This window comes from Bufo gargarizans, chromosome 2 (assembly GCF_014858855.1).
Source record: "Bufo gargarizans isolate SCDJY-AF-19 chromosome 2, ASM1485885v1, whole genome shotgun sequence".
NCBI lineage: Eukaryota > Metazoa > Chordata > Amphibia > Anura > Bufonidae > Bufo > Bufo gargarizans.
The window spans coordinates 48,116,565-48,188,653 of NC_058081.1; the positions used below are offsets into that span (position 1 = coordinate 48,116,565).

The window sequence follows — 72,089 nt, forward strand, 5'->3', positions numbered from 1 at the left end:
ATCTGCTTGTCATGCCAGTAACATTGGAAACCATCAGTACCATCAACGTAAAAAAAATTCTCATCAGAGAATAAAACTTTCTTCCACCTTTGAATGTCCCATGTTTGGTGCTCTCTTGCAAAGTCCAAACAAGCAGTTCTGTGGCGTTCAAGGAGACGAGGTCTTTGAAGATGTTTTTTTGTTTTTGAAGCTTTTCAGTCTCAGGTGCCGTCTGATGGTTATGGGGCTGCAGTCAGCACCAGTAAGGGCCTTAATTTGGGTCGAGGATCGTCAAGTGTCTTGACAGACAGCCAATTGGATCCTCTGGCTCAGTGCTGATAAAAAAAAGTTGGGTCTTCCACTTGACTTTTTTGTTCCATAACCCTCAGGATCATTTAAGAAATTCCAAATGACTGTCTTACTGCGTCCCACCTCAGCAGCGATGACGTGCTGTGAGAGACCCTGCTTATGCAGTTCAACAACCTGACCACGTTCAAAAAGGGAGAGTTTTTTGCCTTTGCCATCACAGCGTGTGACTACCTGACAGAAAATGACAATGAATCCACATCTTTGCACAGATTTGGCCTTTTAAAGGCATGTGGTCCTAAAATTTGGATCAGCTAAAAAACAGCCTGTTTCAGTTTAATCGTTATTTTCAATTAATTGAATGCTCAAAATTTTTTTTGTCTCACTCTCATTTCTTCTTGTTGCATGTTGAAGCTCTACTTGGAACATTGTTAAGATCCAGCCATGCTAAATATGATTTTTTTTTTGCCATTTTTCAAGTGGTCTTAAACTTTTGATCAGGACTGTATCTCACTTTATGTGGTAATAACTTTGGAACGCTTTTACTTAACCAAGTCATTCAGAGATTATTTTCTCGTGACACATTGTACTTCATGCTAGTCATAAATTTGAGTCAATATATTTCTCTTTTATTTATGAAAAAATCCCAAATTTACCAAAAATGTTGACAAATTCGCAATTTTAAAAATTTCAATTTCTCTGCTTTTAAAACAGAAAGTGATACCTCATAAAATATTTATTACTTAACATTACCCATATGTCCACTTTATGTTGGCATCATTTTGGAAATGTCATTTTATTTTTTTAGGACGTTAGAAGGCCTAGAAATTTAGAAGTAATTCTTAAAATTTTAAAGAAAATTGCCAAAACCCACTTTTTAAGGACCAGTTCAGGTCTGAAGTCACTTTGTGGGGCCTACATAGTGGATACCCCCATAAATTTCCCCATTGTAGGAACTACACTCCTCAAGGTATTTAAAAATTATTTTACAAACTTTGTTAACTCATTAGGCATTCCACAAGAATTAAAGGAAAATGGAGATCAAATTTTTAAATTTCACTTTTTTGGCAGATTTTCCATTTTAATCCAATTTTTTCTTTAACACATCGAGGGTTAACAGCCAAACAAAACTCAATATTTATTACCCAGATTCTGCGGTTTACAGAAACACCCCACATGTGGTAATAAACAGCTGTATGGGCACACGGCAGGGCGCAGAAGAAATGCCATGTCCCATTTGAAGCCCCCTGATGCACCCTTACAGTAGAAACACCCAAGAAGTGACCCTATTTTGGAAACTAGGGGATAAGGTGCCAGTTTTATTGGTACTATTTTTGGGTACATTATAACACTTTATGGGGCAAGGTGACCAAAAAATTGGTTGTTTTAGCAGTTTTCTTTTATTTATTTTTACAGCGTTCACCTGAGGGGTTCGGTCAAGTGACATTTTTATAGAGCAGATCGTCATGGATGTGTATACTTTTTCTTATTTAAGTTTTACACAATAATAGCATTTTTTTTAAATCAATTTTCTTATGTAGGGGCTCATTTTTTGCGGGATGAGGTGACGGTTTAATTGGTACCATTTTGTGGGACATACGCCTTTTTGATCACTTGGTGTTGCACTTTTTCTGATGTAAGGTGACAAAAATAGCTTTTTTTGACACATTATTATTATTATTTTTAACGGTGTTCACCCGAAAGGTTAGGTTATGTGACTTTTTTTTATAGAGCTGGTTTTTACGGACGCGACGATACCTAATATGTATACTTTTTTTTAGTTATTTCACTTTAACACAATAATAGCATTTTTGAAACCCATAAAATGATGTTTTAGTGTCTCCATGTTGTGAGAGCTATAGTTTTTTTATTTTAGGGGCTTATTTTTTGTGGAATGAATTGACGGTTTTATTGGTACCATTTTGTGGGAAATACGCCTTTTTGATCACTTGGTGTTGCACTTTTTGTGATGTAAGGTGACAAAAATAGTTTTTTTCCCTTTCATCCTCCATGACGGCATACCATGAGAGATGACCCGCCTCCAACCAGGTAGGGACAGGAAGTATAAATTTGACCCTCCTCCGGCTCCTCCTCAGTGTCTTCCTGTCCCTCCAGGTAGGAGATAGGTTTTCCCTTATGGTCGCCGACCATGAAGAAAGAAGAGGATTACCATGTGAGGAGGCAGCAGAGTCCGGACCCTAGTTGGGGAAAACGGGCTCTGAAAGACCTGTCTCTTACCTGCTGCTAGCGCGGGCAGACAGGTCCACGTGGGGCCGGACACTCAGGGAGTCCCTCCGGTCGGTTGCTAAACTCCACACTGCGATCCGGCATGGCCGGCGCTCACAGTGTCGTCACCGGAAGTGGACACGCTCCATGCGTTCCACGAAGCGTTCCACAGGCTTACTTCCGGTATGGGGCCTGAGAGCACTTCCGGGCGGTGGATCGCATGCCGGCGGCGGCGGGAGATTCAAAATCGCGCAGGATTATGACGGAGGTCTTCCTCTGATCTGAGGTCTTAAGGTAAAGCTATTTAAGGGGGAACAGTGAGCTGGCTTCTTACCCTAAAATCATGCTGGATCCAGGTGAAATTATGGAGACCACTCAGGGATCCGTACCAGTGAGTAATGTCGCCAGGACAAGGGTAAAGGCAGTATATTCTGTTAAGTTAACCCTTATGTATTTTCTTTCTTTCTGTATGTGTGTCAGAGAAAGAGAGTGCTCAGAAAGCAAAATCTAGTCAGAGGGCAAAAAAGTGCAGTCTCTGTTCTGTTAAACTTTCTGATTCCTCTACTAGGAAAGTGTGTAAAAAATGCACTGACAACATTTCTAAGGATTTAGTTCCGTCCCTAAAAGAAGAACTTAAAAACACAATTAGGGAAGAAATCAGGGCTGCTATGTCAGATACCTCATTAATCCCTTCCTGCTCCAAACAGACGCAGGGACCAGCGAGGGGGATTCAGAATCAGGCTGAAGATTCTGGTTCGGATTCAGAAAAATCTGTAGACCAGTCCATGACGAGATGTTCAGTGGATTTGAGCAGAGGTCTAACCGAGGCTTTCCGGTACATAAAAACATGCACGATCTAATTAAAAGGGTATAGAGATCCCCGGATAGGAAACTATTCATTCCTAAGACAATAAGGCGACGGCTCCCCTTTTCTAGTGAAGATGAAGCTCTTTTAACTACCTGTCCTAAGATAGACGTTTCCCTATCTAAATTAGTGAAGGGTCCAAACGCCTTACCATTTGAAGACATGGGATCATTAAGGGACCCCATGGATAAAAAGACGGATCAGACCCTCAAAAAGACATGGGAAGCTTGTGCGGCCCTGTTCAAACCAAACCTAGCTGCAACTTCAGTATCCAGATCACTAAAGAAATGGCTCACGCAGTTAGAATCCCGACTGAAAAGCGGAAATACATATGGTGATCTAAAAGATTCCTTTCCGCTCTTAATTAAAGCTGTGGATTTCCTATCAGATTCCACTGCGGAATCTGTCAGGATAGCTGCAAAGGCATCTGGGTTAGCGGTCGTGGCAAGAAGGTCCCTCTGGTTAAAGTCTTGGTCAGGTGCGGTCAGTTCAAAATTAAAGTTATGTACCTTACCTTTTCATGGTAATTTGTTGTTTGGAGAAGATTTAGAGTCCATCCTAGAAAAGGCTTCCGATTCAAAGTAGACCTTTCCCAGAGATTCCGGGAAAAGGAAATTTCCCTTTCGGAGGGTTAAAAAAGGGACCCCCTTTCAAGCAAAGTCAACAAACCCTTGGGTCTTAAATACAATATCAGAAGGCTACAAAATAGTTTTCCGTCTTCCTCCTCCCTCAAATATTTTCAGGGTAACTCCCATTCAAAAAAAAAAAAAAAAAAAAAAAACAGCTGGAAGAAGGGATTCGGAAGCTACTGGCTCAAAAAGCCATAATTCCGGTTCCCTATTCTCAAAAAGGTCAGGGATATTATTCAACCGTTTTTCTAGTAAAAAAAACAGACGGGAAATTTCGGTTAATAATAAACCTAAAAAACTTAAACAAGTTCATACAGTACAACAAATTCAAAATGGAAACAATAAGATCAACCGTGAATCTGCTGGAAAAGGGAGACTTCTTAGCCTCCCTAGACTTAAGAGACGCATACTACCATATTCCGGTATGCAAACAGTCCCAAAAATTCCTGCGGATAGCGGTTTATTTGGGGAAAGATCTGCTCCACTTTCAGTTCCAGGTATTACCCTTTTGGGATAACCTCGGCCCCCAGGGTCTTCACAAAGGTGATGCTGGAGCTGGTGGCCCACTTGAGAAGGAGGAACATCCTGATTATTCCGTATCTAGATGACCTACTGATAGTAGGCGAGTCAAAACAGTCACTGGAGAACAATCTCTTAGTGACCTGCCAGACGCTGTATCTAGCAGGATGGCTAATAAATTGGGAAAAATCAAAGCCAGTCCCGTCCCAGGAAATAATTTTCTTGGGTCTCTCCCTGGACACCACTCGTCAGAGGACGTCTCTTACAGAGCAAAAAGTCTCTGGAGTGGTAGAAAAGGTCTCAAGGTTTCAGAGTCATCCATCTTGTTCGATACGAGAAGCTATGAGACTACAAGGGACCTTGACCTCTTGCATCCCTGCAGTAAAGTGGGCTCAGTTCCACTCTCGAACTCAGCAACAGTGGATATTAGCCTGCTGGGACAGAAACCAAAGTTCATTGGAACAAACAGTTCTGATTCCCTTTATGTTAAACCAGAGTCTTCTGTGGTGGAAACAAGTAAGTCACCTATGCCAGGGAATTCCATGGAATTCGGAGGAACAGGTGTTCATCACTACAGATGCAAGTCCTTGGGGGTGGGGAGTGCATTACTCTCATCACTATTTCCAAGGGGCCTGGCAGACCACCAGAAGACTTGGTCCTCAAACCAAAAGGAATTGATGGCAGTTTGGGAGACTATAAAAGTGGCGAGTCAATACATAGAAGGAAAAGATGTCCAAATAAGATCAGACAACACAACAGTGGTAGCGTATTTAAACCATCAAGGTGGAACAAGAAGCCAATGTCTGAGCCAAATAACAGAAAAAATTATTTTTTCCTGGGCAGAAGGAAATATAAGATCCCTTTCAGCAGTCCATTTAAAAGGAAGCTTAAATGTAAAAGCAGACTTCCTAAGCAGGGTCAAAATATGTCGAACAGAATGGAGTTTGAAGGAAGAAATTTTTCTCCAAATAACCCAAAAGTGGGGGGTTCCCCAAATAGACCTCTTTGCATCAGCCACAAACGCAAAAGTAGGTCGTTTCCTTTCCCTCAATCCAAGAGACAAAAGCGAAGGCATAGATGCTTTTTCAATAAAATTGAATTTCCATCTAGCTTATGCCTTCCCCCCTGCAACTAATGTCTCGAGTGATAAAGAAGATAAGGCAAGACAGGGCTCATGTTATTTTGATATCCCCCTTATGGCCCAAAAAATCATGGTTTCCTCTTTTGAAGATCATGTCCATCCAAAGTCCATGGATCCTTCCTTGGGATCAGGATTTGTTGTCGCAGGGTCCACTTCTCCATCCCGAGGTGGAAAAGCTGCATTTGGCAGCTTGGAACCTGAAAGGTTGATCTTAAAAGCTAAAGGCCTGACAGATCCTGTCATCAATACTATGTCGGCTAGTAGAAAGGAGACAACCTCAAAGATCTATAATAAAGTTTGGAGAGCCTTTAATACCTGGTGTATAAAAGAGAAAGTATCCCCTGAAAAATTTTCAGTCCTTTCAGTTCTAGGTTTCTTACAATCTGGGCTGGAGAAAGGTCTTCGTCCCAATACTCTGAGGGTTCACATATCGGCCCTTAGTGCAGTTTTTGATGAAAAAATTGCCAATCATTCTTGGGTTGTCAGATTCCTTAAAGGGGCAGATAGACTGAGACCGTCATTGAAAGCTATGACTCCCCCCTGGGATCTTAATGTAGTTTATCGGGCTTAATAGAAAGCCCCTTTGAACCCTCATCATCGGTCTCTGTAAAATATATAACACTGAAAACCCTGTTCTTAGTAGCAATTACATTAGCCCGCTGGGTTAGTGAAATCCAGGCCCTGAAAATTAATGAACCTTTCTGTGTTATTTCTTCAGATGGAATTACGTTTAAATTGGATAACTCCTTCCTTCCCAAAGTTGTGTCTAATTTCCACAAGCAAGAAGAAATATTGGTTCCCTCGTTTTGTGACAACCCGAAAACAGAAGGGGAGGAGAGGTTTCATAAATTGGATGTGCGGAGAGCAGTGCTTATATATTTAGAGGCCACGAAGGCTTTCAGAAAGACTGACTCCTTGTTTGTTCAGTTTCTTGGCACAAATAAAGGGCAGAGAGCGACAAAAAATACTATTTCCAGATTGATTAAAACAGCGATCTCAGATTCATATAAAGTGCTAGGGAAATCACCTCCTGAAGCCTTTACAGCCCATTCTACGAGATCAGTTTCTGCCTCTTGGGCAGAGAGGGCTAACGCTTCACTAGAGCAAATCTGTAGGGCGGCCACTTGGTCTAGCCCAAATACTTTTATCAAACATTACAGAATCCATGTTAAGGCAGGTCAAGATCTAGCCTTTGGGAGGAAAGTCCTTCAGGCTATAATCCCCCCCTAGGTTGTTAATATGTTATATCTCATGGTATGCCGTCATGGAGGATGAAAGGGAAAAACCAAATTACGTACCGGTAATTCCCTTTTCATGAATCCTCCATGACGGCATAGGGGTTTCCCACCCGAAAAAATAAATAAATAAATAAATATATATATATATAAAATAATAAAATAAATATTAAAAATATATATATAAAGTATATACGTTCATAAGAATATGATAGGCCTACACATAGGTGATGGTGTGTGTGATGGTGTGCAAATAAAAATAAAATAAAAAAGGGTATAAATGGAAAAAGATTCGAAAGAACACTCTCTAGGCTGTCGATCCAGAAAGACACTGAGAAGGAGCCGGAGGAGGGTCAAATTTATACTTCCTGTCCCTACCTGGTTGGAGGCGGGTCATCTCTCATGGTATGCCGTCATGGAGGATTCATGAAAAGGGAATTACCGGTACGTAATTTGGTTTTTTGACAGTTTTTATAAAAAAATTATGTAAAATATGTCTATTTTATAAAAAAAATCTATTTTAATTTTTTTTTTTATTCCTTCTTTTTACATGTGAAACTTTTTTATTTTTTTTAAACACACTGGCATGGGGGGGACTTCTGTGCCAAAATCAACAAAAAACAGGTGGAATGGATGTACAATTTGGGACAACCTCACGGACTGAATATCGAGTGCGATTTAAAACCTTGCATCGTATAGTCCAGTCTATTGTACATCCTCCACTTCTCTTACCTGTGACCAGGTAGGACCTGTGATGGGAGAAGTTCTTCCTAACTGGGATAGGATAGGAGGTGGATTGAAGGTCTGACTAGTCGAGTCATGTGATAGAATGAATGAGGTGATTGAGTAGAGCCATTGTGATCAGCTAGAAGGGGCCGGCCTGAGATAGAAGTGTGGAGGGGTATTAAAAGCGGCGGTTTTAGATCTATTAGGAGTGAGTACTAGAAAGATGGTTTTATTTGTTTTATGTATTTTGATACTGTGAATCTGTTCACTTTTATTGAAACTATTTATACACTTCTTTTATGATAAATTTTGATGTATTTTTGAATTGTATATTTATATTGTAACAAAGGAGGTGTGACCCTAAGTGGTGACACAGGGAAAGGGTGTGCCTTTTAATGGCTTTTAAGATTGGTTTCTGATGCTAAGATATTCGTTCCTGAAGAAGCGTGACAGCGAAACCCGGGTCGGGCGATACCGAAGTGTGCATACCATTGTTTTATGCGTTTTATCAGACATACTGTTGTAAGTACAATAAATCTTTGCACGTGACGGTGGCAGTCTGGGCTTCAATATTGTTGTGATCTTTAATTACCCACAGGAGTGTTGGAGAGAGGAGGGATCCTCGGGTATACCCCTTGCAGATCCTTCCCCGTGCCTTTTGTAACCTGTACCAAGGAGGGAGGAGGTGCATCAAGCAGCACGGTTTTCCACTTTCTTGATTTACTTGCTTCTGTGATCTTCTCACATCGCATTGAAAACCTGCAGAGCAAGATTACAGATACAGAAACGAATACTAGTGATTTTTTTTTACTATGAATGAAAGTAGCCTAAGCCTTCTAACGTCCCCAAAATGTAATTTACAAAATGATCCAAACATGAAGTAGACATATGGGAAACGTAAAGTAATAACTATTTTTGTAGGTATTACTATGTATTATAAAAGTAGATACATTGAAATTTGCAATTTTTTTCAAATTTTTGGCAAATTTTTTATTTTTTTTATAAATAAAAATGTAAATTTTTGACTCAATTTTACCACTGTCATGAAGTACAATATGTGAAGAGAAAACTATCTCAGAATGGCCTGGATAAGTAAAAGCGTTTTAAAGTTATCACCACATAAAGTGACACATGTCAGCTTTGCAAAAAATGGCCTGGTCCTTAAGGTGAAATATGGTAGAGTGCTGAAGGAGTTAAAAACAATCACATTTGTCTTCCCAAATTACGGATTTTAAAAATTACAAATAGGTGGCATTTAACCACATCTAACTTTATTATTTAACAGTTTTGGAGACATTTGGGGCATCTGTGGGGATGACTCTGTTATGGGCATCAGTAGATGACTATGTTATGTGGGGGGGGGGGGAAGAAAAGAACTTGTGGAGGGGTCAGGGGGTGTACTGGAGCCAGCCAGCCAGTTCCCCCTTCACACAGTATTTATTAACCCCTTTGAGCAGTCCCCCGAGGGGTTAATAAATACTGTGAAGGGCCTTTCACAATAGTTATTAACCCCTCTCAGCCCTCCCCCATTCACAGTATTTATTAACCCCTTTCAGCAATCCCCGGCAGCACAGACCAGTGTACACCACCACAGGGTTTTCAGCTCCCTCCAGCAAATGTCTCCATTCCTCCAGGGCACCCGCAGCCGCGCACCCGCACCTCGGGCACCAGGTGTTCTACCGAGCTGAAGGGGAACCCGTGCCCTGCGCCGTGCCCGCGGTCCCTGAGTAGGGGTAACACCCCCTGCTTCTTGACAGAGCCCCCCACCAAGGAGCGGCCTCCGGACGCAACCCTGGGAAGGCCTCTCGGGGTGAGCCCGATGGAGCGCTCGCACCTTGGCGCCCGCATGGACATTCCCCAAGGTCTCTGAGGAACGCTCCTCGGGACCGTACCCTTTCCAGTGGATGAGATACTCCAGGACCCCAAGACGGCGGCGGGAGTCCAGGATCTCCTGGACTTCGTACTCGTCATCGTTATTCACCTGGATGGGAGGTGGTGGAGCAGGCGCCCGGTCCGGGAACGGGTTGGCACGGTGTGGTTTCAACAAGGACACGTGGAATACCGGGTGGAATCCCAGGGAAGTAGGCAACCGGAGCTTGGATGCAACGTTGTTGATCATACTCATGATCTCGAAGGGACCAAGGTAACGGGGTCCCAGTTTTCGGGAGGGACAGGACAGCTTGAGGTGCTATATGGAAAGCCACACCTTGTCCCCGTCTTTTACCTGGGGAAATCTGTGTGTCTACGGTCTGCCTGCGTCTTGTGCCTCTGCTGAGCGGCCTGGAGTTGTTGCGTTAGGGTCCGCCTCAGTTCTCAGAGGAGCCAGAGCCGTTGAGCCACTTCAGGCACTGGGACATCAAGGGGGAGATCCGGGAGAGTTGAGGGATGATAGCCATAGTTGGCATAGAATGGTGAGAGCCCGGTGGAGGAATGAAGCTGATTGTTGAAGGAAAATTCCGCGAAGGGGAGATGGCTCACCCAGTCGTCTTGTAGATGGGATGTGTAACAGCGAAGGAACTGCTCGAGGGTTTGGTTGGTCCTTTCGGTCTGCCCATTGGACTGGGGGTGATAGGCAGAAGACAGGCTGCGAGTGATATGAAGGCTACGGCAAAACTGGGTCCAAAAGCGGGAGGTGAATTGCGAGCCCCGGTCTGAGACGATGGAATCAGGGAGCCCGTGCAACCGGAACACGTGTTGGAGGAACAACTACGAGGTTTGTTGGGCCATCGGGAGACCGGAGGTCGGAATGAAGTGGGACATCTTGGTACATCTGTCCACCACCACCATGATGGTGGTACAGGCTTGTGAAGGCGGTAAGTCCACAATGAAATCCATGGCTATGTTGCGCCATGGAAGGGTTGGCACTGGCAGAGGCTGTAATAACCCAACGGGTTTTGAGGTGGGACGTTTGTAGAGTGCACACACGGAACAAGACTCGATGAAGGAGCGTACGTTGGCTGCCAAAGAGTGCCACCAAAACCGACGTAGGATGCATTCCGTGGTGTTGCGCCTACCTTGGTGGCCTGCTGTGGGGTGGTCATGGTGATGCTGTAGTACAGGCAGTCGCTGGGAGACTGGGACATAGATCCACTGTTGGTGGTAACGAAGTCCCTGCTTCATTGACAGATGGGCTGCCTCCTCTGGAGCTGGCGTGCTGGCCCGTTGGATCCTCTCGATCAAGGAGTGTTGGGTAGCTAGAAAGTATGCAGCTGGCAGGATCGGTTCCAGAGGTGCAGGATCGGCCTCGGAGGAGCACATACGGGACAAGGCATCAGCCTTGCCATTCTTGGATCCCGGTCGATAGGTAATCTGGAGGCGAAAACGGGAGAAAAAGAGAGCCCACCTGGCTTGTCGAGGACGCAATCGCTTGGCACTGCGGAGATATTCGAGGTTGCGATGGTCGGTGTACACCACCACAGGGTTTTTGGCTCCCTCCAGCAAATGTCTCCATTCCTCCAGGGCATCCTTGATGGCGAGCAGCTCCCTCTCACCCACATCATAGTTGCGTTCGGCCCCGGTGAGTTTGCGGGAATAAAAGGCAACGGGATGGAGAAGCTGCTTCTTCCCTTGGACCTGGGAGAGAACATCCCCATTAGCCCCCACGGAGGCGTCGGTCTCCAGAAAAAACAAGCAAGAGGCATCCGGTTGTACCAGTATAGGTGCCTGTGTGAACAGCCTCTTGAGGTGCTGTAATGCCTGTTGGACCTTCGGGGTCCATTCAAACAGGGTGTTGCTCCTGGTCAGTGCAGTGATGGGAGCACAGATCGCTGAAAAGTTCCGAATGAGTCGGCGGTAAAAATTGGCAAAACCAATGAACTGCTGCCCCATCCGCAGATTGCGGGGGACAGGCAAATTCTGGATGGCCTGGATCTTCCTGGGGTCCATCTCCACTAGGCCTGGGGATAGGATGTAGCCAAGGAACTCAATGGACAAGACTTCGAAGGTGCTTTTTTTCAAGCTTGCCATAGAGACTGTGGGTCCGCAGACACTGGAGCACCGATTTGACATGCCGTTCGTGTTGTGGCAGTGTTCTGGAGAGGACAAGGATATCGTCTAGATATACCACAACATGGGTATCCAACAGGTCACAGAAGATGTCATTGATGAAGCACTGAAATGTGGCAGCGGCGTTACAGAGCCCGAAGGGCATGACAAGGTACTCGTAGTGCCAAAACTGTGAGCGGAATGCTGTCTTCCACTCATCCCCCTCCTTGACACGAATCAGATTGTAGGCCCCCCGGAGGTCGATCTTAGTGAAGAAACTGGCATCCTTGACTCTGTCCAGCAAGTCGGGAATGAGAGGGAGTGGGTACCGGTTCTTCTTGGTGATGTCGTTCAGGGCCCGGTAATCGACACATGGCCGGAGACCCCATCTTTTTTCCCCATGAAGAAGATGCCGGCCCCGACTGGAGAGGTCGAGGGACGGATGAACCCCTTCGCTAGGCTCTCCTCTATGTAGTCCTTTAGGGCCCTGGTCTCGGGTTCGGACAGATTGTACAAGCGCCCGTACGGCAGTGGGGCTCCAGGGAGCAGGTCAATGGGGCAATCATAGGGCCTGTGTGGCGGCAAGGCGTCTGCTCCTTTTTTTCAAAAACATCTGCATAGTCCCTATATTTGTCGGGTAGTCTGTGTTCAATGGTGCCCAGAACCGTAGGAGGGCTTGGAGCCGGAGACGCGTGAACAGGAGAACCGGAGGGGGGCGTGAAGGTGATGGAGCCAGAGGTCCAGTTGATCGTGGGGTTGTGTCTCCTAAGCCAGGGGATGCCTAGAATGACTGGAAACAAGGGGGAAGGGACGATGTCCCACACGATCTTCTCGGGAATAGTAAAGGCCGATGCGGAGGAACAAGGGATGGGATTCCATGGCGATAGGTCCCGTCTTTAGGGTGCTGCCATCCACCAGATGCAGCTGGGATGGGATCTTCTTAGGGCGCAACGTGATGCCTAGTTGGGAAGCCAGATCCTTGTCCATAAAACAGCTGCTTGCGCCCAAATCAATGATGGCAGAGAGATGAATATTGTTGTTGCCCAGCTGCAGGGAAACAGGGATGGTGAGATGAGATGAGTTGTTATACATAGGTAGGTTAATGCATACCGTGGGTGTCTCCGGCCTACCTGTGGGAGGTTTGATAGGACAGTCCTTCAGGAAATGGCCCAGTTTTGCGCAGTATAAACACAGATGCAGGGTTCTTCTCCTGGTTCTCTCCACCGTGGACAGGGGACCCCGAACAGCCCCGATCTGCATCGGCTCCTCCTGGTTACCATCTGCTGCCACAGGAACCGGAAGCCTTAAGGATTCCGACCGGCGCTCCGGTAGAGGCGGGGACTGTTGTCGCTCCTGTCGTCTTTCCCGGAAGCAGCAATCCAGGTGGATTACTGAGTCCATCAGGCCCCCCAAGAAGCCTGACACCCCAATGCGGGCGAGCTCATCCTTGAGCTGCTCGGACAAACTGATGCGGAACTGGTCAATCAAGGCCACCTCGTTCAAGCCCGTATCCGGGGCTACCTCACAGAATTCCATGATGTAATCCTCTACTGGACGTCCGCCCTAGCGGAGGGTGCGCAAGGTACCCCTGGCGGTTAAAGAATGCAGGGCGTCATCATAAAGTCTTTGCATAGCTGCGGCAAATGACTTCCAAGATGCCAGCACTGGGTCATTGGCTAGTAGGAGTTGGTGCGCCCAGGTCTGGGGAGGCCCTGAGAGCAAGGGAATTGCCGTGCGTACCTTGACGAAGTCTGTGGCATATGTACGAGGCTTCAGGGAAAACAACAGCTCGCAGGAGATGATGAAGGAGCGGTACTTCCTCCGATCTCCTGAAAACCGATCAGGGAGGCTGACTGATGGCTCGCTAGAGACCACTTCCAGAGTGCGCGCCGGCGTAGGGGGAGGCGAGGGTGGTAGCGCGGTGCGCTCTGCGATGCGTTGCTCCTGTGTGGCAACCCTCTGCAGCAGGTGCTCATGACTGGCTTGCATCTCCTGGAAGGCCTGCGTCATGAGGTTAAGTTGTTGGGTCATGGCCGTCATGGGACCCACTGCTTTTGCGGGTTCCATGGTGATGGCTGAGTTATTCTGTCAAACCTCCCAGGGAGCCAGTAGTGGGATGAGGAACCCACTGGCAGTAAGCAGCTGACAGCCCAGAAATGCGGTACAAGTTTAGGGATAATCCAAGAGTCAATGTCCAAACAGTGTCACAGTCCAAGGGTCAGTAAACGGGAAGGATACAAAGAAACAACAGGCAAATAGGAGGATCAGCAGGGAGGCTAGGTGTTCACCATAAGGAGGAATAACTCAGCAATAAGCCAGAGTTTAGGCTAGGTCTTTATAGCCAGGGAAGGTAGGAACCACCCCCTGGTCCCCATGGCAACCAGGATGCCTCTCTCCCCAGAACCAATGGCAGGCGAGGAAGGTGGAAGGTGCGTACTGGGAACCTCCCCCAGCAAGGCTCACACCTGACAGCCAGATAATGCAGAAACGCTATGCACCCGGGAATGCGCGTGCAGCCTGCATATTGCGCACACGCCGCGCACCCGCTTCTCGGGCACCAGGTGTTCTACCGAGCTGAAGGGGAACCCGTGCCCTGCGCCGTGCCCGCGGTCCCCGAGTAGGGGTAACACCCCCTGCTTCCTGACAACCTGACATAAGTGATAGGTGATGTACGGGGCCCTCCATAGGAAAAGTGAGGCTTCCACCCAGCAGTGAGCCTGGTGACGTCACCAGCACTAAAGGGCCAGCTTGTAAAACGGCTAGGGCAGCGTTAAAGCTCGCCCATTAGAGCCGTTATGTCACCGGAAACATTGCTAGGCGGAAGCCTCTGCCTAGCAGTGTAAAAAAATAAGCAAAAAAAGCCCTTGCCCTGCCTGATACAGCACACGGCAAGGGAGAGTATGAAATGTTCCAATGCTTAAATCAGGGGGGGCATGTCCAGGTTCAGCTCTGAATCCGAACAACCCCTTTAAAAGAAAAACAGAAAACCAATGGCCCGTACGGGGATCGAACCCGCGACATTGGCGTTATTAGCACCACGCTCTAACCAACTGAGCTAACCGGCCAGCTGTCTGCATAATGGGATCTCCCTCTTTATTATTTGGTCACATGATCCAGGAGGAAAGCACAATCCCTATTTTCTGGTCACATGATCCAGGAGGAAAGCACAATCTCCATTATCCGATCATATAATCGAGGAGGAAAGCACAATCCCCATTAGGGTAGGTTCACACTAGCGTTATGGAGTCCGTTATGGCTTTCCCTTTTAACATGGTTATAACAAAAAATAACGGAATCCATAGGAAGGAATGCAAAACGGAAGCCTTTAAGAGGCATTCCGTTTTGCTCCCTCCTAATAGAAGTCTATGGGAAAACATAACGGAACCATTTGGGTCCCGTTATGCAAGACTTTGTTTTCCGTCTTGCATAACAGGACCCAGACGGATCCGTTATGCTTTCCCATAGACTTCTATTAGGACAGAGAGCAAACAGAATGCCTATAGGCAGCAAAACGGATCAGTCCTTCCGTCTTATGGATTCCGTTATTTTCCGTTATAACAGAAAGCCATAACATTTGTGTGAACCCACCCTTATCAGATCACATGATCCAGGAGACATTTCTATTACACTAACCCCACAGTCTGTGAGACAGTAACCATGACAACACCCCCTTCCTCTGCTCTTGTACACACTGATATGATCGCCAGCAGGTTTGGGCTCAGAATGTCACACGCCCCGAGTTGTCGGTCAGGGCGGTGTCGGAGTTCGGTGTAATCACACACTCAGCCTCCTCCATTCATCATGTCTGTTTCTCCCGGAGGAGGAACAGGTAAGGATTGACCTCACTGACAATGCTCCCACACCGCTCCCAGCAGCCACCACCCATCCCGCGCTCTTCACCGACCTCAGGGTGAGGACGCCGCTTCGCCCTCACCGCTGTACGATAGCATCACAATGAGCGCGGGCTGCGGTCACGTGACGCCTCGGTCACCCACGTTACAAACCGTCGCTCTCTGTCTCCTCACTCGGCTAATAAAGACCTATTGAAAACGTTTCATTTTGTTCAGCAATCGCTTCTCCCATAATGCACTGTGACTTGTGATTTGCATCTAGTCTTTACGTGTTGACACCAGGGGCGACTCCTTCTGCCATTCGAGAACCGGGGGAAAAATATGACATTAAAAGCTACTACACGTGTAATACGGATTTTGTTATCTATAGCTTGCAGCGCCCGTGTGGCCTCCTCTACATCGGAGAGACGACACAGCCTTGCAAAAATAGAATTAATCAGCATAGGTATACAATACGTCAGCTATTAGCTAAAAAGAGAGTCTACAAAACCTAGATAATGGGGATGAGGTAGAGTTACCGGTACCAGAGCATTCTTGGAGATATAGACAGAACGTGTCACAATTAAGATACAGAATTATAGACAGTGTCCCTGCGCTCAGGAGGGTGGAGATAGGGAAACATTATTAAACAGGAAAGAACTGAGATGGATTTACAAATTAGAGACCATGGAGCCAAAAGGCCTTAATAGGGAATTTAAGGTGGGCCCTCTCTTCTGAGCCCAGATCTGGATCAGGATGTGTGGTAATGTAACCTAAGCACCAGGCTAATAGCCGTGTGTGTTTCTTTTATAAAAAAAATTAACCCCCCTGTTTATGTATCCTCACTTTTTATGTATCCTAATTTTTTATTTCTAATTCTCAGATGCAGCCGTGTACATGCTGTGGGAGAACTGTACCTGGATTATAGAATAAGGCCTCTTTCAGACGGGCGTTGCGGGAAAAGGTGCGGGTGCGTTGCGGGAACATGCATGATTATTCCGCGCGAGTGCAAAACATTGTAATGCATTTTCCACTCACGTGAGAAAAATCGCCATGTTTGGTACCCGAACCCGAACTTCTTCACAGAAGTTCGGGTCTGGGATCGGTGTTCTGTAGATTGTATTATTTTCCCTTATAGCATGGTTACAAGGGAAAATAATAGCATTCTGAATACCTAATGCATAGTAAAATTGCGCTGGAGGGGTTAAAAAAAATTACAAAAACTTTTACTCACCTTAATCCACTTGATCGCACAGCCGGCATCTCTTCTGTCTGTATTCTGTGCTGTGTGCAGGAACAGGACCTGTGGTGACGTCACTCTGGTCATCACATGATTTTTTTACCATGGTGATGGATCATGTGATGGACCATGTGATGACCGGAGTGACGTCACCACAGGTCCTGTTCCTGCACACAGCACAGAAGACAGACAGAAGAGATGCCGGCTGCTCGATCAAGAGGATTAAGGTGAGTTAAATTATTTATTTTATTTTTTTAACCCCTCCAGCGCTATTGTACTATGCATTCTGTATTCAGAATGCTATTATTTTCCCTAATACCAATGTTATAAGGGAAAATAATAATGATCGGATCTCCATCCCGATCATCTCCTAGCAACCGTGTGTGAAAATCGCACCGCATCCGCACTTGCTTGCGGATGCTTGCAATTTTCACGCAACCCCATTCATTTTTATGGGGTTTGCTTACGTGAAAAACGCACAAAATAGAGCTTGCTGCGATTTTCACGCAACGCACAAGTGATGCGTGAAAATCACTGCTCATGTGAACAGCCCCATAGAAATAAATGGGTCGGGATTCAGTGCGGGTGCAATGCGTTCAACTCACGCATCGCATCCGCGTGGAATACTCGCCCGTGTGAAAGGGGCCTAAGACTCCAAATGGGGGACCCTTAGGGAACTTGCGGAGTGAGAGTATTGACCACTGGGGAAGTCTCTGGAGGGGGATATGCGGCCACCCCCGGTATGTACTAAAAGGATGGATACAAAAGCTGGGAATAAAGGAGGTGTTTGTAAATGTGGAGGATTCACTGGTGGCCTCCAAGGATAAAATACATTTGAAAGGAGGGATATGGCGATTAAGCTGAATATAAAAGGAGCAGGTCAATCCACAAATAATCAGGAGGGACAAAGGGAAAGGGGAGGACTCATCCAGTAAATGGATTGTAGCCCCCCGTTCTTTTGAGTCCCCCAAGAATGAATGGCAATTTAGGACTGGATGACCCTGTGAGCTGGGGGCTGACCCCCCCGGAGCATTGGGTCTATACACCAGCCACATGATGAATGGTGGAGGACCGGCTATGCCGCTATGCAATTAGCACCATGTGATTCACTCTAAATATAAAAATAAAGATGAATGTAATGGATTCCTACCGATGCCCCCAGTGAACCCATAAAGAAGCCCTCCATATAAAGTATTAAATAAATAAATGTCCTGTTTGATGGTGTGCCGGGGTGTCCGCATCACTCCATCAAGAGATCGCTCTGGAACTAAATGAAAATCTGATCGCCAGCCTCTGTGACGATCCGGCGTCAAGTAACCTGGCAACTGGAAGTCAGGTGATAACATGTGACGTGTCATGTGATCGGGAGACCTAGTCATGTGATCGGAAGTACCGGGACATGTTAGTATGATTGGACCCGGAAGCAGCGTCAGCCGAAGGGCGGAAGTGATGCCGTGGCGCATGCGCAAATTGAATAGAGGGACGTCGGTGGCCAAAGAACTAGCGAAAATGTATGCAGATAAACCCTGGAGATGAAAGTCCAGCAAAGGCTCCTACAGCATGGGGACATGGTTTGCAAGGGTCTGAATGTTCAGATATGATTGGTAGTTAAATGAGGATGTAAAATACGGATTGAGGTATTTAGGAGGTACTTAGGGGGTTAATGGGATACGGACTTGCAGCAGAGCGGCTTCTTTAGGACACTTCTGTCTCTGCAACACAGAAGGGCAGTCGCCTAAATCCGGCATTAGTTTTATTGCTGACGCTCGGTGCGGCCATATCAGCCCCTTAGTGCAAAATGTCATGGCGCCTTCTAGTGATTATCACAAAAGTTGTGCAGTTTTTTCAGACAATTTCAATGGGCAGCGTTGCCCTTAGAGCTCGCTGTGAAGTCATGCCACATTTGGTGGTCGCTGTGTCACGGAGTGATTGTTGTAAGGGGCAAGGCATGAGCGCTGGATTTCTCCATAGCAACCATTAAGGTTCCGGCTTTCATGTGTCATTGGCCCGTAAGAAAATGAAAGCAACGTCCTGATTGGCTCGGAGGGGGGGGGCTCCTCTGATTATCCCTTTAGTAGCAGCCCATGGGGGGGGGGGCGGCTGACACTACATAACTGGTACACAGGTATTCACACGCAGAGTGTGAGGCAGTTTTATGGCAGTCTGTATTCTGCTGGTGAATCATACATAATGAAATTACATTGGGGAATTGATATTTAACCGCTTCTCTGCTTAGCGATGCCATTTCACATCCTAATACATTTCCAATAAGGCATGGATCTTTTAATTGATCTTTAAGGGTCCGCAGTACCCTTCTCGATCACACTGATCACTTCTCACTGTCGGTATGGGGTGGCTTCCCCGATCCATGTTCAATAGTGATCTTAGGAGTGTAAGAGAAGAAGGCACCCTCTGTCAGCCCATAGGAACCCCAATTGCGGTGCAGATCAATTTCTGTGATGGCCTAGAGGTCTGCCAGAGGCGTCTAATGCTCCCCAGGTTGAGATTCTCCAGCTATTGCATAACTTCTACTCCCATCATACAGCTATCAGATCATGATGGGAGTTTGCAACTGTGGGAGAGCCGCAGGATGGAGAGTACCAGTGTAGTATCATCATTCTCGAGAGGTGGGACTCGCACCTATAGGACATCTGTGGTATATTGGCAGATGGAGACAGGGCCTCATTCTTTATAGGAACACATGTGAAGAAAATGTGACTTTTAAAAATACCTTTATTTATAATCAGGCGGGTATAGGTATGTAAATACCGACAGTAGTGTGCTACAGTTATCCCCCAAAATCTTTTTTTTACATAGGGGAGTAGTGGCCCCCAAAAGGAAGAACATTCATAGTGACGGGATAGATACTCAAAGTTTAGGTAGATGGATATAAGTGTAGTCCACAAGGGCAGGGCAGAGGAACTTACCCTACAGGCCCTGAAGACTGCTAAGCCCAGAGCGACCCCCTGATGGTGGAGGTTCCCTGTCACCGAACCTAGTGCTATACCGCTGTGTCTATGGACCATTTGGTGGCTCACAAAAGACCGAGTGACCAGTGTGAAGACTGCAGTATATTATACATATTTTAATAATGTGACGTAAGAATTTTTTTTTAAATATATCAAAAATGATGTTTCAATATAAAAATGTGATTTAAACAATGCTGCTGACACATTCCCTTAAAGGGTTTGTCCAATCCTCCTTTGAGGCAGGGGCTACACGGTGATGTAAAAAAAAGCCACGTAGCTCGAGTGGATTCGGAAAAAGCCGCGGTGAGGAGCTGTTATTGCCGTGAGACTACTGCAGGTGAGACGCGGTATTACGTGGCGCCCGCTATAATGATGTAGAAAACAGATGAGAAGCAAATCCCCGGCTGCACTTCCGCCTCTCCCCAGCAGAGATCAGTGTTCTGCTATAAATGATCTGGGATTTCTGGACAATAAATGTAATAAATCAAATTCTAATAAAACGGTATAAAGTGACAAACACAAGGCACTGCTGAGATTCGAACTCAGGATCTCCTGTTTACTAGACAGGCGCATTAAACAACTAAGCCACAGCGCCAGGTGCTGACCAGCACCAAGCAGTTTCACATTCCTCATTAACAATGATTGACTACTACTCCCAGCATTCACTTATTTGTACTATCCTTGTGGCATTTCTAAATCTACACCTGGGACAATCCTGCCAACGCAGCGCGGACACGAGCAAGATCATTCCTATGTTCACACCTCCTGAGAACTACAAGTACTCGCTGCCTCTCATCTACTCTTTACAGAGCCTCAATTCCTCCATCCAGCTGCAGAATAGTGAGTGCAGCTCTGGAGTATTATACAGGATGTAACTTAGGATCAGTACAGGATAAGTAATGTATGTACACAGTGACTGCACCAGCAGAATAGTGAGTGCAGCTCTGGAGTATAATACAGGATGTAACTCAGGATCAGTACAGGATAAGTAATGTAATGTATTTACACAGTGACTGCACCAGCAGAATAGTGAGTGCAGCTCTGGAGTATAATACAGGATGTAACTCAGGATCAGTACAGGATAAGTAATGTAATGTATTTACACAGTGACTGCACCAGCAGAATAGTGAGTGCAGCTCTGGAGTTTAATACAGGATATGACTCGGGATCAGTACAGGATAAGTAATGTAATGTATTTACACAGTGACTGCACCAGTAGAATAGTGAGTGCAGCTCTGGAGTATAATACAGGATGTAACTCAGGATCAGTACAGGATAAGTAATGTAATGTATGTACACAGTGACTCCACCAGCAGAATAGTGAGTGCAGCTCTGGAGTATAATACAGGATATGACTCGGGATCAGTACAGGATAAGTAATGTAATGTATTTACACAGTGACTGCACCAGTAGAATAGTGAGTGCAGCTCTGGAGTATAATACAGGATGTAACTCAGGATCAGTACAGGATAAGTAAAGTAATGTATGTATGCAATCAAAAAAAGATAGGGGCACATCCAATAATATAAGAGGAGAGTGCCGGCCCTCGGTATGTGAAGCACAATATAACAAAAGAGAAAAAGAATACCGAAATGGGAGCCGCACATCTACAAAAATATAAGTTTATTAAGGCAACAGACACAGCATAAAAAAGTTTTTTTAAAACGTTGTATACAACAAATCTGGGCCATGTAAGCCGTGTATCGGCGCATGCCCATCTGAATCACCACAAATTCATATATGAACCCCCACATCAATCAGCATATAATGATGTAAAGTGCATGAAATCCATCAACAATAGATAATAAATACTTATCATAAAAATGGCATAATGGGGGGTGTCTGTGGCGGTCAGCAGAAGAGCCCAACGCGTATCGCCAGACTTGCTGGCTTCCTCAGGAGTGTCTGGTTCCTAATAGTAATCATCAGATATATATACAAAGTAATCAATATACTGCTACCTTGCAGCTGGACACTGATTCCTGATGGAAAAAGAGGGGGCGGTGACCACCTCGTCATCATCAAGCGACAGAGGGGCGGTATGGGGAAGTCTCCAATGATATGATTGTAAATTGATTGTGGGACGCGAACGGCGTCCGGATGCGCCGTCCGCGCATGCGCCCATTCAAGCCGGCCCGTGCTGCGTTCCAAAGACCGGAAGTAGCAGCACGTGCCGGCTCACAGGGCTCCCACTGCGTGTCAATAACCGGAAATGACATAGGTCCCGGTGTGTGACGCGACGGAGGGGGCGCTGCAGATGTGCACGGGGCAAAGAGATAAGACAGGAAAAAGCTTCTTGCAATAGACATGATATATCCATTATCATGGACAAAAGACCAGTACCGGGGACTCTGACCAAAGATTGGAATAAGGAGAAAGAGACTAATGTCAATCCAAGAAATAGAGACATGGAGAGAATGCCAAAAATGAAATAAAATGAATTGATAAACACACAGAAAAAACGTGACAAATAATGATAATAAACAAAATCCAGAGAATAAATCGATTTTTTGTATTAATATTTGTAATTTTTTTTTTTTTTTTTTTTTTCCATTTATTTTGTTCTCTATATTTGATATAACTATTTCATTATTTTTTCGTGTATATACTTCTTATTGTTTATTTTTTATATTTTCTATATATTTTATAGAGTTTGTTTTCTATTATTTTTTATATATTTTTCAGTTTATTTCTTGAATTTTGATGTATTAATTAGTGCATTAAGGGGCAATATAAATGCCCAGAAATGAGATCCAAAAGTAAATACTATAATTGGATCATGTGCAGAAATAACTACCTGTCAAGGGAATCACCCGGTCTATTAGGTTAGCTACATGATATTACATCCAGAAGTGCTTGGATAGGCATTTTGTCCCTTAATTTTAGTCATTAATCACTCCTAATTTTTGTCTAATTTGGAGATTTTATGGTATATACTCAATAATCACCCCGAAAAAAAAAAAAAAAAAAAAAAAAAAAAGGGGGAAAGGGGAGGAAGGAGAGGGGGAGGGAGAAGAGGAATGGAAACAAGAATTATATAAAGGAAGAGAAGTAGAAGAAAACGAATATGAAGCACCGTGCCCAAATCCGCAGCTCCCCACATCGAAGTCCCAGTATCGAAGAGGGTTATTCTTCAAATAATGGCCACACCAGGGATTGCAGCATCAAAGGACCGTCAAGAACAGATAAGGTGGGGACATATATAGATTGAAGTAGGCTAATCATCACAAGTCCAAGCAAACAAAGAAATCCTTGAGGAAAAGGCATGGTAATCCAGTGAGATTCAATATGATGAACAATATTCAAGTGATTTCCCAACCAAGGTGCAGAAAGGGATAACCCGATCCCGGAGTCGAAGACCAGGTGATCACAAGTAATGTGAACAACACGTGTATCTGAAATTGCAAAAGAACATTTTTATTATTGAAGAAGAAAAAGGCCTTGACTGTTTATCCCCACAGGGTCTTAACGAGGAGCTTTTGTTCACAGGCTTTTATGCTAGATGATTTGTTGCACTTTTCAATTGCCTGTTTTTCTTTTCTTTTCTTTCCCCTTTTTCTTCTTCAATAATAAGTATTTTCTTTTGCAATTTCAGATACACGTGTTGTTCACATTACTTGTGATCACCTGGTCTTCGACTCCGGGATCGGGTTATCCCTTTCTGCACCTTGGTTGGGAAATCACTTGAATATTGTTCATCATATTGAATCTCACTGGATTACCATGCCTTTTCCTCAAGGATTTCTTTGTTTGCTTGGACTTGTGATGATTAGCCTACTTCAATCTATATATGTCCCCACCTTATCTGTTCTTGACGGTCCTTTGATGCTGCAATCCCTGGTGTGGCCATTATTTGAAGAATAACCCTCTTCGATACTGGGACTTCGATGTGGGGAGCTGCGGATTTGGGCACGGTGCTTCATATTCGTTTTCTTCTACTTCTCTTCTTTTATATAATTCTTGTTTCCATTCCTCTTCTCCCTCCCCCTCTCCTTCCTCCCTTTTCCCCCTTTTTTTTTTTTTTTTTTTTTTTTTTTTTCGGGGTGATTATTGAGTATATACCATAAAATCTCCAAATTAGACAAAAATTAGGAGTGATTAATGACTAAAATTAAGGGACAAAATGCCTATCCAAGCACTTCTGGATGTAATATCATGTAGCTAACCTAATAGACCGGGTGATTCCCTTGACAGGTAGTTATTTCTGCACATGATCCAATTATAGTATTTACTTTTGGATCTCATTTCTGGGCATTTATATTGCCCCTTAATGCACTAATTAATACATCAAAATTCAAGAAATAAACTGAAAAATATATAAAAAATAATAGAAAACAAACTCTATAAAATATATAGAAAATATAAAAAATAAACAATAAGAAGTATATACACGAAAAAATAATGAAATAGTTATATCAAATATAGAGAACAAAATAAATGGAAAAAAAAAAAAATTACAAATATTAATACAAAAAATCGATTTATTCTCTGGATTTTGTTTATTATCATTATTTGTCACGTTTTTTCTGTGTGTTTATCAATTCATTTTATTTCATTTTTGGCATTCTCTCCATGTCTCTATTTCTTGGATTGACATTAGTCTCTTTCTCCTTATTCCAATCTTTGGTCAGAGTCCCCGGTACTGGTCTTTTGTCCATGATAATGGATATATCATGTCTATTGCAAGAAGCTTTTTCCTGTCTTATCTCTTTGCCCCATGCACATCTGCAGCGCCCCCTCCGTCGCGTCACACACCGGGACCTATGTCATTTCCGGTTATTGACACGCAGTGGGAGCCCTGTGAGCCGGCACGTGCTGCTACTTCCGGTCTTTGGAACGCAGCACGGGCCGGCTTGAATGGGCGCATGCGCGGACGGCGCATCCGGACGCCGTTCGCGTCCCACAATCAATTTACAATCATATCATTGGAGACTTCCCCATACCGCCCCTCTGTCGCTTGATGATGACGAGGTGGTCACCGCCCCCTCTTTTTCCATCAGGAATCAGTGTCCAGCTGCAAGGTAGCAGTATATTGATTACTTTGTATATATATCTGATGATTACTATTAGGAACCAGACACTCCTGAGGAAGCCAGCAAGTCTGGCGATACGCGTTGGGCTCTTCTGCTGACCGCCACAGACACCCCCCATTATGCCATTTTTATGATAAGTATTTATTATCTATTGTTGATGGATTTCATGCACTTTACATCATTATATGCTGATTGATGTGGGGGTTCATATATGAATTTGTGGTGATTCAGATGGGCATGCGCCGATACACGGCTTACATGGCCCAGATTTGTTGTATACAACGTTTTTAAAAAACTTTTTTATGCTGTGTCTGTTGCCTTAATAAACTTATATTTTTGTAGATGTGCGGCTCCCATTTCGGTATTCTTTTTCTCTTTTGTTATAATGTAATGTATGTACACAGTGACTGCACCAGCAGAATAGTAAGTGCAGCTCTGGAGTATAATAATCAGCATAATTAGAGTAGATTATGACTAGGTAAGGTATTAGCGGTATGTGGCTGCAACATGAGTAGCAGCGGTTGCAACCTGGCATGACAGTAGATCAGCTAACATGGTTATAAGGGAAAATAATATCATTCTTAATACAGAATGCTTAGTAAAATAGCGCTGGAGGGGTTAAAAAAAGAAAAAATGATTTAACTCACCTTAATCCACTTGTTCGCGCAGCACGGCTTCTCTTCTTTCTTCTTCTTTGCAGTGTAGAAGGATAAGGACCTTTGGTGACGTCACTGCGCTCATCACCTGGTCCGTCACATGATTCATCACCATGTGATGAGCGCAGTGATGTCATCAAAGGTCCTTTACCCAGGAGTTAAATAATTTTAAAAAAAAAATTAACCCCTCTAACCCTATTTTACTAAGCATTCTGTAATAAGAATGCTATAATTTTTCCTTATCACCATGTTATAAGCGAAAATAATACAATCTACACAACACCTAACCCAAACCCATGTCATGCAGATTTTTCTAACGCGCATGCAAAGCGCATTAAAATGTTTTGCATTCGCACAGAAAAATCATGCATTTTCCCGCGACACAGCCGCATCTTATCCGGCCCAAATCCATGATGCCCATGTGAAAGAAGCCTTCAAGTGGATTAAGGCTAGGTAAGGTATTAGCGGTATGTGGCTGCAACATGAGTAACAGCTGTAACAACCTGGCATGGCAGTAGACCAGCTTTTTATGGGTGATAGTAGCAGTAGTGGAGACAGATGCAAAGTGTTAATAGTGGTGGCAGTAGGGGACCATCACCACGGAGTGGTTGCTGCAGTGGTGGTGGGTGGCAAAAACAACAGCAGATGTTATATGATACATGTTGGCAGGCAGATGGCAGAAGTTCCATGATGGTGGCCGTGGCATGATGACAGCAGCAGCAGGTGCAGTCATCGTAAGGAACCTGATGGTCGGCAGGCAAAAACATGGTAGGTAGGCAGGCAGTAAGTGGCAAGATGGTCATTTTAACAAAGGTGATGTTTTGGACACTGGCACGGGACAACTTGGTCCGCCTCTCTAGTATGTGCAGTGTCCAGCGGGTTGGCACGTCACCGATCATGTGGTGTAACGGCAGACCGTTGTGGCGCTGAAAGTCCAGGAGAGCATGGTAACACAGGTCACATAACTCAACCAATAACCAATTAAATAAGAGACCAGACACTTTTTTGTGGATACAATTAGGCCGTGTTGCTTTATTCGGGGTTACCCAAGATAAATAAATAAATATTTAATAAATAATCCATAAATAACCATCAATTAATAAATAATTTAACCAAGCACCAAATAAAACTATAGACCAATCATTGCTGGGCGACAAATATCCCCCTAATAAGAGCAACATGACATATAAAGGGAGGGTGGGCTGGTCCAGGTCTTCTTAAACTGACAGCACCTAATAGCGATGTCCTCTCTTTTAAACCTGCAGGTTTCCCGCTGCAAGAGCCCTCTACTAAACAGCTGATCCACTTTTTCCCGCTGCTGGAGGACTGGACCAATGGACAGCGGACCCAGTAGAATGCAGGCAGAAGAACAACTGAAACACCTGAAACCGGATTCTCCTCAGGTAAGGCCCTGTAGCAAAACAAGAAGGGGGTGGGGGAGAAAACACCACAGCACTGCATATGCCAAAACAATAAAACCACTACTTGAACGAACACCAAAACAAGTGACCGTGTCACCATGCGTCCCCCAAACTATACGCTCTGGGTGGCTCACACATGGTAACACACTTCTTTGTGGATAAAATTAGGTTGTGTTGCTTTATTCGGGGTTACCCAAGATGAATAAATATTGAATAAATAATCCATAAATAACCATCAATGAATAAATAATTGAACCAATCACCAAATAAAACTATAGACCAATCATTGCTGGGCGACAAATATCCCACCAGCCATGACTCTACAGAGGCATGGCCCCCCCCCCCCCCAAAAAAAGCAACACAGACATCCCTCCAGAGCATTTTGCAGGCCTTAGATAGGTGTACATTATCAGTTTTATAAAGACCAGGAACAAAACCTTACAAATCAATATACCTATAGCTGAGGCCTCCCAGAACCGGCATGAACTTAGCCATGGCCCTATTCAATCTTTTTCAAATTTTTCCCAATAACCGGCCTTCAGCAGAAGACCAGATCAGCCTCTGTACCATTTCCTAATACACCAGAAAGGCATTTGGACATGAACATTTTAAAAGGGACATGTCCCTCTTCATTCTCCATAGCAAATCCAATGTTTTGACTTTACGTATGTCATTTCCGCCCGCGTGTATAACTAAAACATTTGGGGATGGCCATTTAAGTGTCAACCTTTTAACCTCGTTTAACAGGTCCCTCCATTTTAAACTCCTTACCCCAAACCAAAAAACACGAACTTTACTACATTCAAATGATACGTTTTCCGAGTAATTTCTCTTCATGCTCTCTTCTGGGCCCAATAAACAAAAGGAATGCCCAATAACCCAAATGATAAATTGGTCACCTGCAAAACATAAGAATCATTCTAACAATAAATCTGGTCTGACATACAATTTAAATCTTCTAGAAGACCACTGACCAATCCTTTTAATAATTGAACCCTCCAGACCCATCCCAGCTGCCTCAGTAGCTGCGCCTATCCGGAATGAGTGGGAAGATATTCGTAAGTGACTCATTTGCAACACCTTTAAACATTTTTTAAGCAAGAAACGGAATTGATATCTCGTTAAAGGACTAGAATCAGCATGTATTAAAAATGCACCTTGAACATCCGGCCTTATCTGCAGCCAAGCTATGACAGCACTGACTGGACACAAAAAAGAATTTGACCAACTGTTCAAGGAAACCACTTGCCCACGACTCCATTGATCCATCTTTGAACGTCTAATTTTGATATTCACCCGACCCCTAGGAAACCGTTACGTCTGAAGCTAGCAAACTAATATTTGCCTTTTTTGAATTATCTACCAATTCAAAAAAACTACTCCTTAATTATCAGTAAACAGCTGAATTCTCCTGTTTGTAAAATAAGAACCCCAAATTACAATAGCTACCAAAACTGGAAACAGCTCCAACAAAACAATATTAGAAGAAAATTTGTCTCTACCCAAAAGGACGGCCAACTCTCCCCACACCATCTATTGTTCCAAAAGGCTCCAAAACCACAGCCAGCTGCTGCATCAGTAAACAACTGTAACGCATCAGAATCTTGAAAATCCTCCTGCCAACAACTCCTGCCATTGAATTTAGACATAAATGCCAACCACATAGCCATGTCCTCTTTAAGAGGTCTCATTAATCTAATATGCGCCTTAGGTGACCGCAAACCTCTTGTAGCGAAATACAACCTTTTTGAAAAAACCTAAACATTGGTATAATTCTACATGCAAAATTCAATGAGCCTAGTAACGATTGTAACATCCTTAAGGTACATTTGTTCCTAGCTAGTAACGATAGTAACAGAGCCCTTATGGAATCTAATTAAACTTTAAATAACCTAAATTCCATCCTAACACTATTAATTACTATAACTAAGAATTCTAAACAACAACAAGGATAAACAGTTTTTTCAGACGCAATAGGAATACCAAACTGACTAGACATATTAAGAGAAAACTGTAACAACTGGAAACCCAAACCCAAATCAGGAACACCTATAAACAAAAAGTCATCTAAATAATGCAAGACACCACCTTCAGGAATATTAACTTGAACCAACCAAAGTAGAAAAAGAAGATAGAGACTCAAAATATGAACAAGTCTTAGAAAAACCCATAGGCAGACATTTGTCAAAATAAAACTTACCATCAAAACTAAAACCCAAAGAGTTAAAAACCTGAGGACCAACTGGCAAAAGCCTGAAGGCTGATTTAATATCGGCCTTTGCCAGCAAGGCCCCACGGCCTAAACATCTTAACAAATCTACTGCCTGATCAAATCCAGCATAGGAAACAGTAGCCTCCTCCTAAGCAATTTCATCATTCAGTGAATTATCAACAGGAAAGGACAAATGATGAATTAACCTATACTCGCCCGGCTCCTTTTTAGGCACAATACCCAAGGTGATAACCCAAAGTTCTCAAAAGGTGGGGCATCAAAGGGGCATGCTATTCTACCACTATCCAACTCTTTCTTAATCCTTACCACATCCAGGTTAGGTTATCCACTAACTCACAGCCAGCTCCCTTAAAGGGCTTCTGTCACCCCACTAAAGTCATATATTTTTTTGGGGCTAGTTAAATTCCTTATACTGCGATATATGAGAATATAATGTTGTTACTTACTTTCATTCGGCCGTTTCTTATAAAAACAAACTTTTATAATATGTAAATGAGGTCTCTACCAGCAAGTAGGGCGTCTACTTGCTGGTAGCCGCCGCAAAAAAAACGCCCTCTCGTCGTGTTGATTGACAGGGCCAGCCGCGATCTCCTCCTCCGGCCGGCCCTGTCAGCAATTCAAAAATTGCGCGCCTGTGTTCATTCGGCGCAGGCGCTCTGAGATGAGGAGGCTCGCCTCCTCAGCACTCCCTCAGTCCGCCTGCGCCGATGACGTCTTCTCTTTCGGTGATGTCATCGGCGCAGACGCACTGAGGGAGTTCTGAGGAGACGATCCTCCTCATCTCAGAGCGCCTGCGCCGAATGAACACCCTCAATCCAATTGCTGGTTCCAATATTATCTCACAACACTAGGTGGGACGTATTCAAATCCATCAAAACATCCCGCTGATTTAAAGGGAACGCGACCACACCACTCCGAATTAACCCTAGCCAATATCAGACACTGATAATTTTAAATAACTGTTCTTCTGAGCGTGTTTTTTCTTTTTCGTTTCAAATTTTTAATTAATAACCATTAAAGATATAAGTTTTAATATCAGTTAGGGACCCCTACAGGGATTCAAGGTCTCATTAGACCATCGCCATATATATATAAATATCCCGAGGGTCTCTAAAAGGGACTTTTGTTTATGAAATTGTTAAGATAGGGGTTACCCCCCACTAAAATTGAGTCCCAAATTTTGGAAAATTTATTCCATCATAATAGTTCTGCTATGGCGGGCTTCCTAGCCCAGGGCATAAGTAAAGATATATTTAGTTTAGAAGCTACACAGGTGTTTTCACAGCAGGCAATCCCCCTAAATAGTACAGATATTGCTACGGGCTTCAAAAACCTCAGTAAGACATACAAGCAATATTATCGGTCCTGGTGGGAGATAGCTAGCCTTGAGACCTATTTAAATCAGAAAATAATATACAGAGGCCTTAGAAGCACTTTGAGACCTAACATCCATACTGAGGACCCTGAATATATTAAAGGGTGGGAGGAAATTCAGACAGAGAGCTCATTGAAGCTAATGAGATTTATGGTGGAGTATGAAAAGAAGTGTTTAGAACGCACAATTGAACAACTAAATCAGGAAGTTAAAGAAATACTCACCTTTGGACAACATCCGGAATTCAAAAATCAGGAATTAAGACTGCAGAAGAACTTGGAAACTCTAAAAGAGGAAATAAAAGAGAGGAAACACCGTAAATATATCCGGGATAAACTGGACTTTGACACTAACCGCATCTATAATTGGAGAAATAGGCAGAATAACCCAATTAGAAGTACACGATATACAGATTATTCTGAGTCTGATACATCAGGCACCGAAAGTACCAATAATCAAGACCCCAGAAATAGGGGGGGAACTAAGAGGAAGGTGCGATATAACAGATTCAAAGACCAGAAAAAAACTGGTAACCCTAAAAATAGTATATCGGAATGTACTCAGCCACAAGCAAGTGGGGCCTCTTCCTTTTTGGGTGGCTTTACATTCTCCAATGTAAATATGGGGGCTCAAAACAAGACAGACCAAGTGGCCTCTGTGAGATCAAAAGTACCTCCCATTGCACCGAACCCACTAGAAACAACATCATCTGCATCCACACATGTAAGCATGAGTGGCACAAATGCAGTGACATTACCAAACCTGGGCTCAAATATGCCAGGGCAACCAAATCTATTTTGTACACCACCCATAGCCCCCCTTTTTTTAGGACAGAGCAATGTCCAACCGAGGGACAGGGACAAGTGGGGGTACAACACGAAATAGCCCAGATTGGAAATGTGGAACCCACCCAAATTATTAATCTCTCATCACAGATTCTCACAGAAACACAAATTACCTTACTAAAAAAAGGTCTTACGTTTACACCAGTACCGAATTTCAATAAATTTAACTGGATAAAAGATATCAATCTTTTTGCACGAAAGTTGGCATTGCATAAGCAATTTTCAAGCACAAACATAGAAACTGGAAAACTTATCCAGAAAGAACAAGAAGCTTTAGACGTATTGGAGAGCCTACATTTGGAGAGTGAGGGCTTTAGTATAGAGATAATTCCCCCACTTACGGACCTCAAACCAAGGTCCAAATGGACCCCCCCCTTCTCACAGTTTCAGAAAATTGATACTTTTGTCCAGTTGGTATCTCAGGACATCAATAAGGTGAGAATAAATAGGGAATTGAGCCCTAGGAATTTAACCAAGGAAGAACTGGAGTCACTGGAGGAACTAGGATCCAACAAAGACATAATAGTGAAGCCTAGTGACAAGGGGGGAAACATAGTTATCCTTGACAGGGACGACTATGTAGATATGGTAAACAGATTACTGGGGGATAAAGAAATATATCAGATCCTTCCTGAAAATCCAACCAGGAGATATTTGGAGGACCTTAAAGGGATCCTGAGAACAGCTAGAGGCAACAACCTCATATCCAAAGATGAGATGGATTTTCTGTACAATAAAAGCCCAACGATCCCCACCTTTTATGCACTACCCAAGGTGCATAAGAGGAAGCAACCAATACCAGGGCGCCCGATAGTCTCGGGCAATGACTCTCTTAGCCAACCTGCCAGTGAATATGTGGATGAGATATTGAGGCCGTTTGTCTCTTCTCTCCCCTCATATATTAAAGACACCACCGATGTACTAACAAGAATTAGGGGGATTACTTTATCTCCATCCACATTCCTGGCAAGTTTGGACGTGGAAGCCCTCTATAGCAACATAGAACATGAGCTGGGCATTCAGGCAACAAAGCACTTTCTGGATACTAAGAGCACCAATTTTTACGAGCACAATGATTTTATTTTATCACTATTAAGATTTATTTTAACTCACAACTACTTCCTCTGTAACGGTACCTTCTATCAACAGATGAAAGGTACCGCGATGGGGACGCCGTGTGCACCGACTTTTGCTAATTTGTTTTTGGGGTGGTGGGAAGACACTATAATTTTCACGGAGAATATGGCACAATTCACGAGTCACATTTTATTTTGGGGACGTTTCATCGATGATGTTCTGTTATTCTGGGAGGGGGAGGAACATGAGTTTGTCACCTTTGTAGACAGGTTAAACCACAATCATATAGGTATGCACTTCACCTTTGAAATTCACCCCAACCAAATATGCTTCCTGGATCTGGTGATCCAGAAGGACGAAAATGGGCAAATCCTGACACAAATCTTTCGAAAACCAACCTCAACCAATAGCCTTTTGCATTGGACGAGCTGGCATCCAGTAGCATTGAGAAAAGGAATACCAACAGGGCAGTATCTGAGAGCCAGAAGGAACTGCGCTACTGAAGAGGCATTTAAGAAAGAGGCGGATGAGCTCTATAATCGATTCAGGAGCAGAGGTTACCCACGTAAATGCCTCAAAAAGGCATTTAATCGTGTCAAAAGCATAAATAGGGATGAATTAATATCTCAGAATTACAAAATTAATCAGAAGAAAGAAGAAAAAGACAAAAGGATTAGATGCATAGGGACCTATGATTGTGGTAACCAACAGGTGATGAAGATTTTAAAGAAGCATTGGAGGATACTTACCAGTGATGAACAGCTGAGGGATGTACTACCATCACATCCCAGCGTCACATATAGGAGAGGACCAAATTTGAGGGATAAGCTTGTTCACAGCTTCCTACCTGAAAGACAAATGATAGATGCAAGCTGGTTAAAGTCCAGTATCATTGGTTCTTTTCCTTGCGGAAGTTGCACGTTTTGTAAATTTTTGCCAAAAGTAAAACAATTCAAAAACCCCATGGATGGACGTATCTATGAGATCAGAGAATTTTTCAATTGCCGCAGTAGTGGCATTATCTACATTGCCTCATGTAATTGTCCCAAATTATATGTGGGCAAAACCACACAGGAGTTGAGGCGCAGAATATCTGGCCACATCAGTGCCATCAATACGGGCAAAGATACGTCCTTATATAGACATATCACCTATGTACATGGTGGAAATTTGGAGGTTTTGAAGTTTTGGGGCCTGGAGAAAAAAACTCTAGGACCAAGAAAAGGCAATTTAGATACTAAACTACTGCAGGAAGAGGCCAGATGGATATACAAACTACAGACTCTGAGCCCTGGAGGACTAAATGAGGGTTTTTCATATACGGCCTTCATTTAAAATAAAATATACATAGCAAATGCCTATAAAAAAAATGACATAAGAATTATAAGTAAATAATTATTGAACATCATATTGAAAGAACAAACTAGAAGAATCATAATTTGACCCCAATTTCATTCCAGCAACCACTGATTCACTAGTATATGACTACGTTATAGCTCTGATTGAAGCAGCTTGCCATGGAATCACATCCACGAAGAGAGATGATAGGAGTACTAGTCTATGGAGCGGTATAAATCATGGTGGATGGTCCATAAAAAAGGTAGGCAGCTTTGAGACATTACATATTAATATCAAAATAAAGATACAAGAAGTGGTCTATCCTCGCTCCAGCCACAAACGATATGGGTGCGCTCCCCCCCCCCCCCCCCCCCCTCCCTCCATCTTAGATGAATACCATGACATCCATCTATGCAATTAAAATCTGGTATTGATGTGTAGAATTACGTAACAATTTAATAACAATAAAAATGTTACATTGATGGATGTCACAATATACATTTATCAACATAGACATCTGCAACAGTCCAGATTCGTTAGTGCCTTCACTAAAAACCTGTTAGTGGTGTATTGAATTATATAATAATAAAATAATAATAAAAATCTGACATTGATATATGTCATAATACACACCCATTAACATAGATAATTGTCATAGTCCTGATCCGACAGTGCCCTCACCCAAGGATATCTATATGATATACAGTATGTATGGAGTGACAATACTGTGGGGCACTAAAGGGTTAATGGGATTAGTCATGGAGGAGGAGAGAATGTGGTGATAGGGTGGAGCCTCTGCAATGCGATCTCAAATGGATCGGAACCGCCTATGCACCATGCAACATTATTGTTTACCTGTCACTAATAGATGACGGAGAAGTAGGAGAGGAGCGCACAGGAAGCGCGTCGGTGAACGAAGCCTGTGTCATGGATGAATGACTTGATGCAGGCTACAGTGATTGGCTGGAATGGTGAACGTTGAGAGGTGGGCGGGACCCACAAGGACATATAGGAGGGTCATAATGAGCGTGCGGACACATACACCTCTATCCCCTGACGAAGCCACGGTGTGGCGAAACATGTCGGGAGGGAGGGAAATGTGTTGTCAATTTTAAGCAGTGTCTGACCGGCAGGGAAACGAAGTATTTAGTACGCTGCAATCAGCAGCATTGTAAACATAGGAGAGAGTGTGAGAGCGAGCCCTAACAGGGACAGATAGTGTTACAGCGTGCCTCTATGAATGATAATAGAGGACACGCTAGAGCAAAAGCAGAGGGAGATGACAGGGAGCCAGCATAGATAGAGGATGAATGGTGATGTAGCGATAGCGATGTGTGAGAAGCTGACTGCTACATCTGCAGGAGTGGAAACGGCAACATTGTTAGCAGAGCGTTACTAAAGGGCACAGTGAACCCATAGTAGGAGTGACACTTCAGCCAGCACATGTAATGTGACCAAGAATCACTCTGAACAAAGCAAATCACCCTCAATCCAATTGCTGGTTCCAATATTATCTCACAACACTAGGTGGGACGTATTCAAATCCATCAAAACATCCCGCTGATTTAAAGGGAACGCGACCACACCACTCCGAATTAACCCTAGCCAATATCAGACACTGATAATTTTAAATAACTGTTCTTCTGAGCGTGTTTTTTCTTTTTCGTTTCAAATTTTTAATTAATAACAATTAAAGATATAAGTTTTAATATCAGTTAGGGACCCCTACAGGGATTCAAGGTCTCATTAGACCATCGCCATATATATATAAATATCCCGAGGGTCTCTAAAAGGGACTTTTGTTTATGAGAATGAACACAGATGCGCAATTTTTGAAATGCTGATAGGGTCGGCCGGAGGAGGAGATCGCGGCTGGCCCTGTCAATCAACACGACAAGGGGGCGTTTTTTTGCGGCGGCTACCAGCAAGTAGATGCCCTACTTGCTGGTAGAGACCTAATTTACATATTATAAAAGTTCGTTTTTATAAGAAACTGCTGAAGTAAAGTAAGTAACACCATTATATTTTCATATATCGCAGTATAAGGAATTTAACTTGCCCCAAAAAAAAATATGACTTTGGTGGGGTGACAGAAGCCCTTTAAATTCAGGAATGAAAAAACCCTCTGAAAATCCATAAAAAATTAACCTAGCTTTCCCCCGGTCTGGGTAGAGTTTTAGCTGAAGCAGCATTTCTGCCAACTTCACTGGAGTCCAAGCTTTTTGAAAGCTGCTCCTTAATTGATTGCAATTGAAAATTCCCTTGACTACTCCGCTTAAAACATCTGGATAAGGGATAAGTGCCCCCACAAAAGGAGCACTCATGCTTATAATGGCAGTTGTTTGACCACTTGCATGTAGATTTGCTAAAAGCAAAGCAAACCCCTTTCCTCAAATTTTGAGAAGGAGCCTGCTTTGGCGGAGGATTCCGTTGCGGGAGCATAAAATTAATCCACAGGCCAATGTCTTTAACAACCCATTTCAAAGAAGGGTGAACAGCCAGCTTTTGTCTAAACATCATACTGGAACCAAGCCACACCACCAAAGATATGGTATGCTTCCAGTATGATGTCAAGATGCTGAAAAAGACCACAGCATTTACCCGGAAGCCTTTCACCTAGCACCGCTGCATAAATACAAAAAGTCTGCACCCATTTGTTAAACGAACGCGGCTGACTACGCTTCCTGGATTCATCCAGCTTCTCATCCTTTTTATCATTGCTTAAAATATGCTCCCTATTAGAAGGTAGTAACGACATCAAATCCATAAACTCAAAACGCCAAATGCGTTCCTTAACGTTTTGAGGTAAATGAAAACCTTGCATGGTAGCACCTCTTTAACACAGGCCTCAGATACCCAAAAACCCCTATCAAGCATTGGAACATTAACCCTTGATTGATAAATATTTGACGCCATTGGATGGTTAACCCAAACTCCAGATGGCGCAACCGTATTCCCTTCCTGAACAAATTCAGAAAAAAGGGAATACAGACCTGAAACAAATTTTTTGTTAGACAGTAAATTAGACATTGACTGCACATTTAATTTCTCACCGCTAGATGGCGCCTCTTGTCCAGAAACCGAGGAGTGAGGAACTTTCAGCTTGAGCTTACCAGGATAGTCGCCGATGACTTCAGGTAGGCTTGCCGTGGCTGCTGTCAGGCTGTCTTCTCTCTTGCTATTTAAAGACACTTAACAAGATATCTATTGATAGGTTACACGTAGGAAATAGGTCAAAAGAAAATAGAGAATTGACGTGCTTAATTAAAGAAACTTGATACCTTTATTAATGAATGGGTATGAGCAAGAGTGATCAATATACTCGGATGCTCTTGATATAAAAAAATGCAAACAGCGAACCTCCTATTAGAGATAGGTGGTACAAGTAAATCACTATAGTGACGGGGATGATAAAGGGTAGGTCTTTGGGAAAGTTTCTCTCCCTAGACAACCCTACGGAACTATGTCCTGAAGCACAGGGATGTCCCCTAATGGTGGAGACACCCTGCCCCCGTACCTAAGCCTAGATATGGCCCTAGTGATGCCCTACTTAGCAAAGCTGGATCGAGAAATATTAATCCAGAGAAGCAAAACGAAAAAATAATAAGTCAAATGTAAATGGTAGAAAGACAACCCCAACGCGTTTCGGCTGCATACAGCAGCTCATCAGGAGGTGATGGCAGTGTAGTCAACGTAGGGAATGAAGTAAGCAAAAGAATTTCTATTATAAGAAACTGTAGTGCTTAGAAAAATAAGATGGTACTTAGCTCCTTGGCATACTTGATGGTGCTGTGTATACAGATATGTATCTCTTGTCCGTATATATGATGGATTCAGACAGAGGGAGACCCTGTAACAGGCACAGCTGGTATGCTGGGAGGCTGGAGGGCTCTCTTGCTAGACTCAGGAATACTGAACATCCACTGATTGTCATCTTCACAGATGTCCTCTTTTTCAACTTTCCATTTTTGAGCGGCGTCCTTGCCACTTTCTGCCGCTGATTGCCAACGCTGACTGCTGCCTTCCGCTGCTCCCTTGTTGGCCTGCCGATGCCTCCTCCTTCCGGATCTTCCAGCTGCCGCCGCTTCCCCTCCTGGGGTCTCCCCGGCATGGCACCTCCTGAAGCTGGCAGAAGTAAAAGCGCGCCTTGCCCTTCTAGCTCTTTTGCTGGGCAGCGCTTCCAACTCCGCCTCAGCCAGCATTTCCACCTCCGGCTCTGCTTCCTGCTTCTCCTCCGGCGCCAGGTGAAGTTCCACTTTCTCTGCCTCTGCTGAAGACACTTCAGGCTGGGCAAGACATCGCCGCAGCCACTCTTCGCCACATGCCGATTCCGCCTTCAGGATCAGTTGCTTCAATAAGTCTTCCATCTTCTGCGCTGGTCCAGGTCTTCTTAAACTGACAGCACATAATAGCGATGTCCTCTCTTTTAAACCTGCAGATTTCCCGCTGCAAGAGCCTTCTACCAATCAGCTGATCCACTTTTTCCCGCTGCTGGACGACTGAACCAATGGACAGCTGACCCAGTAGAAGCTGTCACCAGGCAGAAGAACACCTGAACCACCTGAAACCGGATTCTCCTCAGGTAAGACCATGTAGCAAAACAAGAAGAGGGGGGGGGGGGGAACGCACAGCCCTGCATATGCCAAAACAATAAAACCACTACTTGAACGAACACCAAAACAAGTGACCGTGTCACTTACAGCCAATGCATACGCTCTGGGGGCCCCACACATTTCGTGCCATGTAGGAATGGCTGAAATGATTGCACAGCTTTCTTGACTTTGCCAGAACTGTGAGAGAGACAGGTAAATTTTTTCAAGAAACATTGGACCACAAGATTAACCCCTTCCTGACCCATGACGTGATAGTACGTCATGGCGGCAAGTCAATTGCTGCATTTTGACGTACTATTATGTCATGGTGACCAGAGCGGTGCCAGCCCAATAACTGAAAAGGCCCGGCAGTCACTGATAGCCGGGCCCCTACTGCATCCGCCGGCAGCGCTATAAATGCCAATGCTGGCGTATTAACCCCTTCTATGCCACGGTCAGCGCTGACAGCAGCATAGAAGGGGTTTGCGGTCAGTGAAGCAGCCCATCGGGTCCCCGTCAACGCAGAGATGGTTGAGAAGGCAACCCGATGCCTTGCTAAGGCATAAGGACCTGACTTCTATGGAAGCCGAGGAAATCCAGCCCCAGCCCCGTCTCCTAGTCAACCTGTTCGTGTACTACTCTGTGTAATACACTAACAGGCAATGCATTACAATACAGATGTATTGTAATGCATAGCAGAGGGGACCAGACCTCCCAAAATTTGAAGTCCCATAACAAGACAGGAGTAAAATAAAATAAAAAGTAAAAAAAAAAGTGTTTTTAATAATAAAAAATAAAGTTTCAAGTTAAAAAAAAGGAAAAAACACCCCTTTCCCCTGATTTTATAATAAAAAAATTAAAAAAACAGACATATTAGGTATCGCTGCTTCAGTAATGACCGGCTCTATAAATATATCACATGATCCAGCTCGTCCAATATACACCGTAAAAAATTAAAATAAAAACTGTGTCAAAAAAATACATTTTTGTCCCCTTACATCACAAAAAGTTCAACACCAAGTGATCAAAAAGGCATATGCCACCCAAAATGGTACCAATAAAACCGTCACCTCATCCGGCAAAAAAAGAGCCCCTACATTAGACAATCGCCAAAAAAAATTTAAATAACTATAGCTTTCAGAATATGAAGACACTGAAACATCTTTTTTTGTTTGAAAAATGCTTTTATTGTGTAAAACTTAAATAAATATGAAAAAGTTTACATATTAGGTAGTGCCACATCCGTAACGACCTGCTCTAAAAAGATATCACATAACCGAACCCCTAACCCCTATCACATAACCTAACCAGGTGAACGCTGTAAGAATAAATAAATAAAAACTGTGCTAAAGCAACCAATAAAGTGTAATAATGAATCATCAAAAAATCATATGTACCCAAAAATGGTACCAATAAAAATGTCAACTCTTCTTGAAAAAAGACGAGCCCCTGCACAAGACAATCGGCAGAAAAAAACCCCAAAAAACATGGCGTTCATAAAATGGAGACACAAAAACATAGTTTTTTTCAAAAAATGCTTAATTATGTAAAACTGAAACAAACTGTTCTATAAAATAGCACACGATGAACAAAAAATAAAAACGGTGCCAAAAAAACGTAATATAGAGCGATTAAAATTCATATGTACACCAAAATATTACCAATAAAAATGGAACTTTATCCCGTGGTTTCCAAAATGGGGTCACTTTTTCTGAGTTTCTACTGTAAGGGTGCATCTGGGGGGCTTCAAATGGGACATGGTGTCTAAAAATCAGTCCAATCTGCCTTCCAAAAACCATGCAGCGCTTCTTTTCTTCTGCGCCCTGCCATGTGCCCTTACATCAGTTTACAATCACATGTGGGGTGTTTCTATAAACCGCACAATCAGGGTAATAAATATTGAGTTTTGTTTGGCTGTTAACCCTTGATGTGTTAAAGAAAAAAATGGATTAAAATGTTAAATTTGCCCAAAATGTTAAATTTAAAAAATCATTAATTCTTGTGGAACACCTACAGGGTTAACAACATTTGTAAAATCAGTTATAAATACCATGAGAGGTGTCGTTTCTAAAATGGGGTCATTTATGGGTGGTTTCTACTATGTAAGCCGCACAAAGTTAAGAATTGCTTCTAAAATTCTAAACCTTCTAACGTTTAAAAAAAAATTACATCTACAAAATGATGCCAACATAAAGTAGACATATGGGGAATGTTAAGTAATAAATATTTTATGAAGTATCAATTTCTGTTTCAAAAGCAGAGAAATTTAAATTTTGAAAATTGCTAATTTTTTTAATTTTTTGCTAAATATATTTTTGAATATATTGACTCAGCTTTATGACTTTATATATTGACTCAGCTTTATGACTGTCATGAAGTACAATGTGTCACGAGAAAATAATCTCACAATGGCTTGGATAAGTAAAAGCGTTCCAAAGTTATTACCACATAAAGCGACACAGCGACACAGGTCAGATTTGCAAAAAAATTGCCTGGGTAGGAAGGTGAAAACTGACCCGGGATAGAAGGGGTTAACCCCTTAAGGACCCATGACGTACATGTATGTCATTTCTGTCCGGGATTTAAAGACCCGTGATGTTCATGTACTTCATGTTGATCGGGCGGGTGCAGGAGCTGCGCCCGCCCAATCAGCGGCAGGGGTCCGGCAGTCACTGAAAGCCGGCCCCCTGCTGCATGCGCCGGCATTGGTGAAATCACAGATGCAGGCGCATAAACCCTTGATGTGCCACGGTCAGCGCTGACCACGGCAAGTGCGATGTCGGGCGTGGATTAGAGCTGGCATCGGGTCCCCGTGCTGCTGTGACGGGGATCCAATAGCAGGGAAGGCAGCGCAATGCCTTTCTTAGGCATCGTGGCTGCCTTCTGGGGGAGGGCCTGTGAAATCCAGCCCCCTGGATCTCACAGGCAGCAAGCTGTATGTGTAATACACACTGTATTACACTTACAGCCAATGCATTGTAAAGGGGATTAGACCCCCAAAAGTTCAAGTCCCAAAGTGGGACAAAAAATAAAGTGAAATAAAAGTTTAAAAAATAAAGTCATTTTCCCCAAATTAAGTAAAAAATTTTTTATAAAAAAATAGGGGAAAAAAGAAAAGTAGACATATTAGGTATCGCCGCGTCCGGCTCTATAAACATATCACATGACCTAACCCCTCAGATGAACACCTTCAAAAAAACGTGCTAAATAAACTATTTTTTGGTCACCTTACATTACTAAAAGTGCAACACCAAGCGATCAAAAAGGCACATGCCCCAGAATAGTACCAATCTAACCGTCACCTCATCCTGAAAAAAATTTGCCCTTACCTAACACAATCACCCAAAAAAAATAAAAAATATGGCTCAGACTAAAACATGATTTTTTTTGTTTCAAAAATGCTTTTTTATGTGAAATGTAAAAAAAATATGAAAAAGTTAACATATTAGGTATCGCCGCGTCTGTAAAAACATGTTCTATAAAATACCACATGACCTAACCCTTAAATAGTAATAAAATGAAAACGGTGTCAAAAGCCATTTTTTGTCACCTTACATCACAAAAAGTTTAATAACAAGCGATCAAAAAGTCATATGCACCCCAAAATAGTGCCAATCAAACCGTCATTTTATCCCACAAAATATGATACCCTACCTAAAAAATATAAAAATATGGCTCTTAGACTATGGAGACACTAAAACATGATTTTTTTTGTTTCAAAAATGATATTATTGTGTAAAACTTAAATAAATAAAAGAAAGTATACATATTAGATATTGCCATGTCCGTAACGACCAGCTATATGAAAATATTATATGACCTAACCCCTCAGGTGAACACTGTCAAAAAAATTTAATAAAAACTGTACTAAAATAAAAAGTTTTTTTTGTCACCTAATATCACTAAAAGTGCAACACCAAGCGATCAAAAAGGCATATGCCCCCCCAAAATAGTACCAATCTAATTGTCACCTCATCCTGCAAAAACTTAGCCCCTAACTATGACAATCACCCCCCAAAAAAATGGCTCTTAGACTATTGAGGCACTAAAAGGATTTTATTTTTGTTTCAAAAATCATATTATTGTGTAAAACTTAAATACATTTAAGAAAAGTAAACATATTAGGTATCCCTGCGTCAGTAAGAACCTGCTCTATAAAAATACCACATGACCTAACCCCTCAGATGAACACCGTAAAAAATATATATATAAACGGTGTCAAAAAGCCATTTTTTGTCACCTTACATCACAAAAAGTATAATAGCAAGCAATCAAAAAGTCATATGCCCCCAAAAATAGTGGCAAACCATCATCTCATCCAGCAAAAAAAATGAGCCCCTACATAAGACAAAAAATAAAAAATAAACTATGGCTTTCAGAATGAGGAGACACTAAAAAATGCTTTATTATGTTAAATTGAAACAAAAAAACTAAAGCAGTAGTCATATTTGGTATTGTCGCATCCATAATAACCTGCTCTATAAAAATAGCACATGATCTAACTTGTCAGCTGAACATTGTAAATAAAAAATAAAAACAGTGCCAAAACATAAATTTTTGGGCAAATTTTCAATTTTAATCCATTTTTTCCAGTAACAAAGCAAGGGTTAACAGTCAAACAAAACTCAATATTTATTGCCCTGATTCTGTAGTTTACAGAAACACCCCATATGTGGTCATACACTGCTGTATGGCTACATGGCAGGGCGCCGAAGGAAAGGAATGCCATATGGTTTTTGGAAGGCAGATTTTGCTGGATTGGTTATTTGATACCATGTCCAATTTAATCCTTAACCACTTCACATCTGGGCCATTTGCCCCCTTCCTGACCAGGCCTAATTTTGCAAATCTGACATACAAGACCACTTTAAAAATTGCAAAATATCATATTTAGCATGGCTGGATCTTAACAAGGTTCCAAGTAGAGCTTCAACATGCAACAAGAAGAAATGGGAGTGAGACAAAAAAAAGATTTAAGCATTCAATTTACTGAAAACAACGAATAAACTGAAACAGGCAGTTTTTCAGCTGATCAAAATTTTAGGACCACACCTCCAAAAAAAAAACTAAACCCCCCCAAAACAGAAATCCAACTTCCACACATGATCTCAGTAACGAGTAGCTCAGCCGTTATTGTTTATCACTTTTGTTTCGGCATGCTTGATTCAAGCGTTTCCATGAGGTGCGTGGGAACATTTCTCCAAGTGGTGAAGACGGCCGCACGAAGGCCATCTACTGTCTTGAACTGTTGTCCATTTTTGTAAACTTCCCTTGCCATCCATCCCCAAAGGTTCTCAATTGGATTTAGATCAGGGGAACATGCAGGATGGGCAAAAAGAGTGATGTTATTCTCCTGGAAGAAGTCCCTTGTCCTGTGGGCATTGTGTACTGTAGCGTTGTCCTGTTGAAAAACCCAGTCATTACTACATAGACGAGGGCCCTCAGTCATGAGGAATGCTCTCTGCAACATCTGGACATAGCCAGCGGCGTTTGACGCCCCTGCACTTCCTGAAGCTCCATTGTTCCACTGAAGGAAAAAGCACCCCAGACCATTATGGCGCCCCCTCCACTGTGGTGCGTAGAAAACATCTCAGGTGGGATCTGCTTGTCATGCCAGTAACATTGGAAACCATCAGTACCATCAAGGTAAAAAAAATTCTCATCAGAGAATAAAACTTTCTTCCACCTTTGAATGTCCCATGTTTGGTGCTCTCTTGCAAAGTCCAAACGAGCAGTTCTGTGGCGTTCAAGGAGACGAGGTCTTTGAAGATGTTTTTTTGTTTTTGAAGCTTTTCAGTCTCAGGTGCCGTCTGATGGTTATGGGGCTGCAGTCAGCACCAGTAAGGGCCTTAATTTGGGTCGAGGATCGTCAAGTGTCTTGACGGACAGCCAATTGGATCCTCTGGCTCAGTGCTGATAAAAAAATGTTGGGTCTTCCACTTGACTTTTTTGTTCCATAACCCTCAGGATCATTTAAGAAATTCCAAATGACTGTCTTACTGCGTCCCACCTCAGCAGCGATGGCGTGCTGTGAGAGACCCTGCTTATGCAGTTCAACAACCTGACCACGTTCAAAAAGGGAGAGTTTTTTGCCTTTGCCATCACAACGTGTGACTACCTGACAGAAAATGACAATGAATCCACATCTTTGCACAGATTTGGCCTTTTAACCCCTTAAGGACTCAGCCCTTTTTCACCTTAAGGACTTGGCCATTTTTTGCAAATCTGACCAGTGTCAATTTAAGTGCTCATAACTTTAAAACGCTTTGACTTACCCAGCCGTTCTGAGATTGTTTTTTCGTCACATATTGTACTTCATGACACTGCTAAAATTGGGTCAAAAAAGTGATTTTTTTTGCATAAAAAAATAAAAATTTTACCAAAAATTTTGAAAAATTAGCAAATTTCAAAGTTTCAGTTTCTATACTTCTGTAATACATAGTAATACCCCCAAAAATTGTGATGATTTTACATTCCCCATATGACTACTTCATGTTTGTAGCATTTTGGGAATGATATTTTTTTTTTTGGGGATGTTACAAGGCTTAGAAGTTTAGAAGCAAATTGTGAAATTTTTCAGAAATCTTCAAAATCCCACTTTTTATGGACCAGTTCAGGTTTGAAGTCATATTGTGGGGCTTAGATAATAGCAACCTCCCAAAAATGACCCCATTCTAGAAACTACACCCCTCAAGGTATTCAAAACTGTTTTTTCAAACTTTATTAACCCTTTAGGTGTTCCACAAGAGTTAATGGCAGATGGAGAAACAATTTCGAAATTTCTATTTTTTGGAAAATTTTCCAATATAATCAATTTTTTCCAGGAGTAAAACAAGGGTTAACTGCCAAACAAAACTCAAAATGGGTTGCCCTGATTCTGTAGTTTGCAGAAACACCCCATATGTGGTTGTAAACTACTGTTTGGCCGAACAGGAGCACATAGAAGGAGGGGAACACCATATGGATTTTGGAAGGCAGATTTTGCAGGACTGGTTTTGTTTATACCATGTCCCATTTGAAGCCCCCTGTTGCACCCCTAGAATAGAAATTTCAAAAAAGTGACTCCATCTAAGAAAGTACACCCCTCAAGGTATTCAAAACTGGGTTTACAAACTTTGTTAACCCTTTAGGTGTTCCACAAGAGTTAATGGCAGATGGAGAAACAATTTTGAAATTTCTATTTTTTTGAAACTTTTCCAATATAATCAATTTTTTCCAGGAGTAAAACAAGGGTTAACTGCCAAACAAAACTCAAAATGGGTTGCCCTGATTCTGTAGTTTGCAGAAACACCCCATATGTGGTTGTAAACTACTGTTTGGCCGAACAGGAGCACATAGAAGGAGGGGAACACCATATGGGTTTTGGAAGGCAGATTTTGCAGGACTGGTTTTGTTTATACCATGTCCCATTTCAAGCCCCCTGTTGCACCCCTAGAATAGAAATTTCAAAAAAGTGACTCCGTCTAAGAAAGTACACCCCTCAAGGTATTCAAAACTGGGTTTACAAACTTTGTTAACCCTTTAGGTGTTCCACAAGAGTTAATGGCAGATGGAGAAACAATTTTGAAATGTCTATTTTTTGGAAAATTTTCCAATATAATCAATTTTTTCCAGGAGTAAAACAAGGGTTAACTGCCAAACAAAACTCAAAATGGGTTGCCCTGATTCTGTAGTTTGCAGAAACACCCCATATGTGGTTGTAAACTACTGTTTGGCCGAACAGGAGCACATAGAAGGAGGGGAACACCATATGGGTTTTGGAAGGCAGATTTTGCAGGACTGGTTTTGTTTATACCATGTCCCATTTGAAGCCCCCTGTTGCACCCCTAGAATAGAAATTTCAAAAAAGTGACTCCATCTAAGAAAGTACACCCCTCAAGGTATTCAAAACTGGGTTTACAAACTTTGTTAACCCTTTAGGTGTTCCACAAGAGTTAATGGCAGATGGAGAAACAATTTTGAAATTTCTATTTTTTGGAAAATTTTCCAATTTAACCCTTACTTTATTACTGGAAAAAATGGGTTAACAGCCAAACAAAACTCAAAATGAGTTGCCCTGATTCTGTAGTTTGCAGAAACACCCCATATGTGGTCGTAAACTACTGTTTGGCCGAACGGCAGGACATAGAAGAAGGGGAACGTCATATGGTTTTTGGAAGGCAGATTTTGCTGGACTGGTTTATTTACACCATGTACCCTTTCAAGCCCCCTGATGCACCCCTAGAGTAGAAACTCCATAAAAGTGACCCCATCTAGGAAACTACGGGATAAGGGGGTTGTTGTTTTGGGACTATTTTAGGGGTAAATATGATTTTTGGTTGCTCTATATTACTCTTTTTTGAGGCAATGTAACAAAAAAATTCTAAAATTGTTTCTACATTCGCTATTTAGTTTTGTGGAACACCTAAAGGGTTAACATAGTTTGTAAAGTAACTTTTGAATACCTTGAGGGGTGTAGTTTCTTAGATGGGGTCACTTTTTTGGAGTTTCTAGTCTAGGCTACATCAGGGGGGGCCTCTAATGGGACATGGTGTCAAAAAAAAAACTGTCCATCAAAATCTGCCTTCCAGAAACCGTATGGAGTTCCCTTCGTTCTATGCCCTGCCGTGCGGCTATATAGCCATTTATGACCACATATGGGGTGTTTCTGCAAACTACAGAATCGGGGCAATAAATATTGAGTTTTGTTTGGCTGTTAACCCTTGCTTTATTACCGGCAAAAAGGATTCAAATGGAAATTTTGCCCAAAAATTGTTGTTTTGGCACCGTTTTTTTTTTATATTTTTAACACCGTTCATCCGAGGCGTTTGGTCAAAAGTTATTTTTATAGCGACGACTTTTACGCACGCGACGATGCCCAATATGTATGGCTCTCAGACTTTGGAGACACTAAGCAGGCATCCTAAAACTGCGGCCCACCAGATGTTGTAAAACTACAATTCCCACCATGCCCTGCTGATGGCTGTAGGTTTTTCTGGGCATGCTGGGAGTTATAGTTTTACAACATCTGGAGGGCCGCAGTTTGAGGATGCCTGCACTAAAACTAATATTTTTTGGGGAAAAAAAATTCGTTTTCGTGTCTCCAAAGTCTGAGAGCCATAGTGTTTTATGTTCTCTAGTGGACTGTTGGGGATTATAAAAATTTAGTACTCCATGGAAGTGTGATACTCCCTGAAGCAATCGATAACGCAGAGGCCCGGATGATCGGGGCACGTGTCGCACTGAGTGGTGGTGTCCTTCCGTATCCCCCTCCTGCGACACACGCTGCACTTTTTTTTGGGTTCGTCCCTTCTTTCCAGTATGGGGGACCACACCTGGAAAGTGTTGGCCAGGGACGATCCGGGCGCCTCCAGTTCCCGAGGTACTCCGGCCTGCTCTTTCCCGGTCCGAAAAGATCAGGTCCTTGAGGACTGCCTCATAGAACTGGAGGAATGTCCCTGTGCTGCCAGCGCTTTGGGATAGTACAAAAGAGTTGTACATGGCAACCTGCACCAAGTAGACCGCAACTTTTTTGTACCATGCCTGGGTTTTGTGCATGGCTTTATATGGCGTGAGGACTTGATCAGAGAGATCAACTCCTCCCATATACCGATTGTAGTCGACGATACAATCGGGCTTGAGGACCATTGCCGTGGTACCTCGCACAGAGACTGGGGTGGTGCCGTTACCGTGGATTGTGGACAGCATAAGGACATCCCTCTTGTCCTTATACCTGACCAGCAACAGGTTTCCACTGGTAAGTGCATGGGTCTCACCCCTGGGGATAGGTACCTGGAGGGGGTAGGCAGGGAGGCCGCGTTGATTTTTCCGCACGGTCCCACAAGCGAACGTGGATCTGGCGGCAAGGGACCTGAACAAGGGAATGCTGGTATAAAAGTTATCCAGCAGTGGGTACATAAGGTCCCACACGAGTTTCCCGCTAACACCCAGAGTGGGGGGACATTCTGGGGGTTGAATACGGGAATCTCGCCCCTCGTACACACGAAATTTGTAAGTGTACCCTGAGGTACTCTCACAAATTTTGTATAGCTTCATGCCATACCTCGCCCGCTTTGTGGGAATATATTGGCGGAAACTGAGTCTCCCCTTGAACGCAACGAGAGACTCATCAACCGCGACCTCCCTTCCAGGTACGTAGGCCTGCTGAAATGTGGCCCCAAAGTGATCGATGACCGGCCGTATCTTATACAGCCGGTCATAGGCAGGATCACCTCGGGGTGGACATGCTGCATTATCGGAATAATGCAGACATTTCCGGATGGCCTCAAACCGGGGACGTGTCATGACCATACTGTACAGTGGGGTCTGGTATAGGACGTCCCCACTCCAGTATTGCCTGACACTGGGTTTTTGGACTAGACCCATATGCAGCACGAGGCCCCAAAATGTCCTCATTTCGGCTGCACTGACCGGCGTCCAGCCACCAGGTCTAGACAAAAATGAGCCTGGGTTTTGAGCGACGAACTGTTGGGCGTACAGATTCGTCTGCTCCACCATCAGATTCACCAGTGGGTTACTGAAAAAAAAACTAAAATAGTCAATTTCAGTAAACCCCACTGTGGGAATCTGGATTCCAGGATTGCCAGCAAAATCCAGGAATCTCAGGCTCAAAGTCCACTGGGGGACACCAGCTAAGTTCATCGGCAGGGGGCTCCGGTGAACTTATTTGGTGGGCCGGGAAACCAGTACGAACCCCAGGGCGGCTCGTACTAGGGTGGGCCACAGGATCCCTAGCATGTGGGGCCCCTGGCTCCGCCTGGCGGCGTCTCCGCCGCCTTGGTGGCTCATCGTCATCCGATGATGATGAGGAGGATGCGGATGATAAAAGGAATGTCATCCTCATCCTCACTGGGGCTCTCAGAGTCGGAGGCAATCTGGGCATATGCCTCCTCGGCCGAGAACACCCGGCGGGCCATGGGTGTGTGTGGGTGTAGGTGTGCGTGTGTGGCAAACTTTATTATATGTGCGTGTGTGTGGGGGAAACGGGTGTTCGCGTACTAAAAAAGGCAAGAAAAAAAGGGCAAGTGTTAGGAAAAAAAGTTAAAACTTGCTGATCAGCGGTACAAGGCTGATCAGCGGTGGGGTGGTGGGGCGCTAACAGTGGGGTGGCGGGCGCTAACAGTGGACGGACGCTAAAAAGTGCCGACCAGTCAGTGCACGCAGAAAAAAAAAAAGTGGTGGTAAGGGGGCTGGTGGTGAAGTGGGGGGGGGGGAGGGGCTGGTGGGGGGTGGGGGGCTGGTAGGGGGGGGCAAGTGGCAGGGGTGAGGCTGGGGTCTGATAGATGGATCAAAAAAGTTAGGAATAAAAGTTGTTTTTTTTTTTCTAACTTTTCCCTTCTTTCCCTGCCTAACGGGTGGCGATGGGTGCAGGAGGGTGATGGATGGCGATTAGGGGGACACAGGAGCTGGTGCTGGACGATGCTGCCGGGTGCTCGTGCAGAACAGGAAGAGGAGGGGAGAGAGGAGCGCAGGAAGTTTGAATTTCGCGCCTCTCTCCCCTGCACCAATCAGCACCCTGGACAGCAGTGTTCAGCACCAGGGCCAGCACCGCCTCCTCAAATCCTCGGACTGCGATTGGTGGTGTATAATTACGCCACCGATCGCAGTCTTTTTCCGGTTCATCGGGTCACAGGACACCCGAATGGACCGGAAACGCAGAAAACCGCAGGTCTGAATTGACCTGCGGTTTTCTGCGATCGCCGATACGGGGGGGTCAAATGACCCCTGCGTTGTTACGGGATGCCGGCTGAATGATTTCAGCCGGCATCCCGTTCCGATTAACCCCCGCGGCGCCGGAATACCGATTTAAAGTTAGGACGTACCTATACGCCCTGAGTCCTTAAGGACTCGGGAAATAGGGCGTACCGATACGCCCTGCGTCCTTAAGGGGTTAAAGGCATGTGGTCCTAAAATTTGGATCAGCTAAAAAACAGCCTGTTTCAGTTTAATCGTTATTTTCAATTAATTGAATGCTCAAATTTTTTTTGTCTCACTCTCATTTCTTCTTGTTGCATGTTGAAGCTCTACTTGGAACATTGTTAAGATCCAGCCATGCTAAATATGATTTTTTTGCCATTTTTCAAGTGGTCTTAAACTTTTGATCAGGACTGTATCTCACTTTATGTGGTAATAACTTTGGAACTCTTTTACTTAACCAAGTCATTCAGAGATTATTTTCTCGTGACACATTGTACTTCATGCTAGTCATAAATTTGAGTCAATATATTTCACTTTTATTTATGAAAAAATCCCCAATTTACCAAAAATGTTGACAAATTCGCAATTTTAAAATTTTTTATTTCTCTGCTTTTAAAACAGAAAGTGATACCTCATAAAATATTTATTACTTAACATTACCCATATGTCCACTTTATGTTGGCATCATTTTGGAAATGTCATTTTATTTTTTTAGGACGTTAGAAGGCCTAGAAATTTAGAAGTAATTCTTAACATTTTAAAGAAAATTGCCAAAACCCACTTTTTAAGGACCAGTTCAGGTCTGAAGTCACTTTGTGGGGCCTACATAGTGGATACACCCATACATTTCCCCATTGTAGGAACTACACTCCTCAAGGTATTTAAAAATTATTTTACAAACTTTGTTAACCCATTAGGCATTCCACAAGAATAAAGGAAAATGGAGATCACATTTTTAAATTTCACTTTTTTGGCAGATTTTCCATTTTAATCCAATTTTTTCTTTAACACATCGAGGGTTAACAGCCAAACAAAACTCAATATTTATTACCCAGATTCTGCGGTTTACAGAAACACCCCACATGTGGTAATAAACAGCTGTATGGGCACACGGCAGGGCGCAGAAGAAATGGAGCGCCACATGGTTTTTAGATGCCATGTCCCATTTGAAGCCCCCCTGATGCACCCTTACAGTAGAAACACCCAAGAAGTGACCCTATTTTTGAAACTAGGGGATAAGGTGCCAGTTTTATTGGTACTATTTTTGGGTACATTATAACACTTTATGGGGCAAGGTGACCAAAAAATTGGTTGTTTTAGCAGTTTTCTTTTATTTATTTTTACAGCGTTCACTTGAGGGGTTCGGTCAAGTGACATTTTTATAGAGCAGATCGTCATGGATGTGGTGATACCTAATATGTATACTTTTTCTTATTTAAGTTTTACACAATAATAGCATTTTTTTTAAATCGATTTTCTTATGTAGGGGCTCATTTTTTGCGGGATGAGGTGACGGTTTTATTGGTACCATTTTGTGGGACATACGCCTTTTTGATCACTTGGTGTTGCACTTTTTCTGATGTAAGGTGACAAAAATGGCTTTTTTTGACACATTATTATTATTATTTTTAACGGTGTTCACCCGAAAGGTTAGGTTATGTGACTTTTTTTATAGAGCTGGTTTTTACGGACGCGGCGATACCTAATATGTATACTTTTTTTTTGTTATTTCACTTTAACACAATAATAGCATTTTTGAAACCCAAAAAATGATGTTTTAGTGTCTCCATGTTCTGAGAGCTATAGTTTTTTTTATTTTAGGGGCTTATTTTTTGTGAAATGAGGTGACGGTTTTATTGGTACCATTTTGTTGGAAATACGCCTTTTTGATCACTTGGTGTTGCACTTTTTGTGATGTAAGGTGACAAAAAAAGTTTTTTTTGACAGTTTTTATTAAAAAAATTATGTAAAATATGTCTATTTTATAAAAAAAAATCTATCTTTTTACATGTGAAACTTTTTTTTTTTTTTTAAACACACTGGCATGGGGGGGACTTCTGTGCCAAAATCAACAAAAAAGAGGTGGAATGGATGTACAATTTGGGACAACCTCACGGACTGAATATCGAGTGCGATTTAAAACCTTGCATCGTATAGTCCAGTCTATTGTACATCCTCCACTTCTCTTACCTGTGACCAGGTAGGACCTGTGATGGGAGAAGTTCTTCCTAACTGGGATAGGATAGGAGGTGGATTGAAGGTCTGACTAGTCGAGTCATGTGATAGAATGAATGAGGTGATTGAGCAGAGCCGCTGTGATCAGCTAGAAGGGGCCGGCCTGAGATAGAAGTGTGGAGGGGTATTAAAAGCGGCGGTTTTAGATCTATTAGGAGTGAGTACTAGAAAGATGGTTTTATTTGTTTTATGTATTTTGATACTGTGAATCTGTTCACTTTTATTGAAACTATTTATACACTTCTTTTATGATAAATTTTGATGTATTTTTGAATTGTATATTTATATTGTAACAAAGGAGGTGTGACCCTAAGTGGTAACACAGGGAAAGGGTGTGCCTTTTAATGGTTTTTAAGATTGGTTTCTGATGCTAAGATATTCGTTCCTGAAGAAGCGTGACAGCGAAACCCGGGTCGGGCGATACCGAAGTGTGCATACCATTGTTTTATGCGTTTTATCAGACATACTGTTGTAAGTACAATAAATCTTTGCACGTGACGGTGGCAGTCTGGGCTTCAATATTGTTGTGACCTTTAATTACCCACAGGAGTGTTGGAGAGAGGAGGGATCCTCGGGTATACCCCTTGCACATCCTTCCCCGTGCCTTTTGTAACCCGTACCAAGGAGGGAGGAGGTGTATCAAGCAGCACGGTTTTCCACTTTCTTGATTTACTTGCTTCTGTGATCTTTCCACATCGCATTCAAAACCTGCAGCGCAAGATTACAGATACAGATACGAATACTAGTGATTTTTTTTACTGTGAATGAAAGTAGCCTAAGCCTTCTAACGTCCCCAAAATAGAAAATGTAATTTACAAAATGATCCAAACATGAAGTAGACATATGGGAAATGTAAAGTAATAACTATTTTTGTAGGTATAAAAGTAGATACATTCAAATTTGCTAATTTTTTCAAATTTTGGGCAAATTTTGTATTTTTTTTATAAATAAAAATGTAACTTTTTGACTCAATTTTACCACTGTCATGAAGTACAATATGTGAAGAGAAAACAATCTCAGAATGGCCTGGATAAGTAAAAGCGTTTTAAAGTTATCACCACATAAAGTGACACATGTCAGCTTTGCAAAAAATGGCCTGGTCCTTAAGGTGAAATATGGCAGGGTGCTGAAGGGGTTAAAAACAATCACATTTGTCTATCCAAATTACGGATTTAAAAATTACAAATAGGTGGCATTTAACCACATATAACTTTATTATTTAACAGTTTTGGAGACATTTGGGGCATCTGTGGGGATGACTGTTATGGGCATCAGTGGATGACTATGTTATGTGGGGGGGGGAGAAAAGAACTTGTGGAGGGGTCAGGGGGTGTACTGGAGCCAACCAGTCAGTTCCCCCTTCACACAGTATTTATTAACCCCTTTCAGCAGTCCCCCAAGGGGTTAATAAATACTGTGAAGGGCCTTTCGCAATAGTTATTAACCCCTCTCAGCCGTCCCCCATTCACAGTATTTATTAACCCCTTTCAGCAATCCCCGGCAGCACAGACCAGTGTACACCACCACAGGGTTTTCAGCTCCCTCCAGCAAATGTCTCCATTCCTCCAGGGCACCCGCAGCCGCGCACCCGCACCTCGGGCACCAGGTGTTCTACCGAGCTGAAGGGGAACCCGTGCCCTGCGCCGTGCCCGCGGTCCCTGAGTAGGGGTAACACCCCCTGCTTCCTGACAGAGCCCCCCACCAAGGAGCGGCCTCCGGACGCGACCCTGGGAAGGCCTCCCGGGGTGAGCCCGATGGAGCGCCCGCACCTTGGCGGCCGCATGGACATTCCCCAAGGGCTCCCAGGAACGCTCCTCGGGACCGTACCCTTTCCAGTGGATGAGATACTCCAGGACCCCAAGCCGGCGGCGGGAGTCCAGGATCTCCTGGACTTCGTACTCGTCATCGTTATTCACCTGGATGGGAGGTGGTGGAGCAGGCGCCCGGTCCGGGAACGGGTTGGCACGGTGTGGTTTCAACAAGGACATGTGGAATACCGGGTGGAATCCCAGGGAAGTAGGCAACCGGAGCTTGGATGCAACGTTGTTGACCATACTCATGATCTCGAAGGGACCAAGGTAACGGGGTCCCAATTTTCGGGAGGGACAGGACAGCTTGAGGTGCTGTGTGGAAAGCCACAACTTGTCCCCGTCTTTGTACCTGGGGAACTCTGTGTGTCTACAGTCTGCCTGCGTCTTGTGCCTCTGCTGAGCGGCCTGGAGTTGTTGCGTTAGGGTCCGCCTCAGTTCTCGGAGGAGCCAAGGCCGTTGAGCCACTTCAGGCACCGGGACATCAAGGGGGAGATCCAGGAGAGTTGAGGGATGATAGCCATAGTTGGCATAGAATGGTGAGAGCCCGGTGGAGGAAGGAAGCTGATTGTTGAAGGAAAATTCCGCGAAGGGGAGATGGCTCACCCAGTCGTCTTGTAGATGGGATGTGTAACAGCGAAGGAACTGCTTGAGGGTTTGGTTGGTCCTTTCGGTCTGCCCATTGGACTGGGGGTGATAGGCAGAAGACAGGCTGCGAGTGATATGAAGGCTACGGCAAAACTGGGTCCAAAAGCGGGAGGTGAATTGCGAGCCCCGGTCTGAGACGATGGAATCAGGGAGCCCGTGCAACCGGAACACGTGTTAGAGGAACAACTTCGAGGTTTGTTGGGCCGTCAGGAGACCGGAGGTCGGAATGAAGTGGGGCATCTTGGTACATCTGTCCACCACCACCATGATGGTGGTATAGGCTTGTGAAGGCGGTAAGTCCACAATGAAATCCATGGCTATGTTGCGCCATGGAAGGGTTGGCACTGGCAGAGGCTGTAATAACCCAACGGGTTTTGAGGTGGGACGTTTGTAGAGTGCACACACTGAACAAGACTCGATGAAGGAGCGTACGTTGGCTGCCAAAGAGTGCCACCAAAACCGACGTAGGATGCATTCCGTGGTGTTGCGCCTACCTTGGTGGCCTGCTGTGGGGTGGTCATGGTGATGCTGTAATACAGGCAGTCGCTGGGAGACTGGGACATAGATCCACTGTTGGTGGTAACAAAGCCCCTGCTTCATTGACAGATGGGCTGCCTCCTCTGGAGCTGGCGTGCTGGCCCGTCGGATCCTCTCAATCAAGGAGTGTTGGGTGGCTAGAAAGTATGCAGCTGGCAGGATCGGTTCCAGAGGTGCAGGATCGGCCTCGGAGGAGCACATACGGGACAAGGCATCAGCCTTGCCATTCTTGGATCCCGGTCGATAGGTAATATGGAGGCGAAAACGGGAGAAAAAGAGAGCCCACCTGGCTTGTCGAGGACGCAATCGCTTGGCACTGCGGAGATATTCGAGGTTGCGATGGTCGGTGTACACCACCACAGGGTTTTTGGCTCCCTCCAGCAAATGTCTCCATTCCTTCAGGGCATCCTTGATGGCGAGCAGCTCCCTCTCACCCACATCATAGTTGCGTTCGGCCCCGGTGAGTTTGCGGGAATAAAAGGCAACGGAATGGAGAAGCTGCTTCTTCCCTTGGACCTGGGAGAGAACATCCCCATTAGCCCCCTCGGAGGCGTCGGTCTCCAGAAAAAACGGGCAAGAGGCATCCGGTTGTACCAGTATAGGTGCCTGTGTGAACAGCCTCTTGAGGTGCTGTAATGCCTGTTGGACCTTCGGGGTCCATTCAAACAGGGTGTTGCTCCTGGTCAGTGCAGTGATGGGAGCGCAGATCGCTGAAAAATTCCGAATGAGTCAGCGGTAAAAATTGGCAAAACCAATGAACTGCTGCACCATCCGCCGATTGCGGGGGACAGGCCAATTCTGGATGGCCTGGATCTTCCTGGGGTCCATCTCCACTAGGCCTGGGTATAGGATGTAGCCCAGGAACTCAATGGACGAGACTTCGAAGGTGCTTTTTTTCAAGCTTGCCATAGAGACTGTGGGTCCGCAGACACTGGAGCACCGATTTGACATGCCGTTCGTGTTGTGGCAGTGATCTGGAGAGGACAAGGATATCGTCTAGATATACCACAACATGGGTATCCAACAGGTCACAGAAGACGTCATTGATGAAGCACTGAAATGTGGCAGCGGCGTTACAGAGCCCGAAGGGCATGACAAGGTACTCGTAGTGACCAAACCGTGAGCGGAATGCTGTCTTCCACTCATCCCCCTCCTTGACACGAATCAGATTGTAGGCCCCCCGGAGGTCGATCTTGGTGAAGAAACTGGCATCCTTGACTCTGTCCAGCAAGTCGGGAATGAGAGGGAGTGGGTACCGGTTCTTCTTGGTGATGTCGTTCAGGGCCCGGTAATCGACAAAGGGCCGGAAACCCCCATCTTTTTTACCCCATGAAGAATATGCTGGCCCCGACTGGAGAGGTCGAGGGACGGATGAACCCCTTTGCTAGTCTCTCCTCTATGTCCTTCAGGGCCCTGGTCTCGGGTTCGGACAGATTGTACAAGCGCCCGTACGGCAGTGGGGCTCCAATGGGGCAATCATAGGGCCTGTGTGGCGGCAAGGCGGCTGCTCCTTTTTTTCAAAAACATCTGCATAGTCCCTATATTTGTCGGGTAGTCTGTGTTCAATGGTGCCCAGAACCGTAGGAGGGCTTGGAGCCGGAGACGCGTGAACAGGAGAACCGGAGGGGGGCGTGAAGGTGATGGAGCCAGAGGTCCAGTTGATCGTGGGGTTGTGTCTCCTAAGCCAGGGGATGCCTAGAATGACTGGAAACAAGGGGGAAGGGACGATGTCCCACATGATCTTCTCGGAATGGTAAAGGCCGATGCGGAGGAACAAGGGATGGGATTCCATAGCGATACGTCCCGTCTTTAGGGTGCTGCCATCCACCAGATGCAGCTGGGATGGGTTCTTCTTAGGTGATGCCTAGTTGGGAAGCCAAATCAATGATGGCAGAGAGATGAATATTGTTGTTGCCCAGCTGCAGGGAAACAGGGATGGTGAGATGAGATGAGTTGTTATACATAGGTAGGTTAATGCATACCGTGGGTGTCTCCGGCCTACCTGTGGGAGGTTTGATGGGACAGTCCTTCAGGAAATGGCCCGGTTTTGCGCAGTATAAACACAGATGCAGGGTTCTTCTCCTGGTTCTCTCCACCGTGGACAGGGGACCCCGAACAGCCCCGATCTGCATCGGCTCCTCCTGGTTACCATCTGCTGCCACAGGAACCGGAAGCCTTAAGGATTCCGACCGGCGCTCCGGTAGAGGCGGGGACTGTTGTCGCTCCTGTCGTCTTTCCAGGAAGCAGCGATCCAGGTGGATTACTGAGTCCATCAGGCCCCCCAAGAAGGCCCGACACCCCAATGCGGGCGAGCTCATCCTTGAGCTGCTCGGACAAACTGATGCGGAACTGGTCAATCAAGGCCACCTCGTTCAAGCCCGTATCCGGGGCTACCTCACAGAATTCCATGATGTAATCCTCTACTGGACGTCCGCCCTAGCGGAGGGTGCGAAAGGTACCCCTGGCGGTTAAAGAATGCAGGGGGTCATCATAAAGTCTTTGCATAGCTGCGGCAAAGGACTTCCAAGATGCCAGCACTGGGTCATTGGCTAGTAGGAGTTGGTGCGCCCAGGTCTGGGGAGGCCCTGAGAGCAAGGGAATTGCCGTGCGTACCTTGACGAAGTCTGTGGCATATGTACGAGGCTTCAGGGAAAACAACAGCTCGCAGGAGATGATGAAGGAGCGGTACTTCCTCCGATCTCCTGAAAACCGATCAGGGAGGCTGACTGATGGCTCGCTAGAGACCACTTCCAGAGTGCGCGCCAGCGTAGGGGGAGGCGAGGGTGGTAGCGCGGTGCGCTCTGCGATGCGTTGCTCCTGTGTGGCAACCCTTGTGTAGCTTGCATCTCTTGGAAGGCCTGCGTCATGAGGTTAAGTTGTTGGGTCATGGCGGTCATGGGATCCACTGCTTTTGCGGGTTCCATGGTGATGGCTGAGTTATTCTGTCAAACCTCCCAGGGAGCCAGTAGTGGGATGAGGAACCCACTGGTAGTAAGCAGCTGAGAGCCCAGAAATGCGGTACAAGTTTAGGGATAATCCAAGAAGCCTCTGCCTAGCAGTGTAAAAAAATAAGCAAAAAAAGCCCTTGCCCTGCCTGATACAGCACAAGGCAAGGGAGAGCATTGGAGTATGAAATGTTCCAATGCTTAAATCAGGGGGGGCATGTCCAGGTTCAGCTCTGAATCCGAACAACCCCTTTAAAAGAAAACAGAAAACTAAAGGCCCGTACGGGGATCGAACCCGCGACCTTGGCGTTATTAGCACCACGCTCTAACCAACTGAGCTAACCGGCCAGCTGTCTGCCTGATGGGATCTCCCTCTATTATCTGGTCACATGATTCAGGAGGAAAGCACAATCCCCATTAGGGTGGGTTCACACTAGCATTATGGAGTCCGTCATGGCTTTCCTTTTTAACATGGTTATAACAAAAAATAACGGAATCCATAGGAAGGAATGCAAAACGGAAGCCTTTAAGAGGCATTCCGTTTTGCTCCCTCCTAATAGAAGTCTATGGCAAAACATAACGGAACCATTTGGGTCCCGTTATGCAAGACTTTGTTTTCCGTCTTGCATAACAGGACCCAGACAGATCCGTTATGCTTTCCCATAGACTTCTATTAGGACAGAGAGCAAACAGAATGCCTATAGGCAGCAAAACGGATCAGTCCTTCCGTCTTATGGATTCCGTTATTTTTCGTTATAACGGAAAGCCATAACACTAGTGTGAACCCACCCTTATCAGATCACATGATCCAGGAGGCATTTCTATGACACTAACCCCACAGTCTGTTAGACAGTCACCATGACAACACCCCCTTCCTCTGCTCTTGTACACACTGATATGATCGCCAGCAGGTTTGGGCTCAGAATGTCACACACCCCGAGTTGTCGGTCAGGGCGGTGTCGGAGTTCGGTGTAATCACACACTCAGCCTCCTCCATTCATCATGTCTGTTTCTCCCGGAGGAGGAACAGGTAAGGATTGACCTCACTGACAATGGCCCCACACCGCTCCCGGCAGCCTCCGCCCGTCCCGCGCTCTTCACCGACCTCAGGGCGAGGACGCCGCTTCGCCCTCACCGCTGTACGATAGCATCACAATGAGCGCGGGCTGCGGTCACGTGACGCCTCGGTCCCCCACGTTACAAACCATCGCTCGCTGTCTCCTCACTCGGCTAATAAAGACTTATTGAAAAAGGTTCATTTTGTTCAGCAATCGCTTCTCCCATAATGCACTGCAACTTGTGATTTGCATCTACTCTTTACGTGTTGACGCCAGGGGCGACTCCTTCTGCCATCCGAGAACCGGGAAAAAAAACATGACATTAAAGGCTACTACACGTGTAATACGGATTTTGTTATCTATAGCTTGCAGCGCCCGTGTGGCCTCCTCTACATCGGAGAGACGACACAGCCTTGCAAAAATAGAATCTCAATAGAATCTCATAGGTATACAATACGTCAGCTATTAGCTAAAAAGAGAGTCAACAAAACCTAGATAATGGGGATGAGGTAGAGTTACCGGTACCAGAGCATTCTTGGAGATATAGACAGAACGTGTCACAATTAAGATACAGGATTATAGACAGTGTCCCTGCGCTCAGGAGGGTGGAGATAGGGAAACATTATTAAACAGGAAAGAACTGGGATTTACAAATTAGAGACCATGGAGCCAAAAGGCCTTAATAGGGAATTTAAGGTGGGCTCTCTCTTCTGAGCCCAGATCTGGATCAGGATGTGTGTTAATGTAACCTAAGCACCAGGCTAATAGCCGTGTGTGTTTCTTTTATAAAAACATGTAACCCCCCTGTTTATGTATCCTCATTTTTTTATTTCTAATTCTCAGATGCAGCCGTGTACATGCTGTGGGAGAACTGTACCTGGATTATAGAATACGGCCTCTTTCACACGGGCGTTGCGGGAAAAGGTGCGGGTGCGTTGCGGGAACATGCATGATTTTTCCGCGCGAGTGCAAAACATTGTAATGCATTTTGCACTCGCGTGAGAAAAATCGGCATGTTTGGTACCCAAACCCGAACTGCTTGGTGTTCTGTAGATTGTATTATTTTCCCTTATAACATGGTTATAAGGGAAAATTATAGCATTCTGAATACCTAATGCATAGTAAAATAGCGCTGGAGGGGTTAAAAAAATAGATAAAATAATTTAACTCACCTTAATTCACTTGCTCGCGCAGCCGGCTTCTCTTCTGTCTGTCTTCTGTGCTGTGTGCAGGAACAGGACCTGTGGAGACGTCACTCTGGTCATCACATGATTTTTTACCATGGTGATGGATCATGTGATGGACCATGTGATGACCGGAGTGATGTCACCACAGGTCCTGTTCCTGCACACAGCACAGAAGACAGACAGAAGAGATGCCGGCTGCCCGATTAAGTGGATTAAGGTGAGTTAAATTATTATTATTATTTTTTTAACCCCTCCAGCCCTATTGTACTAAGCATTCTGTATTCAGATTCCTATTATTTTCCCTTATAACCATGTTATAAGGGAAAATAATAATGATCGGGTCTCCATCCCGATCGTCTCCTAGCAACCGTGCATGAAAATCGCACCGCATCCGCACTTGCTTGCGGATGCTTGCGATTTTCACGCAACCCCATTCATTTCTATGGGGCTTGCTTACGTGAAAAACGCACAAAATAGAGCTTGCTGCGATTTTCACGCAACGCACAAGTGATGCGTGTAAATCACCGCTCATGTGAACAGCCCCATAGAAATAAATGGGTCGGGATTCAGTGCGGGTGCAATGCGTTTAACTCACGCATCGCATCCGCGTGGAATACTCGCCCGTGTGAAAGGGACCTAAGACTCCAAATGGGGGACCCTTAGGGAACTTGCGGAGTGAGAGTATTGACCACTGGGGAAGTCTCTGGAGGGGGATATGCGGCCACCCCGGTATGTACTAAAAGGATGGATACAAAAGCTGGGAATAAAGGAGGTGTTTGTAAATGTGGAGGATTCACTGGTGGCCTCCAAGGATAAAATACATTTGAAAGGAGGGATATGGCGATTAAGCTGAATATAAAAGGAGGAGGTCAATCCACAAATAATCAGGAGGGACAAAGGGAAAGGGGAGGACTCATCCAGTAAATGGATTGTAGCCCCCCGTTCTTTTAAGTCCCCCAAGAATGAATGGCAATTTAGGACTGGGTGACCCTGTGAGCTGGGGGCTGACCCCCCCGGAGCATTGGGTCTATACACCAGCCACATGATGAATGGTGGAGGACCGGCTATGCCGCTATGCAATTAGCACCATGTGATTCACTCTATAAATATAAAAATAAAGATGAATGTAATGGATTCCTACCGATGCCCCCAGTGAACCCATAAAGAAGCCCTCCATATAAAGTATTAAATAAATAAATGTCCTGTTTGATGGTGTGCCGGGGTGTCCGCATCACTCCATCAAGAGATCGCTCTGGAACTAAATGAAAATCTGATCGCCAGCCTCTGTGACGATCCGGCGTCAAGTAACCTGGCAACTGGAAGTCAGGTGATAACATGTGATGTGTCATGTGATCGGGAGAGCTAGTCATGTGACCGGAAGTACCGGGACATGATAGTATGATTGGATCCGGAAGCAGCGTCGGCCGAAGGGCGGAAGTGATGCCGTGGCGCATGCGCAAATTGAATAGAGGGACGCCGGTGGCCAAAGAACTAGCGAAAATGTATGCAGATAAACCCTGGAGATGAAAGTCCAGCGAAGGCTCTTACAGCATGGGGACATGGTAAGCAAGGGTCTGAATGTTCAGATATGATTGGTAGTTAAATGAGGATGTAAAATACGGATTGAGGTATTTAGGAGGTACTTAGGGGGTTAATGGGATGGGCTAAGCTGTAACCAATGTGAGGCCTTGGGGTGGTATTTAAATGTTCACTGTGTGATTGTTATAATGTGAGCTTGATAAAGACCGTAAGGTCGAAACGTCGCTGCTGATTTAGGTGTAATAAAGGTATTGGAAAATATCCATTGGAGTGCCGTGGCGCTACGATTTATTGCTGGCAACTACGGGAACCTCTGGACCGGGATACAACGCTGAAGGCACCACCACAAACTGTAACTACTGGCTAAACAGTGAGAAGTGCTGTCTTATTGCTACATCGTCAGTAAAGGGCATTACGTCGCTGCACTGACCATTCGGCCATATTACAAGAGGGCATCTCTAGGTCACAGCGTCCTTCCGCCATATTAGAGAAGGGCATGATTCCTGTTATGTCATCAAGGTCTGATTTAATAATAAATCAGAATAGGGACCTGCGCAGATTTAGATACATTTAGGGGTTAGAGATGGTTGATGCATATATGAGGGAAGCGATATTAGAAGTAATGCTCCAAGTGATTACCTTCTTTGAACGGCGATGTGTCCAGGAATATTCTCCTTGTTATATCGGGGGAGTTGGTATCCAGGTTACTTCAGGCTCAACCTCTAGCGTGGGTGGTGCTCCGGCCGGCAGCGAATTACTCTTTCCTGTTATGTGGCTGTGAAGTATATTCGGCCATCTTATAAAAGGGCATTCGTTACTACAGGGACTTGCAGCAGAGCGGCTTCTTTAGGACACTTCTGTCTCTGCAACACAGAAGGGCAGTCGCTTAAATCCGGCATTAGTTTTATTGCTGACGCTCGGTGCGGCCGTATCAGCCCCTTAGTGCAAAATGTCATGGCGCCCTCTAGTGAGTTTTATAAAAGTTGTGCAATCTTTTCAGACAATTTCAATGGGCAGCGTTGCCCTTAGAGCTCGCTGTGAAGTCATGCCACATTTGGTGGTCGCTGTGTCACGGAGTGATTGCTGTAAGGGGCAAGGCATGAGCGCTGGATTTCTCCATAGCAACCATTAAGGTTCCGGCTTTCATGTCTCATTGGCCCATAAGAAAATGAAAGCAACAACCTGATTGGTTCATGGGGGGGGGGCTCCTCTGATTATCCCTTTGGCCAATTTTGATAACTCTCCACCAAAGGGCCCTTTAGTAGCAGCCCATGGGGGGGGCGGCTGATGCTACACAACCGGTATGCAGGTATTCACATGCAGAGTGTGAGGCTGTTATATGGCAGTCTGTATTCTGCTGGCGAATCATACATAATGAAATTACATTGGGGGATTGATATTTAACCGCTTCCCCTCTTAGCAATGCCACTTCACATCCTAATACATTTCCAATAAGGCATGGATCTTTCAATGGGTCTTTAAGGGGCAGCGGTACCCTTCTCAATCACCCTGATCACTTCTCACTGTCGGTATGGGGTGGCTTCCCCGATCCATGTTCAATAGTGATCTTAGGAGTGTAAGAGAAGAAGGCACCCTCTGTCAGCCCATTGGAACCCCAAATTCCGGTGCAGATCAATTTCTGTGATGGCCTAGAGCTCTGCCAGAGGCATCTAATGCTCCCCAGGTTGAGATTCTCCAGCTATTGCATAACTTCTACTCCCATCATACAGCTATCAGATCATGATGGGAGTTTGCAACAGTGGGAGAGCCGCAGGATGGAGAGTACCAGTGTAGTATCATCATTCTCGAGAGGTGGGACTCGCACCTATAGGACATCTGTGGTATATTGGCAGATGGAGACAGGGCCTCATTCTTAATAGGAACACATGTGAAGAAAATGTGACTTTTAAAAATACCTTTATTTATAATCAGGCGGGTATAGGTATGTAAATACCGACAGTAGCGTGCTACAGTTATCAAAAATTTTTTTTGTTACATAGGGGAGTAGTGGCCCTCAAAAGGAAGAACATTCATAGTGACGGGATAGACCCTCAAAGTATAGGTAGATGGGTATAAGTGTAGTCCACAAGGGCAGGGCAGAGGAACTTACCCTACAGGCACCGAAGACTGCTAAGCCCAGGGCGACCCCCTGATGGTGGAGGTTCCCTGTCCCCGAACCTAGTGCTATCCGGTCCCTAGTAAACCCTAATCAGGGAGAAAGATAATAACAATAAGGTAGAGGGTGGTTGGAGTGGACATCACCACCACTCTCTAAACCAAAAACAAAAGCCCCGACGCGTTTCGCCTAACACTTGTCAGGCTCATCAGGGGGTAAGTAAATCAGGATAAGTAAACAGAAATAATAAAATTACGATACTTAGCTCTACAGCCAGATGTCAACAGGAAAAAGCAAGAGAGCTCTCTATCCCACTACAGATGCCTAGAAAAAAGTATATAAACAAAGCCATATCAATATGAGGCCCACATGTTATAGACTTCAAATAATCAGACAATGCCAGAGCAAGAAGCATACGTATCCACACACACTGCCCTGTTCCTACTTACAAGTGGGAAGATGGTGGATATCCCAAAGAAAAACACCAAGTTGTTTGGGCCAAGAGCTGACTCTGGCTGTGGTGGCGCCAACTATTTAAAACCCACGCTCCCGAGAACCAGCTTCCGGACGCCACAGGCCTCCTTCTGGCATCTGGAATGCATTTTGGAGCGCATATCCTCCTGTCCACGTCCTCATTCTTAATAGGTGGGACCCACTCCTATAGGACATCTATAGCAAATCACCAGGAGATAGGGCGTCATTCTTAAGAGGTGGGACTCGTACCTATAGGACATCTATGGAATCTAGGCGGATGGAGACAGGACCTCATTCTCCAGACGTGAGAACAGCAACTCTTGTACATATAAATGTCCAAATGGGAATACCTCTTTAAAGGGAATGTGTCATCAGAAAATGAGCTATTGTTTAAATTATGTTTTATATTAAACATAATTTTAAGAATTTTTGGTGACTTTTTCCATTTTTTCCATTTTACATAACCCTGCAATGTTCACACTGGCCACTAGGCCAAATAATTAGTCATGATTCCCTGTTCTGTATAGGTGACTTCTTAGCAGCTAACATTGTTATCGCCACAGGCAGGATTACAATGACAAGTAACACCTCTGTGTATAGATAAGACAGGATCCACCATTCACAATCGGCAATTGTCAGAGCTTATCTGCTCACTCCTGACCTCAGCACAGGTCACAGAGCATGCCTAGAAGACTCTCCCATAGAAGACAATGATGTCCCCTCCATACCACTGTGTCTATGGACCATTTGGTGGCTCACAAAAGACCGAGTGACCAGTGTGAAGACTGCAGAATATTATACATATTTTAATAATGTGACGGAAGAATTTAAAAAAAAAATATATCAAAAATGATGTTTCAATATAAAAATGTGATTTAAACAATGCTGTTGACACATTCCCTTAAAGGGTTTGTCCAATCCTCCTTTGAGGCAGGGGCTACACGGTGACGTCAAAAACAGCCACGTAGCCCGGGTGGGTTCGGAAAAAGCCGCGGTGACGAGCTGTTATTGCCGTGAGACTACTGCAGGTGAGATGCGGTATTACGTGGCGCCCGCTATAATGATGTAGAAAACAGATGAGAAGCAAATCCCCGGCTGCACTTCCGCCTCTCCCCAGCAGAGATCAGTGTTCTGCTATAAATGATCTGGGATTTCTGGACAATAAATGTAATAAATCAAATTCTAATAAAACGGTATAAAGTGACAAACACAAGGCACTGCTGAGATTCGAACTCAGGATCTCCTGTTTACTAGACAGGCGCTTTAACCTACTAAGCCACAGCGCCAGGTACTGCCCAGCACCAAGCAGTTTCAGATTCCTCATTAACAATGATTGACTACTACTCCCAGCATTCACTTATTTGTACTATCCTTGTGGCATTTCTAAATCTACACCTGGGACAATCCTGCCAACGCAGCGCGGACACGAGCAAAGTCATTCCTATGTTCACAACTCCTGAGAACTACAAGTACTCGCTGCCTCTCATCTACTCTTTACAGAGCCTCAATTCCTCCATCCAGCTGCAGAATAGTGAGTGCCGCTCTGGAGAATAATACAGGATGTAACCCAGGATCAGTACAGGATAAGTAATGTATATACACAGTGACTCCACCAGCAGAATAGTGAGTGCAGCTCTGGAGTATAATACAGGATGTAACTCAGTATCAGTACAGGATGAGTAATGTATGTACACAGTGACTCCACCAGCAGAATAGTGAGTGCAGCTCTGGAGAATAATACAGGGTGTAACTCAGGATCAGTACATGATAAGTAATGTAATGTATGTACACAGTGACTTCACCAGCAGAATAGTGAGTGCAGCTCTGGAGTATAATACAGGATGTAACTCAGGATCAGTACAGGATAAGTAATGTATGTACACAGTGACTCCACCAGCAGAATAGTGAGTGCAGCTCTGAGGTATAATACAGGATGCAACTGAGGATCAGTACAGGATAAGTATTGTATGTACACAGTGACTCCACCAGCAGCATAGTGAGTGCAGCTCTGGAGTATAATAAGCAGCATAATTAGAGTGGATTATGACTAGGTAAGGTATTAGCGGTAATGTGGCTGCAACATGAGTAGCAGCGGTAGCAACCTGGCATGACAGTAGATCATATAACATGGTTATAAGGGAAAATAATAGCATTCTTAATACAGAATGCTTAGTAAAATAGCGCTGGAGGGGTTAAAAAAAATGTAAAAATTATTTAACTCACCTTAATCCACTTGTTCGCGCAGCACGGCTTCTCTTCTTTCTTCTTCTTTGCAGTGTAGAAGGATAAGGACCTTTGGTGACGTCACTGCGCTCATCACATGGCCCGTCACATGATTCATCACCATGGTGAAGAATCATGTGATGGACCATGTGATGAGCGCAGTGATGTCATCAAAGGTCCTTTACCCAGGTCCTGAAGAAAGAAGAGAAGCCGGCCTGAGCGTACAAGTGGATTAAGGTGAGTTAAATAATTTTTAATTTTTTTTTAACCCCTCCAGCCCTATTTTACTAAGCATTCTGTAATAAGAATGCTATTATTTTTCCTTATAACCATGTTATAAGCAAAAATAATACAATCTACACAACACCTAACCCAAACCCATGTCATGCCGATTTTTCTAACGCGCAAGCAAAGCGCATTAAAATGTTTTGCATTCACACAGAAAAATCATGCATTTTCCCGCGACACAGCCGCATCTTATCCGGCCCAAATCCATGATGCCCATGTGAAAGAAGCCTTCGAGTGGATTAAGGCTAGGTAAGGTATTAGCGGTATGTGGCTGCAACATGAGTAGCAGCGGTAGCAACCTGGCATGTCAGTAGATCAGCTTTTTATGGGTGATAGCAGCAGTAGTAGAGACAGATGCAAAGTGTTAGTAGTGGTGGCAGTAGGGGACCATCACCACGGAGTGGTTGCTGCAGTGGTGGTGGGTGGCAAAAACAACAGCAGATGTTATATGATACATGGTGGCAGGCAGATGGCAGTAGTTCCATGATGGTGGCCGTGGCATGATGACAGCAGCAGGTGCAGTCATCGTAAGGAACATGATGGTCGGCAGGCAAAAACATGGTAGGCAGACAGTAAAAGTGGCAAGATGGTCATTTTAACAAAGGTGATGTTTTGGACTCTGGCACGGGACAACTTGGTCCTCCTTTCTAGTATGTGCAGTGTCCAGCGGGTTGGCACGTCACCGTTCATGTGGTGTAACGGCAGACCGCTGTGACGCTGAAAGTCCAGGAGAGCATGGTAACACAGGTCACATAACTCAACCAATGCTCCCTGATTCCCCTCCTTAATACTACCCAGCTATTCTCTAGCTATGCCCTACAATTTCTCCTCCCCCCCCCCCCTCCTTTTGTGTGTCGTCCTGTCTCCCCACATGTTTGTCTGATGGTCTGGAATTATTGGCCCTTACATCATTTGCTTGAGGCCTTGTTGAGCCCTTCAGGGCCTATGTCTCCGCCGTCTTCTGTAAGCTGATTGTTTCCTTGCTTATACTAATACAGTTACTTCCGCAAGCCTTGTCCTTGATGCGGTTTTGCTGTTTACAGTTGCATGTCGCAATGTAACCTTATGTGCGGTTTGTATACTGCAATGTGTGATGTTCTTTTATGAGTACAAATGATAATTATATCAATAAAATCTTATTGAACCATAAAGGGAGGGTGGGCTGGTCCAGGTCTTCTTAAACCGACAGCACCTAATAGCGATGTCCTCTCTTTTAAACCTGCAGGTTTCCCGCTGCAAGAGCCCTCTACTAAACAGCTGATCCACTTTTTCCCGCTGCTGGAGGACTGGACCAATGGACAGCGGACCCAGTAGAAGGCAGGCAGAAGAACAACTGAAACACCTGAAACCGGATTCTCCTCAGGTAAGGCCCTGTAGCAAAACAACAAGGGGGTGGGGGAGAAAACACCACAGCACTGCATATGCCAAAACAATAAAACCACTACTTGAACGAACACCAAAACAAGTGACCGTGTCACCATGCGTCCCCCAAGCTATACGCTCTGGGTGGCTCACACATGGTAACACACTTCTTTGTGGATAAAATTAGGTCGTGTTGCTTTATTCGGGGTTACCCAAGATGAATAAATATTTAATAAATAATCCATAAATAACCATCAATGAATAAATAATTGAGCCAATCACCAAATAAAACTATAGACCAATCATTGCTGGGCGACAAATATCCCACCAGCCATGACTCTACAGAGGCATAGCCCACCAAAAAAGCAACACAGACATCCCTCCAGAGCATTTTGCAGGCCTTAGATAGGTGTACATTATCAGTTTTATAAAGACCAGGAACAAAACCTTACAAATCAATATAGAAAAAAAGGGGAGAGAAAGAGAGACAGGAGGCCGCGCCTCGTGTGTGTGGCTGTATATATGGTCTTTTTGCACTCTATACAAGAAGCGCTTACCGTATGTCGTTGTGTGGAGCCACAACAACTGTAAAAGGCTTTTGCTGGTATTTTCCCGTCCAGCAAGCGGGGTCCTGTACTGCTGCCAAAGGTTCCTTTTTCTCTGCCCCAGAGGTGGCACGAGAAATAAGTAAAGAGATAAAAATGGTGGTTTGTTGAACCCTTTTTCTGCGGCGCTGAAACAGGAGGCAAAGTCTTGTAGAATATTTTTAAAAAATAATAGATAATAAAAATAAAATAAAAGGGTTTATTTATTCTTTCTGTCAACGCGTTTCAAGGGCTCACAGCCCTCTTCGTCAGGACAATAAAAGCATATGTTGTGTCATAGTAGAACATCGACTTTTAAAAGCAGGATTTTGGCGCGCAGGCCAGTGGTTTGTTGGGCGGGGAGCTGATGTGCGTGACGTCATTTGTGGCGTCATTAGAAGGAACGCCCTTTGTTATCTAACTGTCACTAAGGATGAGCAAGGTCGCTATTCTTTTACTGCTGTTATTGATTGTATGGTATGTATAACTCTTAGTATGTGCTGGTCGGCCCATCAATGTTGTAGTGGTGTGCGGCATGTTACCGCATCCTGATCTGTTGTTTGGTTCATACTTTTGGGCTGCTGCCGGCACTGTAAAGTAGGGGGGATATATGTGCTTTGGCAGCGCTTAAGGAGCCCGCGGATGTCAGGGCTGTAGTCTGCTGATGGCTCTCGGTGTTCCTATGGGTGAGGGGGGGTATATTAGGCTGGGAAGCGATACAGGGAGCGCATCGCAGATGGCCATGTTTTCGTCTATGTACAGACGGCTGGATGTTCTTAGCGTATCGTAGGTGGCCGTGTTTACGTTCATGTGCAGGCGGCTGTATGTTCCTAATGATAGGGGTGGTATTCTGCTGGGGAGCGGTGGAGGGGGCACATCACAGAAGGCCGTATTATTGTTCATGTATAGGCGGCAGGGTCGTTTTTCTTAGTCTCTTGTGGTGGGAAGGTGTATTCATTGGAGCTGTTTTCTGCCCGTTTCTGACCAGGTAAAAAGGAAGAAGAGAGGGGTGCAGTGATTCTTCTTAGTTGGGGATTGTATTTTTATTTTTATTTTGATAGAATATTTTGTGTACGTGTAAATGTAGACCCCGGGTTCTGTCTTATCATATTGTGTGTGGTCAGGATACTGTCATTAAGATTTTATGTTTGTGTTCAATGGTATTAATATTTGATTATTTTTCTGTTGCTGTTTTATGTGGATTGTATTGTTTCTTTAAGGGTTCTGGATTGAAGATGGTCATATCGTCCACACGTAGTGTCACTGTCTTTGTCATTTGTTTTGTAGCAAAGAGTGCTCTCACATGGAGGACAAAGTGTTATATTTTTGTGTTGACTTATTGCAACATTTTATCAAATGTGTTTCTATATTTATGGCTTGGAGCTGGGGTTGGATACCTTATTGGTTGTGTTATGAACATGGGATGGGGGGGGGGGGGGGGGGAAGGTGATGGGGGGGGGGAGATTTAGAAGGGATTCTAGTATGTTTAAACCGGAAAATATATTCTATTGGGAGATGGATTGAAGGGTATATGTTTACAGTATTGTTTCTGAAATTGCATTGAGGCCGTGTGGTGCAAGTGTGTCTAGCTGGTATATCCAGTATACTTCTCTCTTTTGTAGAGTATTGAATCTGTTGAAGGGATTCTCAGGTATAAAATCGATTGGGGTGATGGTTAGGGGGTGTTTTTCTTTATCAGTTGTTGATGCACAGTGTCTGGAAAGGCTGTGTTTGAGGTATTGTCTGCGTATATTGTATCTGTGTTGGTTTAGACGGTTGTGTAGAGCCTGGGTTGTGCGTCCCACGTATTGGAGGCCACATTTACATTCGATCAGGTATATTACGTAGCAGGTTTGGCATGTCATATGGTGTTTGATCATAAACGTGGATCCATTTTTGTTTGAAGAGAAATGAGTGCGGTTATGTGCAATGTCTTTACAGCATAGGCAGGTTTTTATTCCGCATTTAAAACTGCCTTTCAGGTCTTGCTCATCTATTTCCGCAGTTTTTTCATGTTGTCTTGGTTTGCTGGGGGCTAGCATGTTTTTCATAGTGGGGGCTCTTCTATGAATGATTCTTGGTTGTAATGGAAGATATTTGTCTAGATAGGGATCTTGTTGTAAGATATGCCAGTGCTTGGCTAATATTGAACGGATGGTTTTGTTTGATGTATTATATTGGGTGATTAGGCTTAGATGCATCCCTGATTTTTGTTCATTCTTAGTGCTTTTTTCCAGGCATGTTTTTTGTGATATTTGTGCGATTTTCTCGTATGCATCCTTTATTAGTTTTTTAGGGTATCCTTTTTCCTTAAATCTTTTTTGTATTATTTTTGCTTGTAGGGTAAAGTCTTCCTCTTTTGTGCAGTTCCGTCTGATTCGTTTGTATTGGCTGTAGGGAATGTTTTTGAGCCATTTTTTGTGGTGAAAGCTTGTGAAGTGTATATAGCTGTTTGTGTCTACTGTTTTGAAGTAAGTTTTGGTTGTCAGTTGGTTGTTTGTATTGGTGATTGTAATGTCAAGGAAGTCAATTGTTGTTTTATTGAAACTTGGGGTGAAGGAGATTCCCCAGTCTGTTGTGTTTAGCTGGGTGCAGAAATTTTGCGCTTGCTGCTCGCTACCGTCCCAGATGATGAACAGATCATCTATGTATCTCTTATAATAGATGATGTGTTTGTTAAGTTGGGCGGTGTTTATGATATGTTCATTCTCGAATTCGCCCATAAAGAGATTTGCGAACGACGGTGCCACTGTCGTCCCCATCGCGGTCCCCCTGCGCTGATGATATGTGGTGTGGTTATATATGAAGTAGTTATTTTCTAGGATGAATTTTAGGCTTTCTAGGAGGAAGGTTATCTGTTCTGGTTTTAGTGTTTTATCATTAGATAATACTCTATTTATACATTTTATCCCTAGGTCGTGCTGTATGTTGGAATATAATGCGGTGACATCCATAGTGAACAAGGCGTATGTGTCTTTGTATGGAATGTCGCTTAGTTCGCGGATGAGTTGACAGGAGTCGTGTAGATAGCTAGGGAGTAAACATGCCGTAACACCACTACAACATTGATGGGCCGACCAGCACATACTAAGAGTTATACATACCATACAATCAATAACAGCAGTAAAAGAATAGCGACCTTGCTCATCCTTAGTGACAGTTAGATAAC

General features: G+C 44.2%; 6 non-coding genes across 6 annotated transcripts; all 6 read right to left on the reverse strand.

The window, feature by feature from the left end:
* Window positions 1–14,601: 14,601 nt before the first annotated feature.
* Window positions 14,602–14,675, reverse strand: TRNAI-AAU. The gene has a single exon. It is a non-coding gene; the product is annotated as a tRNA-Ile (tRNA).
* Window positions 14,676–15,327: 652 nt separating this feature from the next.
* Window positions 15,328–15,462, reverse strand: LOC122929828. The gene has a single exon (XR_006388046.1). It is a non-coding gene; the product is annotated as a U8 small nucleolar RNA (small nucleolar RNA).
* Window positions 15,463–20,170: 4,708 nt separating this feature from the next.
* TRNAT-AGU lies at window positions 20,171–20,244 on the reverse strand. The gene has a single exon. It is a non-coding gene; the product is annotated as a tRNA-Thr (tRNA).
* A 38,119-nt stretch (window positions 20,245–58,363) lies between these two features.
* TRNAI-AAU lies at window positions 58,364–58,437 on the reverse strand. Its single transcript has one exon. It is a non-coding gene; the product is annotated as a tRNA-Ile (tRNA).
* A 570-nt stretch (window positions 58,438–59,007) lies between these two features.
* LOC122929832 lies at window positions 59,008–59,142 on the reverse strand. Its single transcript, XR_006388050.1, has one exon. It is a non-coding gene; the product is annotated as a U8 small nucleolar RNA (small nucleolar RNA).
* Window positions 59,143–65,675: 6,533 nt separating this feature from the next.
* On the reverse strand, window positions 65,676–65,749 carry TRNAT-AGU. The gene has a single exon. It is a non-coding gene; the product is annotated as a tRNA-Thr (tRNA).
* Between the last annotated feature and the right edge of the window lie 6,340 nt (window positions 65,750–72,089).